This window comes from Rhinoderma darwinii, chromosome 4 (assembly GCF_050947455.1).
Source record: "Rhinoderma darwinii isolate aRhiDar2 chromosome 4, aRhiDar2.hap1, whole genome shotgun sequence".
NCBI classification, from domain to species: Eukaryota; Metazoa; Chordata; class Amphibia; order Anura; family Rhinodermatidae; genus Rhinoderma; species Rhinoderma darwinii.
Window position 1 is genome coordinate 24,091,910 of NC_134690.1, and position 69,968 is coordinate 24,161,877.

The 69,968-nt window shown below is 46.3% G+C and overlaps 1 protein-coding gene across 1 annotated transcript; it reads left to right on the plus strand.

Annotated features, from left to right (window-relative positions):
• The first annotated feature begins 28,949 nt into the window (after nucleotides 1-28,949).
• On the plus strand, nucleotides 28,950-54,099 carry LOC142759065 (cytochrome P450 2K1-like). Its single transcript, XM_075860901.1, has 9 exons — nucleotides 28,950-29,185; nucleotides 29,320-29,482; nucleotides 31,657-31,806; nucleotides 32,510-32,670; nucleotides 33,461-33,634; nucleotides 37,604-37,745; nucleotides 39,023-39,207; nucleotides 50,437-50,578; nucleotides 53,518-54,099. The coding sequence occupies exons 1-9, from the start codon at nucleotides 29,000-29,002 to the stop codon at nucleotides 53,697-53,699; spliced, it is 1,485 nt and encodes a 494-aa protein (XP_075717016.1). The 5' UTR covers nucleotides 28,950-28,999; the 3' UTR covers nucleotides 53,700-54,099.
• The last annotated feature ends 15,869 nt before the right edge of the window (nucleotides 54,100-69,968 follow it).

A 69,968-nucleotide genomic window follows, 5' to 3' on the forward strand; every position in this document is an offset into this window, starting at 1 on the left:
TTTGGTTTCTTTACTTATCCATTTAACTATATCTAATAAAAGTTATATTTTATTTTATCTCATACTTTCATAGCTGGCTGGAAATAAGGGCATCCCCCTTTTTTTGCTTAACCGCAAATCAGTTGAACTCTGTGATACTATACGAACTATAGACATTGCCCTGCGCCCTGTTGGCCAGCTGCCTTACCGCCAAGGCGGTACGGTCAAGTGGGTCCACAGATCATTCGTGACAGTACCCCAGGGCATTATTAATTAAGACTCAAGATCAAAAGTGTTAAAAAGTACTTATCCTTCCAGGAAAAAAGCGGTCATGTGCCTGTACTTGAGTAATAACCGTATGTCTGAAAACTATGTCACGTGTATCATGAACTTTTCATCAGTGATTTCCCTCTGCAGGCTCCATGTCTAATTTTCACTTTTTTTTTTAAACTCAGATCCAGACGGGGCAGCATCACCTGCTATGAAGTTCTCTAACACTAAGAATCACTGCACCCTGGCCCCCGATCGACAATTCTGTTCTGCTTCTTATAAGCCGGCAGAGAGTCCTGATCAGTGTCCTGTCCCAGGACATGAGCCTATCTCCCAACTGCCCCCTACTATATAATTCTATGTGGGATTGTCCCTTGAAACAGACCTATAAGGGTCGGGGCTTATGCAAATGTACCTCATAGTGGGCATTTCTGGAGGTTTTGTGGGTGTTTCAGGACACATCAGGGTCTGGGCTTAAAAGTCCAATAGACGGGGAATTTGAATGTTGGAAGGTTGATCCCTCAGCGAGAAGCTCAGATAACATTCAGTGAGTGCAGAGATCCTGAGCCGTTACAGGCAATGAATTAGCCAGGACAGGAGGTAGAGAACTTTCATAAGTGGAGAAAGAGCCATTTTTCTTTAAGATACTATATATTATAAAGTTTATCTTTGCATGCACTATTGATTTATGGAAAAGCTGTAAACTATAGGAACCCTTTAACAACATAATAGCACTAAAAAAATACAAAATAAAGATAAATAACAAGTGTTTAAAAAAAGTTGCATGAAGAAAAAAACATAGCGATAACTCACGCATCCTCAACTATAAAAACCTGAAACAATAACTTAAACAGGTTAAATAAAGGAAACAATAAATTGAACACATTATATAAAGGGGTTTTGGACAATCCCTACCTGTAAGAAGGTCCTTTGACAATAATCTGATCACAAACTGTCCCCCTGCTGGAACCCCAGCAATCAGCTTTAATGTGTGGGGAACCTGGCAGTAAGTGTTTAATTTACCTGCAGCACCACTACAGGACAAATCAAGCATTACACAGTGTCCATTGAAATTAATGGGTGGTCTATGTAGTGCAGGAGAGGACAGGTCCTCCAGAGCCAGAAACGCTCTTTGAAAAACCACCCAAAGTGATGAGGATCCTAAATTTTCTATATGAAAATGGATTTTCTAAGGTAGACAACCCGTTTAAGGTGAAATGCTAAAGTTTTTAGAAAAAAAATATAATAAAAATGTAATGGTAAGATACCTCAAAATGATGTACAAAAAATATAACCCATCCTGCAAAAACAGGCATCATACAGCTATATCCGTAAAAAAAAAGGTATGTCTGTCGGAATGAGGCAAAGCAATTCTGATATATTACTTTTTTTTTACTAAAATATTTAATATGTTTGTGTCTCCAACATGAATTTAAAGGTTAACTGTCATGTTGGGTTCGTGGACGCACTGGGCCGTACCGCCTTGGCTGCTGGCCAACAGGGCACGCATCACTGTCTATAGTTCGTATAGTGTACCTGTGGCAGATCGGACAGTAGCAAGGCAGGCTCGGCTGGTACTATACAGCAGGTAGACGTCAGGCGTGGAGTAGCAGGACAGGCGTGGAATAGAGCACAGCATGGCACTTGACCAGAATAGCACGGGATATAGGTACGGGGAACACTGGGAACTGGAAAACACTAGGAGACCATTTGCATAGACAAACTTTGGATACGACAAACAACACTCAGGCATGGTAGGAAGGGGCACAGCCCTTTTTAGAGCCCAGGGTGCTCTGGGAGCAATCAGCTCAATCTCCCACCTGCGTGCGCTTTGGCTTCTTAAGTCTGGACTGAGCTCGCAAGCGCACCCTGGTGGTCACTGTGGAACAGGACGGTCGTATGTGCAGACATCTCTGGAGAGAAGTGTGTCGACTGGATGGAAGTAGTTCGTGGTCAGCGACTACGGACGTTACAGTAACTACCAAACTTTAAAAAAACTTTTGACATCTCGTAGTGGCATGTCAGATGTTTTGATCGGTGGGGGCTTTCCGAGGAAAACCGATCAGAAATTAAGTGGCAAAGTGCTCACACAAGCATTTTTGACACATCATTTTATTGATCGTGGGGGGCTCGGTGCTCGGACCCTCACCAATCAAAACTTCTGACATGTTACTATGACAAGTCAAAAGTTTTTAAAATGTTTAGTTACACTTTCAGATTTAATATGACCTATAATATCACACAGAGAGGATGGGGGCAGGAGCAAACAATGGATTATAACAAGGTTTCTAAGTGCGTTGGCGCTTAAGACAGAGGTGAAGCTATTTGCTTGAAACAGGTCATAATTCTTATAAGGATAGAAGCTCTTCACACAATCGTTTCATCAAATTATAAATTGTTGTTTGCGTGCAGCGGCCACTAGAGGGAGATCACTGCCCAGGGAATCATCCAGCTTCCATTGAATTCAATTTAGTTATTTTTTCAATTTAACTCAACATTTTCAAGTTTTTACATACGGGGATCCCCTAGCCCTAATCAGGACCCCTTTCTTTTAGCCAGTGTGGCCTTTGGTTCTGGAGGACCACCTTTTTTTTATTGAGGTCAATAGTTTCTGCTTAATTTCACTGTGTGCTATGCAGTTGCTCTTTTCCCCTCAAGTATACCTGACATGGGCCATAGCTATTGACATTGTAGTTTTCCCAGTAATAGCAGCTGTGAAGGTCAAAACAGCAGAATTTGCTTCAATAAAGGGTCAGTTCACACGTTGCGTAAATACTGCAGATTTTCCACAACGGAACTAGTTGCGGCGAATCCGCAGCAAATACGGTAGCAGCAAAGTGGATTAGATAAAACAAATCTCATCCACACGCTGCGTAAATACTGAGCGGAAAAACGCTCAGAAATTGACCTGCATGCAGAGTTTTATTCCGCAGTATATCAATTGTATTTGCGTAAACGCTGTGTAATTGTTGCGGGTTTTCCCCATTTAATTCAATGGGAAGGTAAAATTCGCAACAAATAGCAGTTGTAATTTTTGCAGCGGATTCGAATAAATTTCACCGCAAAAAACGTATACTTACCCAGGAGTCTTTGTTTCTTCCTCCAGGCCGGCCTCCTGGGATGACGTTTCATCCCATGTGATCACTGCAGCCAATCACAGGCTGTAGCGGTGGTCACATGGGATGTAACGTCATCCCAGGAGGCCGGCCTGGTTGAGATCAGAGGGCCCGCTTCATGGGGTGACGTGTCATAACCGCCGCTGGTGTCGGCTGTGTCACGGCACCGGGTGTGGACCCACTGGGCCATACAGCATAGCGGAGTAGCAGCTGGCCAACAAGGTACAAAATAATGTCTATAGTTCAGAACAGGTACCTGAGGCAATGTAGACGGTAGCGGGAGCACGACTTGACTTTCACAGCAGGTGACACCTCGGATGCATCGGGAAGACACGACTTGACTTTCACAGCAGGTGGCACCGTGGATGCAGCGGGAGGCACGACTGGACTTTCACTTGTAGATACGATAACACGGGATACAGGGTACAGGCAGCAGGAACGGGTAACACTGGGAACTGGAAAACACTGGGAGACCATTTGCAAGACAAACTTAGGTATACAACAACACTCGGGCAAGTAACCAGTGGGCAGGACCCCTAATTATAATCCAACAGCCATTTGGGCTGATAATTGATGGGCTACAGCTGGACACGTACTGGCCCATTAAGGCCGTGCACGCGCACCCTGCAGGAATCAGTCCAAGGACCCAGACGACAGTGCCGGTGTCTCCCTGGAGGGAGCTGACGCCGTGAAGAGGGATGTCCATGGCCAGGATCGTCAAGAGGTAAGTCTGAACGACGACCCCCAGCCATAGACATTACAGTATCCCCCCCTCTTACGCCCCCTCTTCTTGGGGTCAGAGCGGCAAAGAAATTTCTTCACAAGGACAGGAGCATCAATGTTCTCATCTGGCTCCCAAGACCTCTCCTCTGGGCCAAATCCCCTACAATCCACCAAGTAAAACGTCCTGCCTCCTACTTTCTTGGTGGCCAGGAACTCCCTCACTTCGAATGTTCCGGATGAAACGCCAGGAGCCGCTGCGGAACTAGGAGTCCTGGAGTAGCGGTTAAGGACCACGGGTTTCAGCAAGGAGACGTGGAAGGAGTTAGGGATCTTGAGGGTAGGAGGCAGTCGAAGCTTGTACGACACAGGATTGATCTGTAGTAGAATCTCGAAGGGTCCAAGGAACCTGGGAGCAAACTTATAGGATGGCACCCTCAGCCGGATATTCCTGGAAGACAGCCAGACCTTTGTACCTGGAAGAAACTGGGGAGGTTCTCGTCTTCTAGTGTCTGGCTTTCTCTTCATGCGGTCCACCGCCAGCAGAATAGAAGTTCGTGCCTGCTGCCATATCTGCAGAAAGTTCCTGAAGGTAGAGTCGGCTGCAGGCACCTGAGACATAGTAGAGCCAGGCAGGGGTATTCGAGGATGTTGACCGTAGATTATGAAGAATGGACTGGAGGTGGTGGACTCACTGGTATGGTTATTATAAGAGAACTTCGCCCATGGGAGCAGCTGCATCCAGTCATCATGTCGTCTAGAGACAAAGTGCCGCAGATAGTTCTCCATAATTTGGTTAATCCTCTCAATTTGTCCATTGGACTGAGGGTGGTAAGCTGAGGAGAAGTCCAACTTTACACCGAGTAGGCCGCAGAGTGCTCTCCAGAACTTTGAGGTGAACTGGACCCCTCGATCCGAGACAATATGAAGGGGTAATCCATGCAGACGGAAGATGTGTTGCATGAAGGGATCAGCCAGTCGAGTGGCAGAAGGCAGGCCAGTCAGAGGAACAAAATGAGCCATTTTATAAAAACAATCCACCGCCACCCAGATCACACTGCATCCCGCAGAGAGAGGCAGATCTGTTACGAAGTCCATAGCAATATGCCGCCAGGGGGCATTGGGCACGGGCAGAGGTTGGTCTGGAGTGGGCAACTTTGTTTGCTGCACACACCGTACAGGAGGATACAAAGTCCAAGACGTCTTTGGTCAGCGTGGGCCACCAAAACTGACGGGCAATTAGGTCTCGGGTCTTACGGGCACCCACGTGACCTGCCAGCTTGGAACTGTGACCCCAGCGAAGGATTCCTCTCCGGTCTGCCAGCCGTACAAAAGTTTTTCCCGGAGGAATGTCTCTAACCTGCAGAGGGTTAACAGAGTAGATGCAGGAAGGATCTATAATATTCTGTGGGGACTCCACAGTGTCCTCTCTCTCAAATGACCTAGACAAGGCATCGGCCCTCACATTCTTGTCGGCAGCTCTTAGAATAAGGTAACACAAAAAGTGAATGATTGTTTACAAAACGTATTTTATTGTGCAAACGCCATAAGACATCAAAAAAAAACTATAAACATCTGGTATCGACGTGATCGTATCACCCCGCAGAATAAAGTGAATATGTCATTTATAGCGCACGGTGAACGCTGTAAAAAAAAAAAGTATACAAAAACAATAGTAGAATTGCTGTTTATTAGTCACCACGCCACCTAAAAATGGAATAAAAACTGATCAAAAAGCTGCATGCACCCCAAGAAAACTACAATGGATTCCTCAAGGGGTCTAGTTTCAAAATTGGGGTAACTTTTGGGGGGTTTCCAATGTTTTGGCACCACAAGACCTCTTCAAACCGGACATGGTGCCTAATAAAAAAGAGGGCTCAAAATCCGCTAGGTGCTCCTTTGCTTCTGAGGCCGGTGCTTCAGTCCATTACCGCCCGAGGGCAACATGTGGGATATTTCTCTAAACTGCAGAATCTGGGCAATACGTATTAAGTTGCGTTTCTCTGATAAATCATTTTGTGTTATTTAAAAAATGGTATAAAAAGAGTAAATTTCACCTCTACTTTGCTCTAAATTTCTGTGAAACACCTAAAGGGTTCATAAACTTTCTAAATGCTGTTGTGAATACTTTGAGGGGTCTAGTTTCTAAAATGGGGTGTTTGATAGGGGTTTCTAATATATGGGCCCCTCAAAGCAACTTCAGAAATGAACTGGAACCTAAAAAAATAAATAAATGAGGCAATACTTCGCTTCTTACATTATACTGATAATGAGCCGTGCCCACCCCGAGATTACCCCAGTTTTGACCGTTTGTATAAACGGAGACCCCTATTAGACCGTTTCAGTGCCCGGTTTTCCCAAGCATACACCCCCGAGAAGTGTTTTTCTATTGATGAGTCCCTGGTACATTTTAAAGGGAGGGTTCAATTCCGCCAGTACCTGCCAGGTAAGAGGGCAAGGTATGGCGTGAAGATGTATAAGCTGTGCGAGAGTGCATCAGGGTATACCTACAGGTTTAGGATATATGAAGGAAAGGCCACCCCCAAACCAGACTGCATCCTGGACTACAATAGGTACATGGGAGGGATGGATTTGTCAAATCAAGTCCTGAAGCCCTACAGCGCCATGCGGTGTGGTATAAGAAGCTGGCCGGGCACATCATACAGATGGCTTTGTACAATGCGTACGTGCTACGTCGATGTGCAGGCCAGAGGGGAACTTTCCTGGAATTTCAAGATCTAATCTTTAGGGACCAGGAAGGGGGGGCACCCAGTACTTCTGGAAGCGAGGCCACACGCATCGTACCAGGGCAACACTTTCCAGGAGAAGTTCCCCAAACCGGTGGAAAGGGAAAGAGTCAAAAGAGGTGCAGAGTCTGCTATAAGAGGGGGATAAGGAAGAACACAATATACCAATGTGACACGTGTCCCGAAAAACCAGGGCTCTGTATAAAAGATTGTTTTAAAATGTATCATACATCCCTTGATTTTTAATTTACCCTGATGCACTCCGCACAGCTTACCCCCCTCATCTTTCCCTTCTGAGCCCTGCCGTATGCCCAGGCAGCTGATAACAGCCACATGTAGGGTATTGCCGTACCCAGGAGAACCCACATTACAATTTAAGGAGTGTATATCTCCGGTGGCGCATGCTGGGCACACTATATTGGACACTGAAATGGCATATATATATATAAAATTGCAAATCTCACACTGCACCATCTGCTGCGCATTATCTTTTACACAGTACCTGTGGGGTCAAAATGCTCACTACACCTCTAGATGAATGTCTTAAGGGGTGTAGTTTTTAAAATGGGGTCACTTCTCGGGGGTTTCAACTGTACTGGTACCTCAGGGGCTTCTGCATACATGACTTAGCACCAGAAAAGCTCCAGTAGGCCAAATGGTGGTCCTTCCCTTCTAAGCCCTGCCGTGTGCCCAGGCAGCTGATAACAGCCACATGTAGGGTATTGCCGTACCCAGGAGAACCCACATTACAATTTAAGGGGTGTATATCTCCGGTGGCGCATGCTGGGCACACTATATCGGACACTGACATGCCATATATATATATAAAATTGCAAATCTCACTCTGCACCATCTGCTGCGCATTATCTTTTACACAGTACCTGTGGGGTCAAAATGCTTACTACACCTCTAGATGAATGTCTTAAGGGGTGTAGTTTTTAAAATGGGGTCACTTCTCGGGGGTTTCAACTGTACTGGTACCTCAGGGGCTTCTGCATACATGACTTAGCACCAGAAAAGCTCCAGTAGGCCAAATGGTGGTCCTTTTCTTCTGAGCCCTCCCATGGGCCCAAACGGCAGTTTATCACCACAAATGGGGTATTGCCGCACTAAGGACAAATTGGGCAACAAAATGGGGTATGTTGTTCCCTGTGAAAATAAGAAATTTTGATCAAAAATGACATCTTATTGGAAAAAATATCATTTTTTTCATTTCACAGCCCAATTCAAATAGGTGCTGTGAAAAAACTGTGCGGTCAAAATGATAACAAAAACCATAAATGAATTCCTTGAGGGGTGTAGTTTCCAAAATGGGGTCACTTCTGGTTGGTTTCCATTGCTTTGATACCTCTGGGCCTCTGCAAATGCGACATGGCACCCGAAAACCAATCCAGCAAAATCTGGACTCCAACAAACACATAGCGCTCCTTTCCGTCTGAGCCCTCCCATGGGCCCAAACGGCAGTTTATCACCACAAATGGGGTATTGCCGCACTAAGGACAAATTGGGCAACAAAATGGGGTATGTTGTTCCCTGTGAAAATAAGAAATTTTGATCAAAGATGACATCTTATTGGAAAAAATATCATTTTTTTCATTTCACAGCCCAATTCAAATAGGTGCTGTGAAAAAACTGTGCGGTCAAAATGATAACAAAAACCATAAATGAATTCCTTGAGGGGTGTAATTTCCAAAATGGGGTCACTTCTGGTGGGTTTCCATTGTTTTGATACCTCAACACCTCTTCAAACCTGGCATGCTGCCTAAAATATATTCTAATAAAAAAGAGGCCTCAAAATGCACTAGGTGCTTCTTTGCTTCTAGGGCTTGTGTTTTAGTCCACGAGCGCACTAGAGGCACATGTGGGACATTTCTAAAAACTGCAGAATCTGGACAATACATATTTAGTAGTATTTCTCTGGTAAAACCTTCTCTGTTACTAAAAAAAAATTGAATAAAATTGAAATTCAGCAGAAAAAATGAAATTTGCAAATTTCATTTCCACTTTGCTTTAATTCCTGTGAAATGCCTGAAGGGTTAAAAAACTTTCTATATGCTGTTTTGAATACTTTGAGGGGTCTAGTTTTTAAAATGGGGTGTTTTATGGGGGTTTCTAATACATAGGCCCCTCAAATCCACTTCAGAACTGAACTGGCACCTTCAAAAAAAGGCTTTTGAAATTTTCTTAAGAATTTGAGAAATTGCTGTTTATGTTCTAAGCCTTGTAACGTCCAAGAAAAATAAAATAATGTTCAAAAAACGATGCCAATCTAAAGTAGACATATGGGAAATGTGAACTAGTAACTATTTTGGGTGGTATAACTGTCTGTTTTTCAAGCAGATACATTTAAATTCTGAAAAATGCTATTTTTTGTAAATTTTCTCTAAATTTTGCAATTTTTCACAAATAAAGACTGAATATATCGACCAAATTTTACCACAAACATGAAGCCCAAAGTGTCACGAGAAAACAATCTCAGAATCGCTTGGATAGGTTTAAGCATTCCGACGTTATTACCACATAAAGTGAAATATGTCAGATTTGAAAAATGGGCTCTGAGCCTTAAGGCCAAAACTAGGCTGCGTCCTTAAGGGGTTAAGCCTTGGGGACGTGGCCACTCCAGGACAGCCTTGACCTTTTTAGGGTCCATCTTGAGACCTTGATCAGAAATTATATAGCCCAGGAAGGGTAGAGACTTCTCTTGGAACACGCACTTCTCCAACTTGGCGTAAAGATGATTCTCCCTTAATCTAAGCAACACCTGGCGGACATGGCCCTGATGAGTCACAAGATCTGGGGAAAAAAAATCAAGATAACATCGAGATACACCACAACACAGAGATAGAGGAGATTACGAAAAATGTCATTCACAAATTCTTGAAATACTGCGGGAGCGTTACACAGGCCGAAGGGCATTACCAAATATTCGTAGTGTCCATCACGTGTGTTAAAGGGAATGTGTTGCCAGAAAAACATGTTTTTTTTTTTTTAATTAAACATTTAGTGTGTAGGTGATTAAACATTGTTCAAATTTTTTATTTTTTTTTCACGAGTCAGGAAATATTATAAATTAATTCTAATTTATAATATTTCCCATTGCTGGTCACTAGATGGAGCTATTCCCAAAATTGCAGCATTGCAAAATTGGGAAAAAAGCCCTCGCTCTAGTGAGCTCTCAGCATCCCCCCCCCCCTCCTTTATCCTGGCTAGTGCCGGGATAAACGAGGGGTTTGAACGGTCTAACCTCCTACACTGTGTGTCGCCATTTTTTCAGCTAACACACAGTGTAGTAGGTTTACATACAGTAGTAAACGTACACAAACACGAACATACATTGAAATCTCTTACCTGCTCCTGCCGCCGCGGCTCCCTCCGGCCCGTCTGCTCCGTCTGCTGCCGCTGTTCCATGTGCACAAGTCCGGAAGCCGCGACCGGAAGTAGTAATCTTACTGCCCGGCCGCGACTTCCGGTCCACAGGAAAATGGCGCCGGACGGCGCGCATTTCAAATTGGACTGTGTGGGAGTGGCGCATGCGCAGTTCCCACACAGACGGCGTACATGTTAGTGGATGGAACGGGCCCCGTTCGCAGTCCCTATGGGACTGTGGCTGCCGTATTCCATGTCTGTATGTGTCGTTAATCGACACATACAGAAATGGAAAAAAAAATGGCAGCCCCATAGGGAAGAAAAAGTGTAAAAATAAGAAAAAGTAAAACACAAACACACAAATAAATATAAACGTTTTTAATAAAGCACTAACATCTTTAACATATTAAAAAAAAAATTGTGATGACACTGTTCCTTTAAATGCAGTCTTCCACTCGTCAAAAGTATTGCAGTGTATTATAATAGCGATTGGAGGATCGCCTAGTGAAGTCCCCTAGTGGGACTAGTAAAAAAGTAAAAAAAAAGCTTAATAAGGTTAATTTAAAAAAATTTGAAAAAAAATGAAAAACCCACTTTTTACCATTACAAACTGCTTTACTATTAAAAAACCAAAATAAAGTTAAAAAGTTACACATTTTTGGTATCGCCGCGTCCATAACGACCCCGACTATAAAGCTATTACATTACTTAACCTGCACGGTGAACGCCATAAAAAATTAAATAAAAAACTACGGAAAAATTGCTGTTTTCTGTGAATCCTGACTTTAAAAAAATGTGATTAAAAAGTGATCAAAAAGTCGCATCTGCTACAAAATGGTACCAATAAAAACTACAAGTCTTCCCGCAAAAAAAAAGCCCTCATACAACCGCATCGGCGAAAAAATAAAAACGTTACGGCTCTTCAAATATGGAGACACAAAAACAAATAATTTTGAAAAAAAAGCGTTTTTACTGTGTAAAAGTAGTAAAACATAGAAAAATTATACAAATTTGGTATAGTTGCAATCGTAACAACCCGCTGAATAAATTTATTGTGTTATTTATACCACAAAGTAAACAGTGTAAATTTAGGACGCGAAATTTCTGATTTTTTTCTATCCCCCCCCCAAAAAAGTTAATAAAAGTTAATCAATAAATAATATGTGCCTCAAAATGGTGCTATTAAAAAATACAACCTGTCCCGCAATAAACAAGACCTTATACAGTTATGTCGACGCAAAAATAAAAAAGTTATAGCTCTTGGAATGCGACGATGGAAAAACGTAAAAAATAGCTTGGTCATTAAGGTCTAAAATAGGCCGGTCATTAAGGGGTTAAGTCGTTTTCCTTTGATTGGGCAAACCTGGCAAACTAATTATCACAGGGGTCTGAGATTGATTACGATGATCCAAAGAGCCCTAAGACACAATACCATCCATGAGTTTAATTGAAAAACTAATAATTTAATATTTATGACACTTAAATACAATGTGCATAATAATTTGGAACACGGTGTAGAAGCCTGTTAGAATCACAATATACTGCAATACATTAGTATCTAACGATCGCGGGTTGAAGTCCCCTAGCGGGACTAATAAAAAAAGTTTAAAATTGTAAAATAAAGTTGTTTTTTTTATGTAAAAAAAAAAGTTAAATTCAAAAAAACCCTTTTCCCATTTCCCCCTAGACCATAGTAAAAAAATAAATGAATAAACATAATTGGTATCTCCGCGTCCGTAATAGTCTGAACTATTACAATATATCATTATTTAACCCACATGGTGAACGCCTTAAAAAAACAACGTAAACGCCAGAATTTCTATTTTTCGGTCACCTCATCTCCCACAAAAAATGAAATAAAAAGTGATCAAAATGTCGTATGTACCCGAAAATGGTATCATTAAAAACGACAGCTTATCCTGCAAAAAATAAGCCCTCGTACCACTTAATCGATGGAAAAATAAAAAAGTTATGGCTCTCGAAATTTAGCGAAACAAAATAAATTGTATTTTTTACTTGTAAAATATAGAAAAAACTATATATATTTGGTATCGCCGTAATCGTATTGACCCGCAGAATAAAGTTAACATGTTGTTTTAATTGCACAATGAATAACGTAAAAACGACGCGCAAAAAATTATATTGGGGAATAGCTGTTTTTTTTTTAATTTTCTACCCCACAAATATTTTTTTTTCCATTTCCTAGTACATTATATGGCACAATAAATGGCGCTACGAAAAACTACAACTCGTCCCACAAAAATCAAACCTTCATAGGACTATATCGACGGAAAAATAAAAATGTTATGGCTTTTGGAAGGTGGGAAGGAAAAACGGAGACAACTGAATATCGCCCCCCCCCCCCCTAGTGGACACTGTGCTAATTCAGCTTCCTACTAATGCAACATTGCTCATACTGGTTTAAGCCCATTTTAGGCCTTAATGACCAAGCTATTTTATTCGTTTTTCTATAGTCGCATTCAAAGAGCTATAACGTTTTTATTTTTTCGTCTACATAGCTGTATGAGGACTTGTTTTTTGCGGAATTAGTTGTGCTTTTTAATAGCACCATTTTTGGGTACATATAATTTTTATATTAACTTTTATTAACCTTTTTGGGGGGGATTATAACAAAAACCTGAAATTCCGCCATTGTTCTATGCGTTTTTAAATTGACGCCGTTCACTATGCGACGTAAATAACATGTTACCTGTATTCTATGGGTCGGTACGATTACGGCGATACCACATATGTAGAGGTTTTTTTATGTTTTACGACTTTTGCACAATATAAACACTTTTGAACTAAAATTATTTGCTTTTGCATCGTCGCTTTCCAAGAGCCGTAATTTTTTTATTTTTACATCAATATAGTGATTTTTTGGGCTTGTTTTCTGCGCGACAAGACGTAGTTTTGATTGGTACTGTTTTGGGGTGCATGGGACTTATTGATTCATTTTTATTATGACTTTTTTGGGGGGCAATGGAAAAAAATTGCAATTTTGCCATGGTTTTTTGCGTTTTTTTTTTACGGTGTTCACCTTGCGGTTTAAACGACATATTAACTTTATTAATGGAGTCATCACGGTCGCGGCGATACCACATATGTGTACTTTTTTTTTTTTTTTTACACTTTTACTAAATAAAACCACTTTTTATGGAAAAAAATGATTTTATTTATTTTTTTACTGTACTTTTTATTAATAATCTTTATTTCACTTTGATTACTTATTTTATTAGTCCCACTAGGGGACTTTACTGTGCGATGTTCCGATCGCTGCTATAATGCTCTGGTATACTTCGTATACCAGAGCATTATTGCCTGTCAGTATAAATCTGACAGGCAATCTGTTAGGACGTGCCTCCGGAGCGTCCTAACAGGCATATGTCCAGGGCAGACCTGGGGGCTTTTATCAAGCCCCCGGCTGCCATGACACCCCATCGGAGACCCGCGATTGCATTCGCGGGCCGCCGATCGGTGACAGAGGGAGCGCACTCCCTTTGTAAACAAAGTTAAATGCCGCGGTCGCTATTGACGGTGGCATTTAACGGGTTAAACGGCCGCGATCGAAGTAAACTTCGATCGCGGGCGTTGGAGCAGGAGCTCAGCTGTCATCAGACAGCAGAGCCCCGGCTCCTGCCTGCACGGGAGACCCGTGCAGGACTTAGACTAGGCTGACGTGAAAAGGCGTCAGCCTAGCCTAAAGCCCATTAGTGACTCACGTGAAAAGGCGTATTGGTGGTCTCTAAGGGGTTAACAAGAAAAGCAAGTTCTCATGAAGAAGTCACTTGATCCTCAGCTAATTGTGAAAAAAGATCCCATCCCTGCACAGACTCTAAAGCTGCTGGATTTATATGACTTTTATACTTATATTAAGAATGCGGCTAACTTCAGCCTTAAAGGGGATGTTCGGTTTCAGCAAATACATGATATTCTTTGTATAATGAAAAGTTAAAAAATGTAAATATGATTTTTGTATCAATTCCTCACGGTTTTCCAGAACCATTAGGCTGGATTCACAAGAGGTCATTACGTCCGTAATTGACGGACGTATTTCGGCCGCAAGTCCCGGACCGAACACAGTAGAGAGCCGGGCTCCTAGAATCATACTTATGTACGATGCTAGGAGTCCCTGCCTCGCTGCCGGACAACTGTCCCGTACTGAAAACATGATTACAGTACGGGACAGTTGTCCGGCAGCGAGGCAGGGACTCCTAGCAGCAGTGTATTAACTACCGCCGTAGTAGCCGTAGCGGCTGCTACGGGGCCCGCGGCATGAGGGGGCCCGTGTCGCCCGCCGGCACGGGCCCCCACCATGGCCGGAGGCTCCGCTAACAGCCACTATGACTGCTACAGCGGGACGCCATTGAACACTATGGCAGACCAGGGAGGTATCTCCCCGCTCTGCCATTAAACAAAAGAAATGTATCCCCTATCCACAGGATAGGGGATACATGTGTGATCGCTGGCAGCGATAGGGAGAACGGGGGACTGAAAGTCCCCTGAAGTTCTCCATCACAAACCTCGGACTTCCGGGGTCTGTGTTGGCAGCTCCGGAGAAATGAGTGGAGCGCCAGTCGCGCTTGTGCGCATGCGTGACCAGCGCTCCTTTCATTTTTATTGAGCTGCGCAGATGCCGGAAGTCAGAGGTTAGTCATGGAGAACGTCAGGGGAATTTCAGTCCCCCGTTCTCCCTATTGCTGCCAGCGATCACACATGTATCCCCTATCCTGTGGATAGGGGATAAATGTCTTTTGTAGGACACACTGTAGGTCGGATATTTTTTGGGGGTTGGGGCTGCATGGCGTTACCTACAGGGGGGGCTGTATGGCGTTACCTACAGGGGGGCTGTATGGCATTCTCTACAGGGGGGCTGTATAGCGTTACCTACAGGGGGCTCTGTAGATAATGCCATACAGCCCCCACTGTAGAGAACGCCATACAGATCCCCCCCTGTAGAGAACGCCATACAGAGTCCCCCCTGTAGATAACACCATACAGCCCCCTCTGTAGAGAACGCCATACAGCCCCCACTGTAGAGAACACCACACAGCCCCCCCTGTAGAGAACGCCATACAGTCCCCCTGTAGGTAACGCCATACAGCCCCCCTGTAGGTAACGCTATACAGCCCCCCCTGTAGATAACGCCATACAGCCCCCTCTGTAGATAACGCCATACTGCCCCCTCTGTAGATAACGCCATACAGCCCTCTCTGTAGATAACGCCATACAGCCCCCACTGTAGAGAACGCCATACAGAGTCCCCCCTGTAGAGAACACCATACAGCCCCCTTTGCAGATAACGCCATACAGCCCCCTCTGTAGATAACGCCATACAGAGTCCCCCCTGTAGATAACGCCATACAACCCCCTGTAGATAACGCCGTACAGCCCCCTCTGTAGATAACTCCATACAGCCCCCTCTGTAGATAGCACAATACAGCCCCCCCTGTAGGTAACACCATACAGCCCCCACTGTAGAGAACGCCATACAGAGTCCCCCTGTAGATAACGCCATACAGCCCCCTCTGTAGATAACGCCATACAGCCCCCTCTGTAGATAACGCCATACAGCCCCCCTGTAGATAACGCCATACAGACCCCCCTGTAGATAACGCCATACAGCCCCCCTGTAGATAACGCCATACAGCCCCCCTGTAGATAACGCCATACAGCCCCCTCTGTAGATAACGCCATACAGAGTCCCCCCTGTAGATAACGCCATACAGCCCCCTTTGTAGATAACGCCATACAGCCCCCTCTGTAGATATCTACAAAGGGGGTTGTTTGGCGTTATCTACAGAGGGGGCTGTATGGCGTTATCTACAGGGGGGGCTGTATGGCGTTATATACAGGGGGGCTGTATGGCGTTATCTACAGGGGAGCTGTATGGCGTTATCTACAGGGGGGGCTGTATGGCGTTATCTACAGGGGGGGCTGTAAAAAAGGCACTATCTACAAGGGAGGGTTGTGTGACACCCAGGGGAGGGGGGGCCCCAGTCAAAAGTTTGCTATGGGGCCCAGCAGGGGCGTAGCTAAAGGCTCATGGGCCGCGATGCAAAAGTTCTTATTGCCCCCCCCCCCGCAAACTTCTCATGGCTGACGGTCCGCAGCTTTCAGCTGCATCGCTGGGTCTAAGTGACCCAACAATGCAGCACTAGCAGCCGGGGCGTCACTAAGGGCTTAAAATGTCAGGGGAAATAGCCCTAATACATATGTGTCCCCCCAAAAAAATGTGTGTATGGGAGACCGCATATCTATAGCACTACGACCCTATAAACTATGGATAGGATTAGATACAGTGGCTAAGCAGACAGTATCACACATGAATTGATTAGATACAATGACTCAGCAGACAGTATCACACATGATAGGATTAGAGATAGGGCCCAGCAGACAGTATCACACATGATAGGATTAGATACATTGACTCAGCAGACAGTATCACACATGATAGGATTAGAGATAGGGCCCAGCAGACAGTATCACACATGATAGGATTAGATACAGTGGCTCAGCAGACAGTATCACACATGATAGGATTAGATACAGTGGCTCAGCAGACAGTATCACACATGATTGGATTAGATATAGGGCCCAGCAGACAGTATCACACATGATCGGATTAGATACAGGACTCAGCAGACAGTATCACACATGATAGAATTAGATATAGGGCCCAGCAGACAGTATCACACATGATCGGATTAGATACAGGGCTCAGCTCGCTGACATTGCAGCTCCAGCGCTGGACCCAGGAAAGGTAAGAATAATAATTTTGCTTCTTTATGTGTTACTGATTATGTTTGTGTGTTTCTGTTTTTTTACAGGTTCGGTTGTTGGACTTCGGATACGAGGACTTCTATAACGGCGTTTTTTTTTATTCTCAATAAAATGGTTAATGAGGGTTGTGTTTTTTTATTTCAATAAAATATTTTTTCTATGTGCTTGTATCTTTTTAAACTTTATTATCACCGCCTTTTTAATGGCCGCTGGCTGATTGACAACCTGCATTACTAAGGCGGGGCTTAATGTTAGCAGGTGCAGAGGCTAACACTAACCCCCATTATTACCCCGGTACCCACCGCCACCAGGGGTGCTGGGAAGAGTCGGGTACGAACCAGTACACGACCATCTGCAGTGACGGTCAGGCACCGGGGTGGCCGTAGGCTGGTAGTATTAGGCTGGGGAAGGCCAAAAACAGTGGCACCTACCACCCTGGTAATGTTGCCTGCTGCTGCTGTGTTGTATCTGGCTGGTTATGAAAATTGGGGGGGGACCCCACATCGTTCTTTCCAATTATTTTTTTATTTTTATTTTTTAAATGACGTGAGTTCCCTCCCATTTTTCATAACCAGCCAGATACAATAAAGCAGCAGCAGCCTAGCATTACCAGGGTGGGAAGGGCCATTGTTTTTGGCCTTTCCCCTCCTGATACTACCAGCCTGTGGCCACCCCGGTGGCTGACCATCACTACAGATGGTCAGGTACTGGATCGTACCCGGCTCTTCCCAGCACCCCTGGTGGCGGTGGGTACCGGGGTAATAAAGGGGGTTAGTGTTAGCCTCTGCACCGGCTAACACTAAGCCCCGCCTTAGCAATGGATGCTGTCAATCAGCCGGAGGCCATTACTAAGGCGGTAGTAATATAGTTTTAAAAAAAAACACAAAGACATAGAAAAAATATTTTATTGAAATAAATAAAAAAAACACACAACCCTCATTAACCATTTTATTGATAATAAAAAAAAAAGCTGTCATCGAAGTAGTCCTGGCATCTGCCGTAGTCCAACGACCGACCCTTTCAGAAAACACACAAAAAATGATTAGTAACACATGTGTTAGGCTTAGATACAGGGTCCATGTGTGATACTGTCTGTGGGACCCTGTATCTAAGCCTACCACAAGGTAGGCTTAGATACAGGGTCCAGCAGACAGTAATCTTATACAGTATAAGATTACTGTGTGCTGGGGCCCTGTATCTAAACCGACAGTGTGGTAGGCTTAGATACAGGGTCCCACAGACAGGATCACACATGGGCCATGTATCTAAGCCTACCATGTGATTGTCTTAGATACAGGGCCCAGCAGACAGGATCACACAATCTGTGATCCTGTCTCATGGGCCCTCTAAGCCTGCTACATCCTAGGCTTAAAGGGGTTGTGCAGTCCCTAAACATTGATGGCCTGTCCTCAGGATAGGCCATGAATAGCTGATGTGTCGGGGTCCGGCTCCCGGGACCTTCCTGGTTCCGGATCAGAGCGGAGGTCCTGACGTCACAGCGCAATGCGCCGCGCACAACATCGAGAGGACAGAACTTCCGCCGCGGTTGAAGAGGAAGGTAAGATTAGTTGCCCTGACTGGCGGGGTCCGACTCCCGGGACCCGCCAATCAGCTGTTTTGAAGGGGCCGCAGCACTCGTACGAGAGCTGCTTCCCCTTCATTTCACTACTCGCTCACACTGTGAATCGCCGACACCGATTCACAGTGTGACCGGAATGAAGGGGAGCAGCTCTCGTACGAGTGCTGCAGCCCCTTCAAAACAGCTGATTGGCAGGTCCCGGGAGTCGGACCCCGCCATTCAGGGCAACTAATCTTACCTTCCTCTTCACCCGCGGCGGAAGTTCTATCCTCTCGATGTTGTGCGTGGCGCATAGCGCTGTGACGTCAGGACCTCCGCTGCGATCCGGAACCAGGAAGGTAAGGTCAGTCTGTTACTATAGTAACAGAGGCCTGCGGCCCGAGTTACTATAGTAACTTTTTATTGATGTGGTGCGGGGGGCTGTGGGCCCCCCTGGCTTCGGGCCCGGTCGCAATTGCGACCGCTGCGACCCCTATAGCTACGCCAGTGTAGATATGAGATAGATAGATAGATAGATAGATAGATAGATAGATAGATAGATAGATAGATAGATAGATAGATAGATAGATAGATATGAGATAGACAGATAAATAGAGAGAGATCATGCAATCATTGCAGCGCTAGTGTGGTGAGGGGGGCCTGCGGGCCCCCCTAGCTACGGGGCCCAGTCGCAGTTGCGACCGCTGCGACCCCTATAGCTACACCACTGGGGCCCAGTCTTTCCTAGTTACGCCCCTGCCTAGCATCGTACATAAGTATGATGCTAGGAGCCCGGCTCCCTGCACTGTGTTCGGTCCGGGACTTGCGGCCGAAATACGTCCGTAAATTACGGACGTAATGACCTCGTGTGAATCCAGCGTAAGTGTTTTCTCCTAAAAGATAAACCTTTATCCTGGTCACATGATGCACACAGGTGCAGGGTTCGTTACAAGACATAGCTCTGCACGTCTGCTCTGCATGACCACAGCACTATTTTCTATGGCGCTGTGCATTAAAGCACGACTGTCACTGCTGTAAATTTATAGGCGGTTATTTGTGTTCAATTATGAATACAGAATCTAAAATTGCATAGTTTTTTATATTTTCCTAATGAAGAGATCTCAAACTTACTTTCTGCTGCAATTCTTTATCATTTTCAAAACCTCTGTTTGCTGTAAGTAAATGGACAATTTTTTTAATCTAAACTTGTACAGCCCTAATATTCCTTGCAGCTGATGGTTTGGTACAATTGCGTCCAGTCCAAACAATTCTCTATAAGGCAAATAGTCTGGACCCTAAGCTGATACATATTAGCTGCACTGCTACATTGTAGCAAACGATTAGGACAGGAGGAAGATTTGTGCTGCTTATGTGTTAAGTTCACAGAGGATCGGATAGCCTGAATTCAACGAGTTTTCAGCCTCTGGATGTAAATAAGAACATTACCGTTCAATAACAGTAAGCAGAGATTTTGAAATGGGCGAGAAATAGAAACACAAAGTATATTAGAAAGGTGCAAAACTTTTCATTATAATAACTAAAGGGGTTTTCCCATAATCATTATTTATTACGCTTTATGCTTTGTTTACTTAACAGTTTGGACCATTTTTATACATCCTATTAGAGAATTGTGAGTTAATAGGGGGGGGGGGCGCTGTTCAGGAACCTCATCTCTTGGCCAAAGTGATGAGTGGTTAGATAGAGCCTCTCTCTCTCTCTGGAGGACCTGTCCTGTCCTGCATTACACAGACAACACATTGATATGAATGAATACTTAATTTCACCTGTGGGGGAGCTGTTGGGAAATCAAACACTTACTGCCAGGTTCCCCCACAGAGGCCAGCTGATCGCTGGGGGTCTCAGCAGGGGGACACTTTGTTATCTGCTTATTGTCAAGAGATCCTTCTAACAAGTAGGGAATGTTAAAAGCGGAGAACCCCTTTAAAGGGTAATTCCCAACTCAGACATTTATGGCATAGTCACAGTGTATGCCATAGATGTCTGATAGATGCGAGTTTCAGATCTGGGACCCATACTTATATCGAGAACAGGGCTCACCCGACCTCGTTTTGCCTCGCGTGGTGGCCATTGGCTGCCGTTTCTAGACCGGGACTAAGTGGAGAGGTGGCCTTGAAGAGCGCGTCTCTCTCCCTTCTGTTCTAGCGCTGCTAGTTTGTTTCCATAACTCCCATAGAACATAATGGAGAGAGCACGGCCATCTCTACCCTATCCCCACCTGAAATCAGCAGCCAGTGGTCGCCTCACCAGGAAAAATGGGGTTGGGTGACCCCCATTCTGGACATAGCTGCGGGTCCCAGAGCTGGGACCTATATCTATCAGACTTTTATGGCATATCCTGTGAGTATGCCATAAATGTCTGAAATGGTAATAACCCTTTAAAGGGTAACTAAGCATTTGACAAACTTCTGACATGTCATTGTGACGTGTCAGAAATTTTGATTGGTGGGGGTCCAAGCACTGAGACTCCCACCAATCGCTAAAATCAAGCGGCAGAAGTGTGCATGTTAGCGCTCAGCCGTTTCGTGTCTGTTCTACTTTTTCTAGAAATCAATGTATTGGAGTACGGGTTCAATAGAAAGTCTATGAGTCCGTACTCCGATACCACGGCTTTCCGGAAAAAGACGAACAGAAACGCAGCAGCTGAGCACTCACACGAGCGCTTGTAGGAGGGACCACCACTGTCGGTACGCAATGCAAGAGACACAACTTCTTTCGTTCAACTTCTTTACTGTAATGAACAGGTAACAGGAAATTCTCTTCTACGGAGCAGAGAGGAATCCTGAGGTTGAGGACTTCGATCCCGCTGGAAGTCCCCCGGAGAGAGGTTGTGCCTGACCCCACGTTGCCAGGCTTGGCTACGGTCACGCCGCTGTCAGTCACGGTGGGAGCTACCCACTACAGACAACCTACCCTAGGGTAAGAGTCACACTCCCGACCCATGGGTCGCGTCGTGGGAATCAGTGAACTACCCGTACCTACTGGCACATTCACGGGTCCTTGCGGAGCTATCCACTACCTTTCGCGACAAACCCTCTCTCTCCTCAGTCTGCGGTCCGAACGTTGGACCTCCTAGGACGCAACTGAACTGGCGGGGCTGACGCTAATGTTTACACAAAGTCCAGCTAGTAGTCCAATAAAGTTCCGTCAACCCGACCGTTCCTTCTGTCTGCTCCTTATCCAACAAGGTTCATCAATAACAGTTCAATGCAAATATTACAGGCGGTGATTACAGTAGTTTACACTCTGGAGGACACACAGGGACACTGGCGCGGTTAATGAGGTAGCGAGCCTGTTCTAGACCTAATTCAGGCTAATTCATCATTCAGGATTTCAGGGCTAGTCTTCCATGTACGCTGTGACCAGGATGAACGACAGCCGTACTTCTCTTGGAGGGTCAATGACTGTAATGCGGGTACTGGTACTGCCCCTGGGAAGGTCTTATGGTCCTAGTTAGGGGAGCTACGGTGTGTGGCCGGTACCTGTAGCAGATGCTGATGCTCCAATCCGCTCCTGATTCGGTCAGTCCTCTGATTTTGTGCACCCTCTGATTTTTGTCTCTACTGCAGGGAGACACGTACCTTCAGACGGTCCTTGGTGCTGCCACACTGATTCCCCTCCCGACGGTCACTGGTCCGGCAGCCCTCTGTGCTGCAGTATCATGTAGCCACGCTGCTCATCACTCTCCTGCTCCCTCTCCTGCTTCCTCCTCTATCGCTCTCCCGCCGTTCTCCTGCACTTCCGCCCGCCTCCTATCATTCCCTCCTCATCCGGTCCTCCTCCTCCGTCCAAGTCCTGGCATCGCGAGACTTCACACTGCTTCACCGCTGGGGCGCATGCGTCGTGGCTGTCCGCAATGCGGCCGTCGCCATGACGCCCAAGACGCTCCTCCGCTCCGGAGCCGAACTCCCGAGCCGCAGACAAGCCCGTGTCCCTGTGTTGGCCCCCGTATGCAGGTAAGTACAGGTACACCCTTACACTTCCCCCCTGGTTATCAAGTGCAGTCCTCGGCACTAAACTTCATAGTCTTGCAAATAGGCCAGTTGTCGGTTGTGGTTACTCCTGTGAGGGTAACGCAATTCACGATTCACTTCAGTAGCAGGGGTCTCCGCACACTCCGTCTCTGTTGGTCGTGGTTCCCAGGTTACACTAAGGTCGTTGGATGGAACCATCAACCACTAATCTCCGTCAGTATTTGTCGGTGGCGTATTCTGCGGGTCTTCTTGCCTTGATAACGTGACTGATTCTGGTGTCAGTTGATCGGTTGACTTCCACCTCCGGCGTCTCTAACAGAAGATCCAAAGGAACCCGGCTCGGTCGGCCGAACATCAATTGATATGGGGTATACCCGGTAGCTCGATGCACAGTGTTGTTATAGGCCAATACCAGGTCGTCCACATATTCAGGCCACCGTTCTTGCCGTTCGTCACCTATGGTTTTTAATAGCCCGAGCAAGGTGCGATTGAACCGTTCACAAGCCCCATTCCCTTGTAGATTATATGGAGTCGTTCTGGATTTTCGAATTCCGTGTAAGATACACAGCTCACGGAAGAGATCCGACTCGAAATTCGGTCCTTGCTCCGACAAGATGCGTCTGGGGCACCCATACGGACAGATAACATGCTTCCACAATGCAGCTGCGGTCGTCGGAGCGGTCTGATCCCGCATAGGAATCACCATGGCAAATTTGAAAAAATGGTCCAAGCATACTAACGCATATTGGTGCCTCGATGTAACTTCTTGGACTGTTAAGAAGTCTACCGTCAGCAGTTCTAGTGGCTCACCCATCACAATGGTCATGGGTCTCTCTGACTGTTCTGTTGCCTTGTGTAGGACGCACTAGGTGCATTCCGTGTAGACATCTCTCATTACTTCTTCCAGGTTTGGAGCATAGAAAGGATTCCTGATGATCTGTACACTCTTTTCCACTGCAAAATTACCTCGGTTCTCGTGCATCCACTTACACACGGGCTTCACGTCTGCTATGGGTAACACCATCTGCCATAGGTCGTGATGTTCCCGTGGTTCCCACACTCTTCTATACAATACTCCATCATGGTGTTCTAGTCGTTCCAACTGCCGAACAACCTGCCTTGCTCTGCTGCCGTAGGCCTTCCTGGCCGACACACCCACTTATCGACTATTTGGATGTCCGGGTCTTGCTGTTGCCGCTTCTTCCACTCGCCCCTATCATACATTTCAGTAAAATCTTCAATCCCCTGTATTGCTGTCACTACCCGTTGCTGCTGCATTGGGGGATGAACCACGCGTAGTGGGGGTATCTCTACTTCCTCCCGTTCATCGTCCACCTCTCTGACTGGGGTCTCACACGGCTGTCAGGAGAGTGCATCTGCGTTGGTATGGTTCTTACCGGGCTTGTAACGAATGGTATAGTTGAATCGAGCCAGTCGGGCCATCCATCGCCCCCAGTTTTGCCGTTCCAAGATACGCCAGAGGATTGTTATCTGTGTAAATTTCCACTGGACATCCGACCAGGTATTCGGCAAACCGTTCAGTAACAGCCCACACTATGGCCAACAACTCGAGCCAGAACGAGCTGTAATTCGTTGTATTGTGTTCTGACGGTCGCAAACTTCGGCTACCATAGACGATAACACGCTCCACGTCTCCTTGCTGCTGGGCCAGGACCGCTCCCAGCCCCTTCAGACTAGCGTCAGTGTACAGTCGGAATGGCTGGGTGAAGTCTGCAAAAGCGAGGATGGGCGCTGTCACCAGCGGAGTCTTCAGTGCTTCGAATGCCGCTTGGTGTGGCTCCTGCCATTGGTCCCCTACACTGGGGCTTCGACTCCCCTTCTTTTTGTGTGGGTTGTCCACAGAGGAGTTGATTCAAGGGACTTGAAATTTTTACGAAGTCTCGGATGTATCTCCGATAGTAACCAACCAATCCGAGATAGGCTCGTATTTCCGTGGTGTTCTGCGGAATGGCCCACTCCTGTACGGCTTTGATCTTATCTGGGTCAGGTGCAATTCCTGCTGCATTCACAACATGGCCTAGGTACTTGATCTGCCGGCGGCCCAGTCGGCATTTACTGGGTTTTAGTTTGAGTCCATACTTTCCCAATCGTTCCAGCACAACCTGTAGATGCCGCAAGTGTTCTGGGAAGGTCTTTGAAAAAATGACAATATCATCCAAGTAGATCAAGACTGACTCATAGTTTAGATCTCCCAGACAATGCTCCATTAGACGTTGGAAAGTACTGGGCGCATTTGTTAGCCCGAACGGCATCCGGTTGAATTCGAACAAGCCTGACGAAGTGATGAATGCCGTCTTCTCCTTATCATCTTCCTTCATGGGTACCTGGTAATACCCACTGGCTAAATCGAGCGTCGTATAGTATCGTATAGTATCGAGCCTCATGCATGGCTGTTAATGATTCCTCCACTCGGGGAAGTGGGTAGGCGTCCCGATGAGTACAGGCGTTCAACTTACGGTAATCTACACATAACCGGAGTGACCCATCCTCCTTCCTTACCAGGACAATCGGGGCTGCCCATGGGCTCTGACTCTCTCTGATCACCTGCCCGTCTAACATCTTCTTTTACCTCCCGATACAGAGCGGGAGGTATATTGCGATATCGCTCCCTGATGGGAGGTGCCGCCACCGTGTGAATCCCATGTTCAATGGTAGTGGTGCATCCAAAGTCTTCTTCATACTGAGCGAAAACCCAGCCGAAGTGTCGCAGAAGCGTCCTCAGTTGTTCCTCCGACCTGGTATCTGGGGCTAACCCGTCCAGTTCGAGTTTGCGCCACAGTCGGTCAGTCCGTTTGTTCACGTCAGCCTCACTCCTTTCATCTCCTGACGATGACTCCTTTAGAGTTTCGGCCATGGATGGGTCCGTCACGTCCTCTGACCTAACCATCTCAACATTAGCTAGTACCGTGCCAGTATTTCGATGACCCCTAGGGTCGGATTCAGCACCCTGACTGTCGCCATGCCTTTGATTATCTGACACACTGTTCTTCCTACCACCCAGGGTTGTGTACTCGGAGGACTTCGCATTGGTTCTACCATGACCATTGCATCCCTCAAGCGATGATGGGTCCCTACGGAATGGGGAATAGTGACTTCCTGTCGAGGTGGTACTTGCAGCACCACTTTACCTGGGGCCCTCACCAACCCCACTCGCCCCTGCAGCGTTTTCAAGTCAGCCTCCCGCTGGCAGATTTGATGCACATGAAATAAAGCTTGTCGTGCGGTCTGATCGGTTGCCAGCTCCTCCCACCGGGCAGCGCTCGTCTCATTGAACATCATGCCATGTATTTCCTGCAACACATTCATGCCAATTATAACAGGTATACCTGGCCTTGCACAATTATGTACTACCACAATACCAGCCCGGGGGAAATTATGATTAAACACTTCTAATTCTAACCACGTAACCCCGGCAATGAGAATTGGCAGGCTATTAGCCGCCGTAAGTTCGATCGAGGGTGCTTCTAGAGTCTGTCGACCTTGAAACTGTTCATGGAACAACTGATAGGTCATGGTGGTGCCTCTGAACCAGAGTCAATACGGCAAGGGACTTTAACCCCCCCCCCCCCGATGATGGTGGTAACTACGGGGCATTTTCCTGTCAAAAGTTCCACCCTTCTTTTTGGGCCTGTCGATGGAATGCCCGCAGCTTGGCCCTCAGCGGCGGGGTACCTTAGTTTAAAGGTGCCTGTTCCCGTCTTGGATAGTGTCTCATCCTGCAATCTCTGGCGAAATGACGCGGCTGATCACACTGCCAACAGCGTCGAGGCCCTCCTAGTGTCGATCTGGGTGAACGAGGGAGCTGTTCCGGTCAATCGGCCATTACTCTCAATTGGGCAACATCTGTCTTCAATTCCTGAATAGCCTCCTTGACATCCCCGGCAAAATCTGTGAACACTGCTTCTGGCTGTCCGCTACCTTTTGGAGATGGTTCGGGGGTACCCACGTTTTGCAGGGCCATGCTAGCCTCTCCCAACCCCTCTCGATGAACTTCGAGTGCTTCTCGTAACACCTCACTCATCGTGGTGGTGGGGGTTACCCGGACGAGGTCTCTCGCGGCGCGCCTCAGGATCCGGCTGTCCAGACCGGACACAAACTGGTCTCGCACTATTCGGTCCGGCTCTGGTAAGGCTGCGCACCCCGTGGGATCCTTCCTTACTAGTCGACTCCACATTCCTTGTAGTCCTACCACGAGTTGCTGGAGTGATTCACCGTTCCTCTGTACCCTGGTATAGAATTTCTTCTGCATATCGGCAGCTGAGGTGACATCTCTATAGAGGGATTCCAATCGGCTGATGATTGCTTCTAGCGTATCGCGGTGTTCTAGCGGTAAGACCAAGTCAGCTTGTCTAGCGTCCCCTTCGAGCGAGTTGAATGCCAGGTCGGCTTGGTGTGTCACAGGTACCTGGAATAACCGGGCCGCAGTACGAACTCGTTCTGTCCAGTCTGCAATCGATACGCTCTTCCCGTCAAACTTGGGGATGTTCATTAGTATGGGTATCATGACGGTCGGTGTCAACGGTAGTGTTCTGCTGCTGGACGGTTCCATCGTGGCGAGGTTTCAGATCCTGTCGACTACGCCAGAATATGTAGGAGGGACCACCACTGTTGGTACGCAATGCAGGAGACAGAACTTCTTTCATTCACCTTCTTTACTGTAATGAACAGGTAACAGGAAATTATCTTCTACTGAGCAGACAGGAATCCTGAGGTTGAGGACTTTGATCCCGCTGGAAGTCCCCCGGAGAGAGGATGTGCCTGACCCCACATTGCCAGGCTTGGCTACGGTGACGCCGCTGTCAGTCACGGTGGGAGCTACCCACTACTGACAGCCTACCCTAGGGTAAGAGTCACACTCCCGGCCCATGGGTCGCGTCGTTTGAATCAGTGAACTACCCGTACCTACTAGCAGCGTCACGGGTGCTTGCGGAGCTATCCGCTACCTTTCGCGACAAACCCTCTCTCTCCTCAGTCGGCGGTCCGAACGTTGGACCCCCTAGGACGCAACTGAACCGGCGGGGCTGACGCTAATGTTTACACAAAGTCCAGCTAGTAGTCCAATAAAGTCCCTTCAACCCGACCGTTCCATCTGTCTGCTCCTGATCCAACAAGGTTCATCAATAACAGTTCAATGCAAATATTACAGGCGGTAATTACAGTCGTTTACACTCTGGAGGACACACAGGGACACTGGCGCGGTTATTGAGGTAGGTAGCCTGTTCTAGACCTAATTCAGGCTAAATCATCTGAGGATTTCAGGGCTAGTCTTCCATGTACGCTGTGACCAGGATGAACGAGGGCCGTACTTCTCTTGGAGGGTCAATGACTGTAATGCGGGTGCTGGTACTGTCCCTGGGAAGGTCTTAGGGTCCTAGTTAGGGGAGCTACGGTGTGTGGCCGGTACCTGTAGCGGATGCTGATGCTCCAATCCGCTCCTGATTCGGTCAGTCCTCTGATTTTGTGCACCCTCTGCTTTTTGTCTCTACTGCAGGGAGACACGTTCCTTCAGACGGTCCTCTGGTGCTGCCACACTGATTCAGTGGTCCGGCAGCCCTCTGTGCTGCAGTATCATGTAGCCACACTGCTCGTCACTCTCCTGCTCCCTCTCCTCCTTCCTCCTCTATCGCTCTCCCGCCGTTCTCCTGCACTTCCGCCCACCTCCTATCCTTCCCTCCTCATCCGGTCCTCCTCCTCCGTCCAAGTCCCAGCATCGCGAGACTTCGCCCTGCTTCACCGCTGGGGCGCATGCGTCATGGCTGTTGGCAGCGCGGCTGTCGCCATGACGCCCAAGACGCTCCTCCGCTCCGGAGCCGCAGACAAGCCCGTGTCCCTGCGTTGGCCCCCGTATGCAGGTAAGTACAGGTACACCCTTACACGCTTCTGGCACTTTGTTTTAGCAATTGGTGGGGGTCTCAGTGCTCGGACCCTGACCAATCAAAACTTCTGACATGTCACTATGACATGTCAGAAGTTTGTCAAACGTTTAGTTACACCTAACTGTAAGAAATGGGTAGCAGATGGGACAGAGCTCTGAGTGGGGGGAATAGAGCCCATTCTGAGTTTTCGTATGGGGCGCTATGATTTGTATGTACTCCTCCGACCTGCTCACTACTTTATTAAACTTGAAAGGAATCTAAATCCATTATTCAGGGGTATACAAGAACACATGGGGCCCCATAACAAGGACACAAGTGGGGCCCCCATTATAGTAGTATAATTGAATGGGGGAAAGGACCAGCCAGGGCTAGGACCTATATCTATAATCCATAATAATTCTTATGACACTGTGCCTTTAATAATTCCCCAGTTAGTATTTATTCCAATTCACTGCTTGTAAATATTTTTGGACAGCCTGTTCCCTCAGGTGGAGATCAAAGGTTAGAATAAGTAATAGGTACTACACTTCATGTGCCAGACAGAAGTCTGGGATCTGCACTGGTCACAGCAATGGATTTTGGGTTCTATTTAAGCACTTTTTTCGTGTTGGTTTTGACTCTTTTATTTATCTTGAACGTCTTAAAAATTTTCAATAATAATCAGGTCAAAAATTTTCCTCCTGGACCCAGATGTTGCCCACTAATTGGAAATTTGCATCTCTTGGATTTAAAGAAGCCTCAACGGACTTATCTAGAGGTAAGGACAATTCATCATCTCAATAAAAGACATTGTAGAAATCCGTACTGTATATATAAATATGACTAAAAGTAAAGAAAAAAAGTGCATTATTATTTATTTTTTAAGTATATTTTTTAAATATTATATTCAAGCTTGCAAAGAAATACGGCTCGGTGTTTAGTGTTCAAATGGGTACGAAAAAAATGGTGGTCCTAGCCGGATATGAGACGGTGAAAGATGCTCTTGTCAATCATGCTGAAGAGTTTGGAGAAAGAGGAGTTGTTCAAATATTTAAGAATATAGACAAAGGAATGGGTGAGTATTTTTGGTTTTATTAATACTCTGGAGGATTACATTGATTATGAAGAAAAAAACAGTACATACCCGCAATCTACGACATCTGCATATGACCCCCTCCAGCACACCCCAAAATGAATGCAGACCCCAGATCAGGGCCCCCTATACTAATACAGACTCTGTTCACCGTGCGGTATAAATGACATGTTATATTTATTCTACGGGTCGTTACGAGAACAGCGATACCAAATATGTATAGTTTTCATATGTTTTATTACTTTTTTTAATATGTTTTTTTTCTTTTCCCATTGATGTAGCTGTATGAGGGATTGTTGTCCCTTTTTGGCATCATTTTGCATTTCGCCGAACTTATTGATAAACCATTATTCCTTTTTTCTCTAAAGAAATGGGGGTGAACAAAAAACTGCAATTACAGAACTGCATTTTTAAATGTCATACACCCTGTGTAATTTATTTAGTGTCATTAAAGATATTTTTTACTTTACGTTTTATTATTTTACACATATATATATAAATACATTTATTTATTATTAGTACCAATAGGGGACCTGAACTTGTAATTCTTTGATTACTTTCATAATAAATGACAATACTCCTGTACATGTACATATATGTTAGGCACCAGGTGCCAAGGCAATCCATTCCCCCCCACCCCCCGCTGTTATTGCAGAACAGAAGCGCCGATGGGCTTACAGGGGGTATCCCCTCCCTCTGTAAGACCATTTAGGTGTCACTATTTACCATGGCATCTAAGGGCTTAAACGGTTATCATTGGAGTTATGTAAAAGAGAGCCAACAACTGTTGATAACATCCACATACCATAATAGTACCTGCTCCTAATGCCATACTTGGCCATTCAGGAAGGGGTTAATCTTGTATTGATGTCAATGGATCAATGTACAGTATAGCAGAACGCCAGCTTCTATGCATTGCTCAGCGGCCGATGTCCCACTCCTGGTCTTGCTGCCGCCAGTCTCTTCATAATGCTGTGCACAAGCTCTGCTACAACTTAAAGGGACAGACCTGGGTCAGCTGATCAGTGGTTTTCCTGTGACTGATCACCTCTGATTATTTAATCTGCTCAGTGCTGCCTTATAATGGGCAGAAGCAATAAGGTCCCTTCGCTCCTGTTCATTTGTGAACCAGTTTATTATTTGATAGTTACTATTGGAGACTACTCCGGGGATGCCGTGCAATATCCATACCTCTGTAAAGGCCGTACTAATGTGTAGATGGCAAATTTCCTTATACTCTGTCCCCCAGTTTAGCCCTAGCCAAATCCAATAGTCACATATTCGGTCTACGCTCCTATACTGAGACTTGACAGTGACACAATAGGTGTACAGATGTAGCAGTCTTTAGCTTGACACTTAACGCGATGAATACATGGGGGAAATAAACTTTTAGATGGGTTTTGTTGTGTTAAGTGACTTTCATCTCCCTCTGTATCATAGTCACCACTGCTGCTTACATGACACCATATTGTACGCTATCTGGAACTGTGTTTCGTCTCTAGTTGGGTAAGCTAGGCTAGAGGCTAGTTAGGGGAAGGGCCAGCTTCACACGTAACCCTATATCTACATACCCTTGTCAAGGCAGAGTAGCTTCTTGGCGACCCCCTAGCACTCAGGACTTGAGCCCCCCCCCCATCAGCCCCCTTAGCTATGCTCCTGCTTATTGTAAGCTGACCTGCCCAGTCTTAACAGTCCAATAATTTCTTGAGCTTCAGGTCTTGAACCATAATGCAGAAGTAAATAATCACATATTATAATCCTGAAAATCCCATTGCACCCTCCTAACTCCTCATTTAAACATCTACTGGTTGGTGTTCCTATCAAAACTGGCTGACACTACGGTCAAATCTGCACAAAATTTTAGCAACATTGTGATATTGTGGATCCCAACAGTATATGACCCGACGGAGACAATTAAAAAGATTTGTAATTGGATTGTCTGTATTATCTGGTTATAAAGGAAGAGGAGATTTGTATAGGGTAGATTACCCCAGTCCGGAAGTCTAGTACTCTAATCTGGTGTCTTCTAGTTATAAACTGTTGATCAGCACAATGAAGGGGCTGTCACCGTGCATGGTAGAATAGCCCATCCAGGAAAACCCATTTAAAAAAATCTTCAGTACGCTAAAAAAATATTAATGTTTTCAATGTTTCAGGACTTGTTTTTTCACGTGGCGAAAATTGGCAGACCATGAGAAGATTTACGATAACCACGTTACGGGATTTTGGCATGGGAAAAAGTACCATAGAAGAGAAAGTTACTGATGAATGTGCCCACTTGACTAAATATTTTGCATCCTTTAAAGGTATAGTATGCGGTTACTAATACTATAAACAGGGTTATTCCCATTTTTGACATTTATGGCATATCCACAGGATATACTATAAATATCTCGTAGACACGGGCCCCAGCTCTGGGACCTGAACCTATCTTGAAAACGAGGGTTCTCTGAACCCCATCCCCGCCTGGTGCAGCAGCCGCTGGACACCACATTTAGGCTGATATTCAGGAGAGGTGGTCGGGATTAGAGGTGAGACCTGCATCTATCTGACATTTGTAAATGTCTAAGATGGGAAAACCCCTTTACATAATGATTGCCAGGACACCTAATGCATTGGTTTTTGGGCCAAACACCCTAAAAATACTGAGGGTTAGATGAAAGAGAAGTGTAAAGGAACTGGGTGCAAAGTATTAATTGTTTAGCATAAACTAATATATTATTTTTTGACCATTACCTTATTGTTTTTGGGTTAATTTGATTTTATAATACTGGGGAATAGTTAAAGGGGGTGCAGAGGTAGAAGTTACACTGGGGCGCCAATACATGAAGGGACCCAAAAAGTCCCTATACCACATATGAAGACACTAGCAATATAAATGGCACATGTTAGTTGGGGGCCCTGTTATAGAACTACAATTGGGGCCCGGGAGCTTCACGTTATGCCTCGGATACAATATAAAACCTTCCACTTCTTCTTATTAATTTTTGTTCATTACTGTCTTTGTAGGGAAACCATTTGACAACTCTCTAATCTTGAATGCTTCAGTGGCAAATATAATTGTGGCAATTTTACTTGGGTATCGAATGGACTACGATGATCCCCAATTTAGGAAACTGTTCGATCTGACAAATGAGAACGTTAGACTTTTGGGAAATCCAATGGTTGCGGTAATATTACTAAAATCCTATTGTGTATTTTTTTGACATTGATGAAGATGATTTGAAATGGAGGAATAATTTGCCAGGTTAGACATTTGTAGAGAATCTAAATAGTTCCCATTTCAGAGAATCAATGGTGAAAAGGTTTTCTGAATTTTATAATGCAGATGATGAGTTTTTTATGAGACTCTTAAAGGGGTTGCACAACTGGAAAACCCCTTCTCAAAACAAATTCACTCCAGCGATGGGCTGGTCGTCAAGGATCAAGCTCCTGAAGTCTCTAGCGAATTCAACTTCTTGTAGCAACACATTTCCCCTTCAGTTGAGAAGAGAATACAAGAATATTTTTATTCACAGAGATCTTGGAAATGAATTAAAAACAATGTATATTACTAATTTGAAAAACCTTTCAATAAACGATTATTAGCTGACCTATATACAAATGGAAATTCATATATTTCATCATGGAGACTTCATGAGTTAGAAGGGAAGGACACTTAAGGGTTATATTGATTACTTTATAATAAAGCCGTAGAAGGAATAAAAAATAATAATTTGAAAAAAAATTCTCTATTGAAGAAATAGATCGTTTGATCAAAGATCCAAAATATTAGAAAAGATAAAACCTGCTGTTTATAGACTCAAATTTGACCAATTATTTAATACATTTTTTAAAAAACAAAACATCTATCAAATTAACTTATATTCCGTCTCTTGTTGAGCAAATTGGCTTCATATCACTAAGGGGAGAAAAATATTAAATGTTACTTATCACCATCTATTTTTGTTCTTTTAACAGCTCTCTAACATATTCCCGTTCCTCTGGTTTTTCCCCGGTAGTCACAAAACCATTGTTAAAAATGTAGAACAATTAAGTGACTTTATTAGAAGAACATTTGTAGAACATCTGAAGAACTTGGATAAAAATGATCAAAGAAGTTTAATTGATGTATTCCTCGTAAGACAAAAAGAGGTACTGTAAGTTTTGTGTATTCTGAATGTTATATGGTGGTCAAAATAAGATGCATGTTTTCTGTAAAAGTGTAGATGTCTATTTTATCGTGTCGGGTGAGATTGTCATCATCACTCTTATGGTGGCATCTAAACATACTAAAATTGAGGACAAACTATATTGTTTTAGAGATGTCAAGGAACATTCAATTTCACAGTTATTCATATATAATATACAGAACAGCCCCACCAAGTTGTCATTCATTGAGGCCCAATCTGATATGATTCATCCATATTATATATAAGATATTACCAAACAGTCAACGCAGCAGTGTTGGACTGGACCACCAGAGAACCAAAGGATCCTACGGGGGCCCAGGCTCTAACACAATAATGGGCCTCAAAGACACAACAGACGACAACCCCATTTGGAGGGGACTTTGGAGCCAATCACTTGCCACAAGGGTCTATTTCTCATGAGTTGATTTACAGATTACCTATTACACCTTATTAATGATATGTCCGGTGTGTACAATGATAACAACAAGGACTATGATGAAATTAAAAGTGGACATGTACTATATAGATGGAGGGTAGGCCCTCAAAATCATCTCCTCTGGTGGGCCCAAGGAACCCCAGTCCGATGCTGCACAGAACCCATAGTTATTTGTCTTAGCCTTAAGGTGCCTATTTACATGGGGGCCAGTCGATTCTCCCCTGATGGCAGATGGCAGAGAAGGAAGGATGGGGCAAGGTTGGTGATTTCAACATGCCTGATCCTCTGTTCCCACAGGAGATTAAACACTGCCACACCTCTCTTCCCCACACCCCATTGAAGTAAACATGCACACTTGGCGGAGCATGGGGGGATTCGGGACAAATTACTGATCAAATGTTCGGTGGACAGTTATTTAATGTGCATGGCCACCTTTGGTTCTTTAGTGCTTAGCTATAGATGTGGCCATTAATCCAAAGTAGAAGCATAGATGTGCCCAGTATGTATACAATATATAAACCACCATAACATTAAAACCACCTGCCTATAATTCTGTTTGGCTCCTTTGTGCCACCAATAGAGCCCTGATCCCTCGCAGCATGGACTCCACAAGATATCTGAAGGTGTCCTGTTGTATCTGGCACCCAGACGTTAGCCGCAGATCTCTTAATTCCTGTAAATTGTGACTTTTTTTACCAAAAGACCACCTTCTTCCATTGCTTAATGGCCTGTTGCTCACATGCCAATTCTAGGCACTTTCGGACATGGACAGCTAGGCAGACCCAAACGCAGCAAACTACTATGCCTTGTGTGTACTTACAACTTTTTATCATAGTCAGCCGTAACTTTTTCAGCAATCCGTGAATCTGTGGGATCGGACCTGACGGGCTAGCATTCTCTCCCCACAAGCAAGAATGCATCTTGGGCGCCCATGATCCTGTCGCTGGTTCACCGATTGTTCTTTCTTGGAGCATTTCTGGTAGGTACTAACCACTTCATACCAGAAACTACCCAACAAGACCGGCCATTTTGGAGAAGCTTTGACCAAGTTATCTATACATCACAATGTATTGTACATTCTCCAAATTTTTTATTTACATTAAAGTGAATCTCTACCTTTTGTCATCATGTCGTTTTTAGGTACAACAATCTATGTGGATTAATTTAATAGTTTATCTTTATAGCAGCCCTTGTCATGAGTAACGTTTACACAAGCAAAGCAGGAGAATTAGATATTGTCCTGCTTCGCTTGGAACTGATGGAGACAGGAGATACTGCTTTGACCTCCTGTCTCCATTTTAAACTTCACGCGTGCGCGGCAGAGCTCTCGCACTCATGAGTCGGCCGGTGACGTTAGATCACCGCGTGACCCATGTTAGCCAAGGGCGAGCGCCACTTGCCGCTACGAGTGTACCAGCAGGGTTTAAATAGCGCTGCATCGGTACGCTCAGTAGCTGTGCCCTGCCTCCCTGTACCAAGAGCAGCCTACTTCCATCACCACTCCACCGACAAGGAGCAGCTGGGTCCTGTCTTCCTCCACCAACGACCGGATCACCGCTCCTGCCTTCTGCTTCCCAGCTACGGACGCTTACCTACACCAACCAGCTACGCTTGACCCCTTCTCCCCTATACAACGAGCTACCCTTTCACCCCTATCCTAGCCCTACACATTAACCCTTTCCCACCTACCTGCACATCCCATAGTTAACCCCTTACCTGCCTGCACATTTCCCTAGTTACACATCCCTGGTTAACCCTTTCACACCTGCCTGCACATTCCCATTGTTGACCCTTTAACTGATTATCCCCTGGTAACCCTTTAGCCTTCACCTCTCTTGTTAATCCTTAGTGTACAGGGACAGTTATAATTAGGAGGGAGTTAATAGAACAGAAATAGTGAGTGTGTATGTATTGCAACACAACGTACTGTATATATGTATTTTTAGGTAAGTGTGTGGTGGTATAGATTAGGATTGTATACCTTGTTTATACTGTGCCGTGTAGTGTCATTGTACTCAATACATATTAAATTATTATGTGTATTGGGATATACTGATACTATACAGTGATTATTTACTGTGTTTGGTGTATTTTATATGTAATAGTGATTACTGTTTGTATTAATAAATATTACCTTTACTTATTTCCAATCGTATTCCCTTACTGAGTAGCAAAAGCAATTAGACTAACGTTAGTATAGGAAAACGGTAGGTGAACTAGGCATAACCCTAGTGACCCTGATATAAAGGAGGTAGTAGTAGTGGGCGACATGAGCCAATGAACTCGCTATTACAACACCCCCTTTTACACAGTCGGAGATCCATTTTTCTAACAAAGATTTAGGGCTTATACACATGAAAGGGATAATCAGCCGTGTGACATCTATGGGGCTATTCACACTGCCATTTTTTTAACGGACCTTGTGAACAGCCCATGAAAAAATAGGACATGTCCTATTGTTGCCCGTGTTCCCGGATCCCTTAATAGACTCAAATCTATGAGTACTGCAGACAAGCTCTGATCTCAGCGATCCTATGCCATATACCCACTGAGACCAGTGATTGGCTGCAGCGATCATGTGGGTATACAAAGCATAGCATCACTGCAGTTATGTCAACACACAGCGGCGGAGGAAAACGGAAGTGGCGGCGCTCGAATGACAGGGATCCGTGAGTTGAGCAATGGCCCTTTGTTTTTTGTTTTTTTTGCATCTCTCCTACAGTGGCCATTTTTTTAATAACTCAGAAAATCCCATTAAGGTTTATTTTCCAAGTACTATATTTACTTACAAACTGCCAACATATTCGGCAGCTCTGTACAGAAGTTGTCCTCTCTCACTGTCCTCAGTGGGACTCACAATCTAAATACCCTATCTGTATATTTTTGGACCCCCTACATAGAACACACTGAACACAACTTAATCTCATGGCGGCTGTCTGTCCTGGCTCAATATATGCTCTAATAAGACCTATACACAGGGGTTGTGTGGATGAGACAACCACTTTAACGGTTAACACTTAGGCTGGGTTCACACAGAGGTTTTTTTGCAGGCGGAAAATCTGCCTCAAAATTCCGTCGATTTTCGCTGCATTATTCGCCCCCGGGCGGCCATTGAGCGCCGCGGGCATAAAACGCAGCGAAATACGCTTTCTCTGTCTCCCATCGATGTCAATGGGAGGTCAGAGGCGTAAACGCCCGAAGATGGGGCATATCCCTTCTTTCTCCTGCGAGCCGTTTTTTCAGCTCGCGGAAGAAAAACGCCTCCGCCTCCCATTGTAATCAATGGGAGGCATTTTTGGCCGTTCTTTGGGGCGTTTTGCGGCGCGGTGTCCGCGCCAAAAAACTCCTCAAGACATCCCCGTGTGAACTCCCCCTAAGGATCTGGTTTCAACTGGGAGTATAACAAGTATAAACAGACCCAGTATATACTATAAGAATATTGTAAGGTGAAAAAACTTGCTGATTGTTCACTTTATATACTGATTTATTGTACAGGAAGCAGGAAACCCTCAATCATATTTTCACGATGGGAATCTAACAAGAGTTGTAAGAAATTTGTTTTCAGCCGGAATGGAGACAACGTCCACCACACTGCACTGGGGTCTTCTACTGATGATAAAATATCCAAAACTCCAAGGTACAAGTGGAGCAGAGATGAGATTGTCATTTAGATAAACTCTTGGTGTTATCACAATATGTTATTTCTTGCGTCTGACTAAACATGTGAGGCCATCAATGTAATTAGCTTGAGGTTTTCGTCAGGACTTTAGTTGAACCAACTCCATTATTGTAGGGTTATTACGATTCAAAATGCTAAAAAAAAAAAAAAAGTAAGAAATGGTACACAAACAGATGTTCTTTAAGTTTCAGCACACCTACTGTATCTCTTTGACAACACTACATTCTCCATTCTTTAGTAGTCCTTAAAAAAACAAAAACAAATCACCATCTGTATCAATGTCCACACATATATGCAAAAAAAAACTAAAGAATAAATAATAATAATAATAATAATAATAATAATAATAATAATAATAATGCACATACTGTATAAGCAAGTGTGCTGGAATTTACAGGCCAAAAATGGGACCCAAAATCCCCATCCCCATTGTAACGTCTATGGCCTCGGACCGTCGTTCTGACTTACCCTCTGACGGCCGCGGCCATGGACGAGTGAGTTGTCGGCGGCATCTCCCTCCTGAGAGACGCCGGCACTCACGTCTCGGTTCAGACACTGTCTCCCGCAGGGCGCGCCTGCCCGCGTGTGCACGGCCTTAAAGGGCCAGTGCGTGCACAGTTGCAGAATATCTGTAATTAGCCCACAATGTTGCTGGACTATAAAAGGGGCTCTGCCCTCTTGATCTTTGCCTGAGCGTTGTTGTGTTACCTAAAGTTCCTAGTGTTTTCCAGTTCCCTGTGTTACCTGTTCCTGCTGCCTGTAACCTGTATCCCATGCTACAGTGCCTCTGTGCCTTCAAGAGTTGGAGTAATGTTGTGTCTTCCACTGCATCTATTGTGTCACACCCCGCCGGGTGTCTGTCTGCTGTCATTGCTTCATCTTAGTCTGTATCCACCGCTACTGTCTACATTGCCTCAGGTACCCTTTCGGGACTATAGACATTGCTCTGTACCTGTTTGGCCAGCTTCTATCCCGCTATGCGGTACGGCCCAGTGGGTCCACACCCCACGTCGTGACACCCATCAATGTCCTTACATATACACATACAACTACTATAACTCAAGCCAAACAGGATGTGAACATTGATGTGATTTGAACCGACACAACGACCCTATGATGACAAGGACCCTCAGTCAGTTATGCAGTAACTTTCAGTCCAGTGTATTTAAAAAAGTCCCCAAGGAGGACTATGGGAACATCTTGACTTATTGCTGGATTGTTTTTATCTTACTTAGAAAAGGTTCAAGGGGAGATTTCAAGAGTTGTTGGATTTGCACAGCCCATGTACCTGCACCGAGGGCAAATGCCCTTCACAAATGCAGTAATACATGAAATCCAGAGGTTCTCTGACATTGTCCCTCTCAACTTGGGCCATGAAACAACCATAGACGTGACCTTTAAAGGATATTTTATTCCAAAAGTAAGTAAATTGTATGAACTGTGCAATTATTTTGCCATAGTATTATTAATCACATCAATGTTAACTGCCCCTGCAAATTATATGATCAGCAGATACTTCTCAACGTGACCCCATAGCGGATGATGCAGTGTGTTTGATTATAAGACCGGGGCAATTTGTAGTGATATTTTCCAATTTGACCATATGCCAACCGTTCATTACCTAACTCCAACCTCTTCATGTTCCCTTAAAGGGGTTGTCCAGGCACGGACTACTGATGACCTATCCACAGGACAGGTCATCAATATATGATCGGTTGGGGTCCGACACCCGGACCCCGGAACGATAAGCTGCTCCAGCTGCCCCCGGGTGCCGGGTGTTTTGCAGGTATTCAGTATTTGGAGCTCGAAGCAGATGGCTCCGACCACTGCATAGCGGCCGTGCTGCAGAACTTGAATGTGACCGGAGACATCTGCTTCGGGCATGGACATCCGGTGCTCGAAGGCAACCAGAGCAGCTCATCGATACGGGGTCCGGGTGTCGGACCCCCACTGGTCGTGCCTGGACAACCCCTTTAAAGCTGGCAATAGTCTTACTTTATAGTTTACAGCCATGACCACCTTCATCCAACTTTAAGGCATAAATTATAATTTTTTAGTACATACCACACGTGTTTACATCAAGAGCATGTGCTCACAAAAATGCTAATTTAATAAAAAAATAGATTAAATACCTCAAACAGCTACTGTACAACCACAATCGAACGTTTTTCAGAAATCACAATGTACTGTTTGTAAAAGCACAAATCAATAATTTTGTCACAACCACCTTCGTGCAACTTTGCATCATAAAAGTGATTTTAAGCGAAAACTTATGCTCAAAATATACTGTACAAAAAACTAACATGGTAAGATAGTAAGATAGATTTCATAATAATGTCATAGTTCATTATAACAATGAATAATGAATGTAATGAAAGCAGGGCATTTGATTGTGGAGCGCTGAATCATATGCCTTGTATTACAGAGCAGCTCTTTATTCTGGCATATAGAGGCGGTTCCATCGTCTCCGCCCAATGCACATGGCCAGCACAAATCTGTATTAGACTGCTAAGGGCCCATATTATAGCTTCGTGTACCTCCGATTTCAAAAGTGGCATGTCTTATTGCATGTCTAAAAATGGCGGTATTCTCCCCTAGAAGCATTGCTCCTAGGGGATAATACAGTACCTCACAGAGACAGGGCACCGTCACACAGGGCACATCAGCTGCTCTTGCTGAAGGGGTGTCACAGATGGCCTGGCACCCATGGCTTGAGACCACTACAGATCTTAATGGGAATTGTATAGCATACTTGAATTTGTTAATTGGTCTTCGTATGTTGGTATTATTTGAGCACTATATGGCGGTATGCATATTGTGCGGCACTGCTACTTAGCCATGGTACAGTAAATTATTTTTGCAGTATTTTTTCTGATGGCAGCACTCTATAGTATTGTTATTTAGGCAACTCTATAGACAACTTATGGCACTATTATTTAGGCATTATACGATATGGCACTTATATAAGGCACTGTATGGTAATGTTATTTAAGTATACTGCATCAAGTCTGCATGACTGCACACCATATGTGTGTGGGACACCTACAGAAGGTACTGCACACGGCACCATCCAACGTAAGTCTGGTCCTACATGGAAACACCATATGACGGCAAGTGTAGTGATCCATAATACAGACCTGTAGCCACTGTCTTCCACCGTACAGGCCTTGCCACATGCATGAGGCTTTACACATATGCAGGAGAGCCGAGTTTGTAGTTTTACACAATTCATTGTGAAATCATAATATGATTCTTTTTAAGACTGCAAGGAAACCTATTGAGTGATCATAACTAGAAATGAGCGAACCGGGACAACCGAACCCGGTTTCGGTCCGAACATCGGGAAAAATTCGGTTCGCAGGGAATCCGAACTTCACCGGGTTCGGCCGAACCCGTTTTGACCGAACCCGGCTACATTTTGGCGCCTGCCACATGTTAGATGCAAAATGGAGGATTTCACAATATCACCTGACATCAGGCTACCCCAAAATGCCTTACAAACGGCTCTCCCAGCCAATCGGGAGGCAGCATAGGGGCGGGATCAAGCCTGCAATAAAAGTCTATGCACGGAGCTCAGCGGCCATTTTACAGACAGGAGCTGTAGGGATAGCATCTCTGTGCAGTTAGGGAAAGCTTTAGGAATCTAAAAGCCAGGAATCCAGCAATCGAAGGGGCTCATCCACTACAGCGGGAGTCTACTCTACTCTCAACAATCAACATCCAAATTGCAATACAAATTCTCCATTTGCCAAGCCAGTGTGTGAATAAGCTTTTATAAGGGGCTCATCCCCGTTGCATGGGTTAACCTAACAATCCAACTTGCAATACAGGCAGCCTTTGTAGTACTACAACGCCCAGCATTCCCTGAGTGCACAGTGGCTGATAGAAATTCTCATTCATTGCCATTTGCCAAGCCAGTGTGTGAATTAGCTTTTAGAAGGGGCTCATCCCCGTTAACATAACAATCCAACTTGCAATACAGGCAGCCTTTGTAGTACTACAATGCGCAGCATTCCCTGAGTGCACTGCGGCGTGGCTGATAGAAATTCTCATTCATTGCCATTTGAAAAGCCAGTGTGTGAATAAGCTTTTAGAAGGGGCTCATCTCCGTTAACATAACAATCCAACTTGCAATACAGGCAGCCTTTGTAGTACTACAACGCCCAGCATTCCCTGAGTGCACCGTGGCGTGGCTGATAGAAATTCTCATTCATTGCCATTTGCCAAGCCAGTGTGTGAATAAGCTTTTAGAAGGGGCTCATCCCCGGGGTTTTGATTCAACTTGCTGCACTCCAGCACAGCAATGAAATGTATGGTAAAAAAAAGGTTGTGAAAGGACGGGGTAGAGGAAAAAACACCCATGCCATGTCCTCTTGCAGTCCAAATGTTGGATCTGTTGGTGCCAGACCCAGTACCAGCATTTGTGGCACAAGACATATGCCCAGTTCCACTAGTAGCAGCAGCCATGTGCCTGCTGGTGCTGGTAGTAGTAGTGTCAAGTCCGTATTTCACACCGAATAACCACCTCTGTAAATTTAAAGCTGAAGGCATGCCTGGAAGAAGTAAACCAGCCAAATATGTTTGGTACACAGCTCACATCTCTTTGCCATGATTAAGAGCACAGTACGTGCTTGAAACGCGTAGGCCAGGGCAAACCGCCTACTATCAACACTTGTCTTGGGACTGCGTCTCCCTTCAATTTTAATCTTAATACCCCAATAAAGGTGGGAATACTGCTTCCTTTTTAACCTAAATTACGACTCAGCGCTGGATCATTTCTCCTGTTTTCTTCTATTGTGTACCGCTAGCCGTAGCGGGGATCCGAGCGGAGAGTCCGGAGACTCATTAAACTGGTGAGCTGGAGGTTTCCTCCCTTCTTTACTGCCATATTTACTGTTCTGGAAAGATCTGGAACCATCTACACAGAAAAACCTCAACATTTAGGTTACTCTCATACACATTTAATCTAGATTACTCATTGAGGTCTCTTACACATTTTTAGATCTCCTGAAACCAAATTAATTCATTCAAAACAAACCAAAATTGTACCTGATCAGCCCCTTCACCATTCCCCCCTTTGTGGACTCTGCGAAAGTAATGTAGCAGAGTTCAAAACTACATCTCAACATAACAAAGTCGGGCACTAATTTAACCCCCTGTAATGTACAACAGCCTGAAACAAAAATGACTTTTTCCTGACGAAAATACATTTTATCTTTACAATGACATAACTCATGTGTGAAATCAAAAACAAAACAATTGTAGTTAGTTATTCAATAAAACAGAAAATATTATATCTGATAACATTAATTACTGCAAACCAATAAACTGCATATAAAAATAGGGAACGGTGGGGGGCACATACATTTTCAAAACCCCGTGTCTCACAGAATCTATAGTTTAATACATCTGAATTAACATCAAAACACATGAAATCTGATCACATCATAACACATAAATATCGTAACTTTTATAAACAACAGCGCATGCGCAAAGAGGAGAAATTTATTTAGGTTTGTAGACATTACTGATATATATCTTTCAGCAGTGCATATTGAAATCCCTTTGTCTCATCAGCCCTGCAGACTGCACCCAGTCAGCCCCCCCTCCTCCTCCCAAACACAGCATACTACAGGGGGGAGGAAGGGAGGGGGGGTCACACACTCACGGCTTCTAACAGCGTCTAGTCTCACAATCTTAACACTTTCAATGCCGGCAAAACAACATACGTATCTGCAATCATTCATCACACCATTGTATAGGAATTATCTACGTTCAAAACATCAAACACATAATCTGTAACAGTCTAATCTGTCGGCCACCATCTCTATATTATGATGATGTGTTGCTTCATCAGTGAACAGCGTCTAGCATGGAACCTAAAAATAGAAAAAAAACACTACAAATGACAAAATTAACAAGGCGATTATTTCATACTGATTTGGTTGGGCCGGGCGTGGCCACATCAGGGGTGGGTGGTGGGGGGCAGCCTCTCCCATTGGAAACACATTGCGCAGCTGTGAAGGGGGGGTGGTTTCCCACCCACAATGAGGACACACTCAACATGAGGTACGGACACCATTACCGGGCGTCGACTGGTCTTGTGTTTTCTAATACATATAACATACAATACCTTTCTTATTCCTAACTTCCATTCACTTCACCAAATCATGAATAGGATCGGGTGATCCTGATGATTTGAATATGGACCATAAACCATCCATTCTAACAGTCTATATTATACACGTAATTTATATAACAATTTTCGGTCTATAACTCTCTGACCTGGTTAATATATATATATATATATATATATATATATATATTACCCATGACTTATCACACAACTTAACAGGTTGTTTTTTTTTCAGTTCATACACCCCGCGTATGCCTTATCACACGACTTATCAGTGTTTTTTCTATCAGTTTATACACCCCGCATATGCCTTATCACACGACTTATCAGTGTTTTTTCAATCAGTTTATACACCCCACGTATGCCTTATCACACGACTTATCAGTGTTTTTCATTGCACCCCGCGTGCACCTGTCTCACGTCTTATCACACGTCTTATCAGTGCATTGCATCCCGCGTGCCCGCGTATAGGACAGGTTATAATACTATCCACGACTTATCACACATCTATATTGTGTCCGCGTATTTTCTATCTAGTCCCTAATTACCCAGAGGATGGTTAGTCGGGCGCGACTAAGGTCTCACAGGTTTTTTTACCTCACAGCGGAAAATATTACCTCTGTCGCCTCAGATAATCCAGGAAATTAACAAAAGGGTTCTACAGATCGCCACAAGACTGTCCACTAACACAGATAAGACGAAGATTTATAAAATCAATTTGCTTACCGTGTTATTGCGGAGGTGATCAAATTCCTTCAGTGGGCAACTTTGAATCCTCTGTTTCACCCTGTGATTGTCGATTGTCCGGATTTTGATATTTCCTCGAGTGAGGCCCCACGTTCGGGCGCCAAATGTCAAGTCCGTATTTCACACCGAATAACCACCTCTGTAAATTGAAAGCTGAAGGCATGCCTGGAAGAAGTAAACCAGCCAAATATGTTTGGTACACAGCTTCCCTCTCTCAGACAGGAGGAAGACTGAAAACTTTTTATTCAGAACAAAGAAACACAGAAAGAGACACATGCCTCCTCCCCAGAGATGTGGGAGTGCCCAAGCCCCCACCAGTTTCTCAGACTCACTCTTCTTGCATTCCAGGGGGCGGTGTCTTCTATAGGTGTGTCCGACATGAACAAAGAACTTGTTATAAATATAAGTATATTACACAAAGAACTGAAATGTATATACATATGTGTGAGGATAATATTTTTCAAACAATATACATAGTAATGATCCCTGACAGTAGCAGTATCAGCAAGCCAGACTTGTCCATCTCCTCCGGTGGGCAGGTTACTTTAGACAATATGGCCATTGTGGACTGGTTGGCTGGCTCGCGGTCATCTTAGCAGGAAGACTCTGACGATCTGGCTGCAAGCCAGGTTTCGTTGGATTCCAGATCCTCTACAGTTCCTTGGCACAGTGACAGTAGTAATATGGGTAGTTCTAGCGTTTCCATTCCATCATCTATGTCTTCACTCCCCCTTCCTAGCGGGAAGCCATCATTCCTGAAAGTCCTAAGAGACATCTCCTCGGGTGCGAAGGAAGATACTGAACAACATAGTGATGATGATTTGTTTTCCGCGAGTCAGCCAACGGAGTGTGTTGCGGCGGTGGTGGAGGTGGATGCGGTGTCCGAGATGCATAGCTGTGGTAGTGGGGGTGTTGGTGGTAGCCGTGGTGGTAGACGCAGTTTAGAGGGGGGGCATGGAGCCCGCCATGATGTCACATCACATTCACAACACAGTGACAGAAGTGGCGGGGATGATGAGGAGGGCTATGATGATGTTGTTTTAGACAGGACGTGGGAACCAGGTGACGAGGTAATGACGGCGTCAGAGGAGGAGGGTAGTAGTGGCGGCACTGGCAGTGATAAACAGCCAAGCCGAGGTAGGGGCAGAAGTCAATCTGCAAAACGTTGCAGCGGTAGGGTCAGCTCAGGAGCCGGTGATGGCGACACTGATGCTACTGGTGTAGGCTCCCGAAAAAAGCCTGCCAGACAAGGGGCAAGCTCGGGTGGTAGTGGTGGACGTGGTACTACCTCTTTACGGTACTCTGCCGTGTGGCAATTTTTATGTACCTGCCTGGAGGACGAAAACATGGCACAGTGCCGAATCTGCAAGCAGAAAGTAAGGCGTGGGCAGGGCAGCAATGTAGGAACTACCGCTCTACGTAAACACATGGAGCGGCATCACAAGGCCATGTGGGACAATCGACATGCCCCACCATCATGTACATCTAATGAAGAACCCTTTGCCACTGCTGTTGCTGCTCCGAGTCCCTGTCATCTAAATAGTAGCCAGGCCTTATCCACCATGTCGTTGTCATCATCATCATCACTGTCATCTAGTGCTCCTCCTACGTCCCGTCAGTTATCCATTACGGAATAGTAGTCCAATAAGCAACAATATATACCCAGTCATCCACTTGTCGTGCGGCTTAATTCACACCTGGCTAAGTTGTTGGTGGTGCAGTCGCTGCCGTACTACCTGGTCGACTCCGCCGGCTTCAAGCAATTGATGGCGTGCGCTCAGCCTAGTTGGCGAATACCTAGCCGCCACTACTTCTCCAAAACAGCTGTCCCTGTCTTGCACAAGCACGTGGAGGAAAAGGTGGGCCAGTCCTTGCAATTATCCGTGTGCAGCAGGGTACATGCCACCGTCGACACGTGGAGCAGCAACTATGGGCAGGGACAGTACATGTCATTCACCGCCCACTGGGTCAATATTTTGCAGTCCGATGCACCACCGCAGCAATGCCAGGCATTACCACCTCCACGCTTGTATCTTTCTCTTTCAACTCCGGACACAAGGCGCCTACCATCCTCCTCATCCTACTCCTCCTCCTCCTCCTTGCCCTCCCCAATGGAGGTCTTCCCGTCCCCGACAGGACACAGCGTATCTTCCACTCCTCCTCCCTCCTCTTTTCATAGGTGCAAGGTGAAGCGCCACAACGCTGTCTTACACCTGCTGAGCCTGGGCGAGAAAAGCCACACAGAGCAGGAGCTGCTGCTCTGCATCAAGGAGGAAATCACACGCTGGCTGTCTCCTCTGAAACTCACACTGGGCAATGTTGTCTCTGATAACGGGAAGAACATTGTGGCTGCACTGCGTCTAGGTCACCTGACACACGCTCCTTGCATGGCACATGTGATCAATCTGGTCATAACACGCTTCTTAAAGTCATATGTTGGTTTGAAGGGTGTGCTGGCCATGTCCAGGAGGGTTTGCGTTCGCTTTAGACGTTCGTATGCATTTAAGCACGCCCTCCTGGACTTGCAGCGTTAAAACAATCTGATTTGCGACGTTCCAACACGCTGGAATTCCACCCTGCACATGTTGGACCGTCTGCACGAACAGCGGAAAGCCGTGAATAATTTCCTGATGCAGCAGACGGGCAGCGTTTGGAGCCAGTGTAATTTCGAGCTCAGGCACTGGCAGCTGGTTAGAGACGCATGTCGCTTTTTGAGGCCCTTTGAAGAGGCCACACGATTTGTGAGCCAAGACGCTAGCGGAATGAACGATGTTATGCTGCTGATATTCATTATGGAGCAAACGCTCACAGCGATGATTCAGCAAAGGATGGAGGAAGGATCACATCTGGCTATGGATGTTGAGGAGGAGGAGGAGGATGAGGATGAGGAAACAGGACCTGAAGAGGAGCTGGATTTGGAGATGGAATCACAGGAAGGGATAGGAGACAACATGACAGTAATGGTGATGACGAGTCTGACGACGACCTTGATGATGGACAACCATGGCAGTATGGGGCGGAGATGGAACCAACCGGGCCCTCTGAAACGCTGGCCAGGATGGCGAGCTGTATGCTTCGTTACTTGCACGCTGACTGTCGTATTGTTAGCATGAAGCAAAGAGATGAGTACTGGATAGCCACACTTTTAGACCCTCGGTATAAAGCCAGAATGGGGGAGTTTTTTGCGCCTTCCGAGAGGGAGGCAAAATTGGCTTATTATCGAGAGAAGCTATGCAGCCAGCTTGTCACGGCTTTCAAATGGCAAACACCTGTTGCAAGCATGTCTGACCGGGGGGCCACTCTCCGCTCCCCACTGTCTCATCCTTCCACCGCCTCTGGCAGAGCTACCTCTGCAATAGGCGGCAGTAGCGGCAGGAGCAGCAGTAGCAGCCAATTCAGTTTGGAAAATATGATGACAACATTTTTACATCCAATACCCCGACCTGACACACATCGTAGTCACCAAAGGGATGTTCACCATCACCAGGTCCAGCACCTAAACAACCAGGTTCACTCGTACCTGGACTGTGCCCTTTCTCTGTCAGAAATGCTGATCCCAGACCCCATGGACTTCTGGGTCAGCAGATTGGATCATTGGCAAGAACTGGCCCAGTTTGCCATGGGTGTACTGTCTTGTCCACCCTCCAGTGTAGTGTCAGAGAGGGTATTCAGCGCGGCAGGGGGCTTCGTCACCCCTAAGCGAACAAGATTGTCCGCCAACAGCTTGGAAAATCTCACTTTTCTGAAAATGAATCAAGCGTGGATCGGTGAGGATTTTAAAACCCCTGTGCCTGATGCCACTGATTAGATCTGACATTGCTGCTGCTGCTGCTGCCGCCTGCTACTGCCGCCTGCTACTACGGGATTCTGTCCTGTCCGCTCTTTTTTTAATGCTGCTACTACTTCTACCACCAATCCACCCCCAGGGCTGTCCCACCACAGGGCTTTGTCCTTTGACTGTCCAGTCTCTTTTAATGTGCTGCTACTACTACTACTACTACCACCCTTGCTGTCCGTTGGCTACCTCTACTACCGCCAATACACCTCCACTGCCGTCTGCTACAAGCAGGCCTGAGGCCTGCCCCACCACAGGGCTTTTTCCTGTGACTGTCCAGTCTCTTTTAATGTGCTGCTACTACTACTACTACTACTACTACTACCACCCTTGCTGTCCGTTGGCTACCTCTACTACCACCAATACACCTCCACTGCCGTCTGCTACAAGCAGACCTGAGGCTTGCCCCACCACAGGGCTTTGTCCTGTGACTGTCCAGTCTCTTTTAATGTGCTGCTACTACTACTACTACTACTACCACCACCCTTGCTGTCCGTTGGCTACCTCTACTACCACCAATACACCTCCACTGCCGTCTGCTACAAGCAGGCCTGAGGCCTGCCCCACCACAGGGCTTTGTCCTCCTGTGACTGTCCAGTCTCTTTTAATGTGCTGCTACTACTACTACCACCACCCTTGCTGTCCGTTGGCTACCTCTACTACCACCAATACACCTCCACTGCCGTCTGCTACAAGCAGGCCTGAGGCCTGCCCCACCACAGGGCTTTGTCCTCCTGTGACTGTCCAGTCTCTTTTAATGTGCTGCTACTACTACTACCACCACCCTTGCTGTCCGTTGGCTACCTCTACTACCACCAATACACCTCCACTGCCGTCTGCTACAAGTAGGCCTGAGGCCTGCCCCACCACAGGGCTTTGTCCTGTGACTGTCCAGTCTCTTTTAATGTGCTGCTACTACTACTACTACTACTACTACTACCACCCTTGCTGTCCGTTGGCTACCTCTACTACCACCAATACACCTCCACTGCCGTCTGCTACAAGCAGGCCTGCCCTACCACAGGGCTTTGTCCTGTGACTGTCCAGTGTCTTTTAATGTGCTGCTGCTACTACTACTACCACCACCACACTTGCTGTCCGTTGGCTGCCTCTACTACCACCAATACACCTCCACTGCCGTCTGCTACAAGCAGGCCTGGAGGGCTTGTAAAAAGCCATTGCTTGTTGCTTTTACATCCATGTATGGATGAACCCCGGCAGGCATCTGCCAATAAAAAAGGGTAAATTTTTGGAGGGCTTGTGAAAAACCATTGCTTGTTGCTTTTACATCCATGTATGGAAGAACCCCGGCAGGCATCTGCCACCATAAAGGGTAAATTTTTTGAGGGCTTGTCAAAAGCCATTGCTTCTTCTTTTATCACCTTATATGTATGAACCCTGGCAGGCATCTGCCACCAAAAATTGTTAATTTTTGTACCTTTTTTAACAATGCATTAAGCATACAACATGCACAAGTGCAGTGGTTTCTGTTAGTTATCACCGTGTCCCATCCGTTTTCCTATAGCCATACATGTTGGCGTATCTTTGACACTAACTTTGCCTTAAAGACAGCTCAAAAGTACTTGGATACGCTCATGGGTGACCTAAGAGTGTTATACAGAGCTTCTAGGGCTTTTAAACAGTGTTATACATGATTTTTAGGGGCTTTCTTGTATTACAGGTTCGGTCAGAACTAGTTCGGTCCGAATCGAACTTTTTCATGAAATTCGGCGAACCAGCCGAACCGAACTTTTCATAAGTTCGCTCATCTCTAATCATAACGGTTCAATGTCAAATTCAGCTCTGCTACATCAGTTTTTCTTTGAGTAAGAAAATTATCTGCTTCAGAATAACAAAAATATCTGGTGTGATGTATAAATAGAGACCTCATTGTCATATGCTATTTCATAAATTCTATTCTTTATCCCTAGGGGACCTATATTATCCCATTATTGACCTCAGTATTGAAAGACATAACACAGTTTGAGAAACCTGAAGAGTTCTATCCGAATCATTTTCTTGACTCCAAGGGAAACTTCATACAGAAAGATGCCTTCATGCCATTCTCTGCGGGTAAGTATAACAGTATAAATATGGCATTACACATATATAAACTCCTAGAACAGTGCGATAACGGGCTAAGATATGTCCACAGAGGACACCTTCCCTTTCATAACAATGGGGCCACTCCAAAATTAATGCCATACAAAAAAACAGAGTACAAAGCCATATATATAGAAGCATAACAATTTTATTGACATAAAGGTTAGACAAACGGTTAAAAATGGTATCAAAACACAGAAGACTCTATAAAAGTTCACATGTACATGACAGGATAAGCTAACCTATGCCATAGACAAAATATACTGTAATCTCCATGTTAGGGGTATAGGTAGTGCAGTAATCTACATGTCATGCAGGCTGCTAGGACCATTGAGATGTGTAAGGTGCTGTTTCATTTTTGATATCACTGGCTTTCCCTTTTCCTTACATGGACTATATTGTCCAAACTTTATGCACTTGCACTTTTGGATAGGACATCACCACTCTTAGATTACTGCACTACCTATACCCCTAATATGGAGATTACAGTATATTTTGTCTATGGCATAGGTTCGCTTATCCTGTGATGTACATTTGAACTTTTATAGAGTCTTCTGTGTTTTGATACCATTTTTAACCGTTTGTCTAACCTTTATGTCAATATAATTGTTATACTTTTATATATATATATGACTTTGTACTCCGTTTTTTTGTATGGCAGTATAAATATGGCATATGTCATAGTAAAATTACAATAATACAACACTTTTGGGACCACCTCGGTGCCAGTCTATAAGATAAAGATGCTGAACCATCACCCAGGTCTTTTCTACTCTTCAGTTTGAAAGGTCTCCAATGATGACACAAGAACGACAAATATACGGGGGATAGAGTAACATGACCACATTTCACCATGTCCCATGAGGCTTTGGAGAGGGGTTTTGGGGATAATTGGTAATTTTCTAGAAATTCACCATAACTTGTTATCCATTGCCCAGTTGTTAAAGTTACAAAATCTTTACAACAGAAAACTGCACAGAACATATAAAGCAAAAGTTTTCTAGACCAGCGCCTGAGGATCCACATATGCATAAAAATAGCCTGATGCTGGATTAAAAAGGAGTTTACCTGGAAGTCCACCACTTAAGGTCCATGATGGTGGGTCTACAAGGCATCCCCAGCAGTGAGGTCCACATTTTTCAAGGTTCCATATCTTCCAGGGTCCTCATCTATAGGTGCTCTAAAGCTTTCCAAATTATCCTAAACTGATGTCAGATTGGTTGTTAATGGTATGGAACCGCTGACAGGTTTTGAGGTATTGACGACCTCTTTACATTTTTGGGGCAAGTTGATAAATCTTTGCCTGTTGTTATGAACTTCATAGAGCAAATTGTTAGATTTGCTGTGCTGTCCATCAATTGGACAAAGTCTTCCCTTTTCCTGCTATATCCTTCTCTTACAGCTGTGGCAGAGAACTGTCCCTTGTGTGTCTGAAAATAAAAACATAGGCATCAAACTGACTAAATCATTGAAGGATTATATGGCCTTGATAGTCAACCTTTACTAGTTCAAGATTATTAGCAAACTTGACGTATAGATAATACTGCCCTCTTGGTTTTGCCAACCTGATTAAAATGACAATGATGCTCTATGCCCTGCGGAGTTCCCCTTATTTGGCTGCCTGGATACATGGCTTGTTTAGGTAACTATATTGGAAGCGTAGGGTCCCAGGATTTAAATGGCAAAAACTACAGCTGCCTAAAGAGAAGGGGTATTGGCTTTGCCAAATGCCTGGATATATTATGTGGCAGCACAGTTCCAGCACTTTAGGGGGTGGAAGTCTCTTGACCACTGAGACTCAAGTGGGACGCAAGTGAGAAAATTGTTCACTATTTGGCTCGGGGTACCCTGCTATTGGAGGCACTGAAAGCTCATAGGGTTTGGAGAGAAGCTAAAGGAAGGCCCGCCATCTTACTTGTGTGGTAGGAATGCAAAAGATGTTAGGTATTTCGGGCTGCTCAAAGTTTATGCCTATATAAACAAATTCTTATTTGTGGGAATGCTGTCAATTTGAAGGTTTTAAAGGGTGGGAACAACTAAGGATTAAGTATATTTTCCAATTAAATACGGAAGGAGTGATTAAAACCTTTCAACAGGTCCAGAAAGAGTTTGGACTAGCCAACATGACTAAAGTTTTTCAGCTGACACTCTTCAGGCCCAAGTAGTCGAGTTTGGAATAATTGTTTTTGTAGATATTAGACCAAGATTTCAATTTACTACATAAAATGGGCTCATATCCATGTTATATGGGTTGATGCTGGCTAAACATCTAGGGGACCCAATTAAGCCATCTAATGGGAGTGTTATGAAGGCCCCATTTCGAAGAGAATTGGGAAGATGTGGTGGCATCACTGACTAAACTAATCTCCTGTAATGTAGTACAGCGTAGTTTGTGCAACAGAAATAATTGCAGTCAACCAGACCTTTCAAATACTGCAGAGCATGGAGTTGAGGGCTGATGTAGGTGTCCCTGGTGCCCAGAGGATACAATGGATTTCAAACATATGCTGTGATCACGTGGACACCTGACTGTTTTTTGTAGGGAGGTGGTAGAGTTAATCCACAGGGTGCATAATGTTTTTCTATTCTTAGAGCTGAGAGTGGGCCTCTTAGGATATTATATTTCATTTGATTGTGTGCCCCATTTTCCTTCAATCATTTTAACTTCATAGTAGAAGCTTTGGAGCCATTTAACATGGGAACACTTAAATATGTGGACCCTACCACAAAGAGTGGCCTGTGGAGCTATTTCCTAGTAAGAGTTAAGTACAGTAGGTATAAAGACATCTGATGGTCCATCATTTTTTATTATCCTGCACCTTAGTGATTCCTAGGATTCAAGATCATTGGAATTTTACTGTATTCAAATTTCTGGTCTATGATACAACTCTTGTCATATTTCATTATAGGTCGGAGAGCCTGTGCTGGAGAGACACTTGCAAGAATGGAGCTCTTTGTCTTTTTTACAAGCCTATTACAGAAATTCACCTTCTGTCTCCCCCCGGGAGTCACTGATGTGGACCTGTCGTCTGTTGTTGGATTAACAAATGCACCAAAACCGCAGATGATTTGCGCTGTGACTCGCTTTTAAAATAAATCTGCAGGGTTTCGCAATGGACCTGCATTTACAATATAAATGTTTGCAATTATTTTAGATTATCATTTACATTACCAAATCTACATCATGAAAGTACTTGTATGGATGAACCACAGGTAAATAAACAGGGCTCCTCCTGCAGCTGTGGTTCTCATTATAATTAGAGAGCTAGTTAGTAACAGCTCGGTTGTACTGCTAGGGGCATAGATAAGTCAGTATAGTTTCACTATACTCCATATATACAGATAAGGCTCTTGTCACTACCTGGCTTCTGGGAAAGGGGGATGTACCACATCACCTTTTGGAGACTGTAATAAGTCATACTAATTTTTCGAGGGATCTGTTCGATGATTTGTGATTTTTTTTTCAAAATAATAAATATTAATTTCTTCAATTGTATGTGTTTCAAACATTTTTTTTTTATTATTTATTTATTTTCTTACCTGATTCTGCAGGAAGTAAATGTCAAGAATTGCTGTCAGTCTTGAACCTGGTAAATTATTTGTTCCTTTTATTATAATAACTGTGTTGAATTAACTAGAAAGATCGCCATCTTCTGAAGAACACAAGCACATGGCAGCGAGCACATACATTGAAAACATGAAGTTTTTACATTAAATCCCCAAAATGGAGTTACATGTACCTTATTCTTGGCAAATTGGTGGCCGTGCATGCATAATGGATATACATTATAGTTAATTGGGCATATGAAAATAACTGAGTGAGTGCACCCGATTGTTTCCATAAGAGAGTGACTGTGCACATATGACCATCCACCACTAGGATTGGGGGACCAAGCCCCATCATAATCTGGAAACCCATTTATACTCTATAGCAGATGACCAGACATCCTAAAACTAGAATTCTTGGTAGCCTGAGAGCTTCCCTAACTACTAGGGAAAATAATTCCTGCTGAGGACCAGGCACAAGCAGTGACCTTATCAGTAATCAGTAAGGCTCCCATAGGCTATAACTGCTTCTTCATTCAAACTGGGAACACTCGTAGCCATGAATTCATGATTTACCAGCCTTTAGTTAGGGATACCTGGTGTGCTTAATTGCACATGACTGACAACCAAGGGTTTTGACTGTATCGGTGGAAGAGGGGTTCACCCACCAGGCCTTTTCAATGGGATTTCCATAAAACTCATGGCAGATAAACTCCTTCACTGCCAATAAAATATTTCTGGTTTTCTCACATCTCATAGTTTTGAAATGAACAAATTATAGTAGTGACTTTCTAGATAGGTAAATAATTAATGGTTTCTAAAATTAATGATCCAGTTTTCAAACATGTAATGACCATTAGATATTAATCCGACTAGAAGACCTTCAATGCCCAACCATCTCAATGAGATCAACGGGGAATATGGAAAGGTAAAAATACTCCCACGTATATAACTTGGAAGTAAGGACCCAGCGCAAGTTTCAGTTGGAGCTTAAAAAGGGGATGGTGGGGGATGTCTGGAATGGCACTTCTTAGGTAAGTGATACTTTAAGGGTTTAGGAAGTTGGGGACCATAACAATTTTGGATTATTACAAGCATTTTCACTTTAAAGAGGCTCTGTCACCAGATTTTGCAACCCCTATCTGCTATTGCAGCAGATAGGCGCTGCAATGTAGATTACAGTAACGTTTTTATTTTAAAAAAACGAGCATTTTTGGCCAAGTTATGACCATTTTTGTAGTTATGCAAATGAGGCTTGCAAAAGTCCAAGTGGGTGTGTTTAAAAGTAAAAGTCCAAGTGGGTGTGTATTATGTGCGTACATCGGGGCGTTTTTAATACTTTCACTAGCTGGGCGCTCTGATGAGAAGTAACATCCTCTTCTCTTCAGAACGCCCAGCTTGTGACAGTGCAGATCTGTGACGTCACTCACAGGTCCTGCATCGTGACGGCCACATCGGCACCAGAGGCTACAGTTGATTCTGCAGCAGCAACAGCGTTTGCAGGTAAGTCGATCTTACCTGCAAACGCTGATGCTGCTGCAGAATCAACTGTAGCCTCTGCTGCCGATGTGGCCGTCACGATGCAGGACCTGTGAGTGACGTCACAGATCTGCACTGTCAGAAGCTGGGCGTTCTGAAGAGAAGAGGATGTTACTTCTCTTCACAGCGCCCAGCTAGTAAAAGTATTAAAAACGCCCCGATGTACGCACCTAATACACGCCCACTTGGACTTTTACTTTTAAACACACCCACTTGGACTTTTGCAAGCCTCATTTGCATAATTACAAAAATGGTCATAACTTGGCCAAAAATGCTCGTTTTTTTAAAATAAAAACGTTACTGTAATCTACATTGCAGCGCCTATCTGCTGCAATAGCAGATAGGGGTTGCAAAATCTGGTGACAGAGCCTCTTTAAAGGAAAATCTCGAAATCTTCCACTTTTCACAACGGCCACTAGAGCAGTCAAAATAGGCTGACGCTTCCTCTTTCCTCCATCTTTGCTGTATGGATTGGGACAGTTGAAGCCCAAAATTAGGATCTCTGCAGGAAAGCCATACTTTGAGAGCTAACCATAACCATTTTAAGTTTGTGCAATTGCACTTCTAGTGATCTTCTGGAAGGTCGTAGATATGTGGGATCACATTGTTGTTGTCTTTGGTCTAGAACCTCCACTGATTTCCAAAATGAAAGGGCTTCATATACAGTAGAGCTAAGACTCCTGTGGCGCTGCCTACAGATTTCTGTTATTCGAAATCTGACACAATATTCTAAGCCAGGGGCATAGCTAGAGGAGAGCTGATAGGCCTTGTGCCCTGCGTGTTATAGTCGGTGCCAATAAGAATCCAGAATAACTGGAGCTGTGATTACTAAATCTTTGACCTGCCCTAGATGAAAGAACCACGTTACATCTCTGCCTTAAGCAAAGGGCTATTCAAACCTTGTGTAAGATTTCCAAAATACACTTTAGGGCAATTTAGTAGGTTTTCCAGAAACAGCCGGACACATCAGGAAGTGATTGGGGCAGGCAGACATGACCAGGGTTGCAGGAGAGAAAGAATGAGTGAAAATTTCAAATGGAGGAGGGGGAGGAAGGTGGAGGAGAAGGGGGCGAGGTTAACAGAGGGCATATAGGAAGGGTGAGGGACAGGTTCGCGCCATTCATACCCCAGGAAAACAGTTTAGACCTTGTACTGACCTGAGGCGTGATGCAGGCCCTGATGGAGCAAGTGCGGCAGGCTGTGGCGGAAAGGGGCATGGCCTGGCTTGAGGAGGAGCTCGGGAGGACGGGTCCAGCGGCATCGGTGCCGGAGTTGTCGGCAGGGCTTGAGGAGGCAGCGAATACAAGTGCGGCCGTGACACAGGCAGCGCCAGAGGTGATGACATCCCCCCTCCGGCGGTCGCGGCGGGTGCGGCCGCCAGAACGCCTTAGCCCGGACGATTTGCCTAGGGCTCGAAGCAGGCTTGGGAGCCCCTCGAGGGACGCTCCGGGCCGGGTTTCCGCTTCCACCGCTAGTGGGCGGAGGTCCCGGGCCGGGAGGAATCCCGGTCGCCGGTCGGGCCCTCCTGAGAGTGGAGAGCAGGGTCCCAGGTCAGAGGGACAGTCTCCCGTCTCCAGGTCAGCACAACGTGGATTTGCGGCGGGCCGATCTGGCGATGCACAAGTCGGGCGGCCCGCCTGTCAGCAGGATGATGTTCCCGGACGATCACGCAGGCCACAATCGGTGGTGCTGCAGAGATGGAGGGAGGGGGCAGCGGTGGAGGGAGAGCGGAGGCCGGAACGGCCCCTGACGTCATGCGATACTTCTGAGGTCCAGGACGGTGCATACGGCTGCAGAGCCTGCGGCGCGGCTTCAGGCCCCAGGTGTCTGGAGGCGGGTGAAAACGGAGGTGTGCCGATGGAGGATGGTCGTCGTGGAGGTCCCGTCGCCCCGGCTGGTGGGAACTCAGCGCCCATGCATTCTGGTGAGTCAATATCACCATTACATACATTTACAGCGATATTTAGATCCCCAGGGATTGGAGAGGGTTCCCAAGGGGAGGCAGTTAGGAATGTTGAAAATAGTGGATTGATGTCTACTGTTAGGGGGGGGGGGGAGATGTTCAGGAATTGCTTGGCTGTGTAAAGGCGTTGCTAGCGCGTTGTGAGGGGGGTAGGTTGCCTGCTACATCCCCGGTTGCGGCGTGGGTCCCGGCAGCGGGGGGGGGGGGCGGAGAATCGGTACAATCCCTGAGGACGGTCCCCGAGGTGGAGGTCGGGGGAGTGACGGTTGCGGTTCAGACTGATAAGGATAAGGATGTGGATAGGGTGAAGTTAGATGATAAAGCTAAGGGCGAAGTGTACGTTTGTTTTGAGGGGTTGTTGGGGTCACATTTGAAGACCGAAGTGAAAGAAAAAATTTGGAGGGATGAGTACGTAGAAATCTTCTCGCTTCTTCCTCTGGAAAAATGTAATTTAGACAAGGGTAAAAGGTGGGAAAGTAAAAAGGAGAAGGAGAAGTGTCGATATCGTTTAATCCCGCAGACGTTTGTGAATTGGTTACAGGCGTTTGCCATTCTGGCCAGTGTTATAGGGGAAAAGGCGCCGGAAAATTGTTCCGCCCTTTTCGGGTATAAGGATGCGATAGGTGAGGCGCACCGGTCGTATGGGGGTCAGACTTGGCTGCGGTATGACGAGCAGTTAAGTCAGAGAAAAGCGGTTCGTCCCAACATTAGATGGGATAATAAAGACATTGGGCTTTGGTTAAAAGTAATGGCCCCGGCTAAGTTCGGGCAGTCCTTTCAAAGGGGGGGGGCTGGGGTTGCCGGCCCCTCAGGACAATCGGGGCAATCGGGGGGAGGGACAGCAGGAAGGGCGGGCTTGTGCTGGCAGTTTAATGACGGTCAATGCAAGTTTGGGGCGGGATGTAAGTTTAAGCACTCGTGCACCTCTTGCGGCGGGACTTCGCACGGGTCCGCCAAGTGTTTCAAAAAAGGAAAAGGGGGAAGTGGTGGGGGTCATGGGGCTGACTCCGGTGAGGTGGGAAGAGATGGAGCCGTACCTAAATAGGTTCCCGGATAGGGAGAAAGGCGAGTTATTGTTGCGTGGTTTTCAGTTTGGTTTTGTGATCCCTTCCCCGGTTCACGCGGTCCACGTTTCCCTACGGAATTTAAAGTCGGCAATGGAGTATCCGGAGGTAGTGTCTGACAAGTTGCGTAAAGAGGTGGGGTTAGGGCGCATGGCGGGGCCGTTCCCGTTTCGGCCCGTTCAGGACATGGTTGTGTCATCGTTAGGGGTTGTTCCAAAAAAGGAGCCAAATAAATTCCGGCTTATCCATCATTTGTCGCATCCGCGGGGGTTGTCTGTAAATGATGGCATTGCTCCTGAGCTGTGCTCGGTGGTATATACATAGTTTGACGCTGCGGTTGAGTGGGTGCGAAGGTACGGGGCGGGGGCCCTTATGGCAAAGACCGATGTGGAATCGGCTTTCCGGCTTCTCCCGGTTCATCCGGACAGCCAGCGGCTGTTGGGGTGTTACTGGGAGGGGCCTTATTATATGGATCGGTGTCTCCCGATGGGTTGTTCGGTGTCTTGCGCGTACTTCGAGGCGTTCAGTTCGTTCCTAGAGTGGGTAATCCGTGAAGTGGCAGGGTTAGAGTCGGTCATACATTATCTAGATGACTTCCTGTGTGTGGGCCCAGTGGGTTCGGAGGTGTGCGCCAATTTGCTGGGGGCAATACAGTGGGTCGCTTAGCGGTTTGGGGTTCCGTTATCCCCGGAGAAGACTGTTGGTCCCAGTACTTGTATAGTTTTTCTTGGCATTACCCTGGATTCGGTGGCGATGGAGTGTCGACTTCCTAGGGACAAGCTGGATGCGCTGCGATTAGAAGTGAGCAGGACGGGTCGGCTTCATAAGATTCAGCTGCGGGATTTGCAGTCGTTGTTAGGGAAACTTAATTTTGCTTGTCGGATAATGCCCATGGGCAGAGTTTTTTGCAGGAGGTTGGCATCAGCAACGGCGGGGGTTAGAGCCCCACACCATTTTGTGCAGTTGACACGGGAGCATCGGGATGATTTGGCAGTATGGAGAGAGTTTTTGCGTTTGTATAATGGGAAATCGTTACTTATCTCGCCGGTGGTGGATAATGTACAATGGGAATTGTTTACGGATGCTGCAGGTAGTGTGGGTTTTGGTATTTATTGTAAAGGCCAGTGGTGCGTGGGGCAGTGGCAGGAGGAATGGGTATCTTTGGGACTGGTTCGTAATCTTGTACTTCTGGAACTCTTCACGATTGTGGTGGCGGTGGAGATTTGGGGGGAGCGGTTTCGTAATAGCAAGGTGCGGTTCCACTGTGATAATATGGGGGTGGTGTTGGCAATCAATAATGTAACGGTTTCTTCCCCCCCGGTGGTGAGGTTGTTACGGCGTCTGGTGTTGCGTTGTTTGTCTCTCAATGCGTGGATTGTTGCGGTTCACGTTCCGGGGGTACAGAATGACATCGCAGATTCTCTCTCTCGCCTACAGTGGGAGCGGTTTCGTCTGTTGGCACCGGAGGCAGAGCTGGAAGGGGTCGCGTTCCCGGAATGGCTTTGGGACGTGGTTTGCGAGCAGCAGGAGGTTTGATCAAGTCCTCTCTAGCGCCTGGTACATGGTTGGCGTATGACGCGGCGTGGAGGGACTGGGTGTCGTGGTTAACAGGTTCGCACGAAGTGGGGTCGATGGAGGAACAGGTGGTAGCTTTGCTGGTGTTTTTGGGATGGGTATCAGTGGAAGGCTGGTCGGTGTCTAAAGTGAATCGTTTCGTGTCAGCTTTGGCCTTTGGTTTTAAACTAAGGGGGTTGGGGGATGTGACTAAGGATTTTTTGATTGTCCAGGCGTTGAAGGGGTTTCGGAAAAAGGGGGAGGGGCGGCCGGACGGCCGTCGCCCGGTTTCTTTCACGCTTTTAGAGCAGTTAGGTGAAGTGTTGGGTAGGGTGTGTTTCTCGGGCTATGAGGTAGCATTGTTTCGGTTGGCCTTTTCATGGGCGTTTTTTGGAGCGTTAAGAGTGGGTGAGTTAATTTCCCCTAGCAAGAACTGGAGGAAACAGGAAGTTCTCGGTAAGTATGAACGTCTTGATTTTATTTACAGGTTGCTCTATATTGTGATCGGAATTCACTGTCGAGGGTGCTGAAACAGTTACTGCCGATCAGTTAACTCTTTCAGCACCCTGGACAGTGACTATTTACTGACGTCGCCTAGCCTCATCTCTATGATGGCGGCTGCGCGAAAATCAATTATTTTTGTCTGTTTGTGTTTTTTTACAAGTTCGGTTGTTGGACTACGTCGGATTCCAGGACTACTTCAATGACAGCGCTTTTTTATTCTCAATAAAATAGTTAATGGGGGTTTTGTTTTTTTATTTCAATAAAATATTTTTTCTATGTGCTTGTATTTTTATAAACTTTATTATTACCGCCTTAGTAATGGTCGCTGGCTGATTGACAACCTCCATTACTAAGGTGAGGCTTAATGTTAGCAGGTGCAGAGGCCAACATTATACCCCATTATTACCCCGATACCCATCACCACCAGGGGTACCGGGAAGAGCCGGGTACGAACCAGTAGTGACAGTCAGACACCAGGGCGGCCGCAGGCTGGTAGTTTCAGGCTGGGGAAGGCCAAAAACAGTGGCCCTTCGCACCCTGGTAATACTAGGCTGCTGCTTCTGTGTTGTATCTGGCTGGTTATGAAAATTGGGGGGGACCCCACATCATTCTTTCCAATTATTTTTTTTAAATGACGTGGGGTCCCCCCCATTTTTCATAACCAGCCAGATACAATAAAGCAGCAGCAGCCTAGCATCACCAGGGTGGGAAAGGCCACTGTTTCTGGCCTGTCCCTGCCTGATAATACCAGCCTGCGGCCGCCCCATTGCCCGACCATCACTTCAGATCATACCCGGCTCTTCCCAGCACCCCTGGTGGCGGTGGGTACCGTGGTAATAATGGGGGTTAGTGTTAGCTTCTGCACCGACTAACACTAAGCCCCGCCTTAGCAACGGATGCTGTCAATCAGCCGGCAGCCATTACTAAGGCGGTAGTAATATAGTTTAAAAAAAAACACAAAGACATAAAAAATTTTTTTTATTGAAATAAAAAAAAAACACGCAACCCTCATTAACCATTTTATTGATAAAAGCCGTTATCTAAGTAGTCCTCGAATCCGACGTAGTCAAACGACCGAACTTGTAAGAAAACACACAAAAAACTATTAGTAACACATGTGTTAGGCTTAGCTACACGGCCCATGTGTGATAATGTCTGTGGGACCCTATATCTAAGCCTACCACGAGGTAGGCTTAGATACAAGGTCGATCAGACAGTAATCTTATACAGTATAAGATTACTGTGTGCTGGGGCCCTGTATCTAAACCTACCTTGTGGTAGGCTTATATACAGGGCCCATCAGACAGGATCACACATGGGCCATGTATCTAAGCCTACCATGTGATTGGCTTAGATACAGGGCCCAGCAGACAGCATCACACAATCTGTGATCCTGTCTCATGGACCCTCTAAGCCTGCTACATCGTAGGCTTAAAGGACTTGTCCAGTCCCTAAACATTGATGGCCTATCCTCAAGATAGGCCATCAATAGCTGATGTATCGGGTTCCATCTCCCGGGAGCACGCCAATCAGCTGTTTTGAAGGGGCCGCAGCGCTCGTACGAGAGTTGCTTTCCCTTCCCTTCCCTTACTCGCTCACACTGTGAATCGCCGACACGGATTCACAGTTTGAGCAAGTGACCGGAATGAAGGGGAAGCAGCTCTCGTACGAGTGCTGCGGCCCCTTCAAAACAGCTGATTGTCCAGCTCCCGGGAGTCGGACCCCGCCAATCAGCTTCAGCAGACAGGGATATTAATCTTACCCTCCTCTTCAGCCTTGGCGGAAGTTCTGTCCTGACTCTATCCGGGATCACGAAGTTGTGTGCGGCACATAGCGTTGTGACGTCATGCGCTGCGCACAGCGCTGTGACGTCAGGACCTCCGATGCACTCCGGAACCAGGAAGGTAAGTACTGTCAGGGGTCCGCGTCCCAAGTTACTATTGCAACTTTTTATTGATGTGGTGCCGGGGGCCGCAGCCCCCTTGCTTCGGGGCCCGGACGCAAATGCGTCCGTTGCGACTCCTATAGCTACACCACTGATTATACTGTTCTCTGTATTCCCAACGCCTGCAATCTGTTTGCATGCCTCAGGTGCTAGTGAGGAGGCGTGGGCAGACGGGCGCAACTTAGAGGGGGGCGCCAGGGCCGCACTGTTTATGACGGCGGCCTGCTGCCTCTGAGGGTTCGGCGGCGCCACTGAAACCAGCCACCACCACCCTCTCCTGCTCTATAATTGTACCTGTGTCTATAGGACACAGGTACAATTAGAAGCAATGAATGGCCGGGTATGTTCCGTGCCCGGCCATTCAGTGCCTTTCTACGCCGCTTGCATCGTTGAAAGGCGCTGATTGACAGGGAAAGTCATTCTACCCTGCCAATCAGCACCTTTCATAAACGCAAGAGGCACGATCACGTCATTACGCTGCTTGCGTCGTTTAACCACAGGAGAACTGCGCAAAAGAGAGCGGGTCTCCATGTCCCCGGAACAGCACGGGAACGGGATTAGGGTGAGTTTGCATAGTTTGTTTTTCTTATCCTAATAAAAACAGTGTGTGGCATTATCTACAGGGGTGACTATCTGTGGGGGGGGGGTGGCTTTATCTACAGAGTGGGCTTTATCTACAGGGGGGGCTATATACTGGGGTGGGCTATATGTGGAGCACTATATACAGGGGTGGGCTATATGTGGAGCACTATATACAGGGATGGGCTACCTGTGGAGCACTATATACAGGGGTGGGCTATATGTGGAACACTATATACAGGGGTGGGCTACCTGTGGAGCACTATAGGGGAACTATATATTGGACTATATACAGGGGTGGGCTATATGTGGAGCACTATATACAGGGGTGGGCTACCTGTGGAGCACTATAGGTGGAACTATATGTGGGACTATATACAGGGGTGGGAAATATGGGGGGCACTATCTACAGGGGGCACAGTGTGTGTGTGAGACACAGTGTATGGCGCCATTATATTTAGGGGCGTAGTATGTGGTATAATGAGAACTTTGTCTTTGTTTATAGGTGTAGAAATATTTGAAAAGTGAGAAGCTGAAGACATCTGAGCGGCAAACTGCAGAAATGACCGGGAGAAGTCATCATAGAGGTCTGGACCGGATGGAGAATAAGAACTAGAACCTGAGACATCACTGGTGAGTCACTTAATGTAAATGTTTATTCTGCCTCTAATCAGGACTGTAGTCACTGTATGATCTGCAGCGAGACGATGGGTGGTATTATTATGATATGATTTTTTGGTGAAACAGCAACTCCCAGCATATCCTTACCATTATTCGGGCCATGCTGTGAGCTGGAAACAATTTAGTGCAAACCTATACAGCAGGGGTTGCACTAAACTGAGCTGTATGTGTGATGGTGTTGTACATATGTACTAAGCTTGATTTTGGTTGTCACGATGCGGGGTGTGGACCCACTGGGCCGTACCGCGTAGCGGAATGGCAGCTGGCCAAACAGGTAAGTACAGAGTTCAATTAGTTCAGCAAGGGTACCTGAGGCAATTGTAGGCAGTAGCGAGGCAGGACCAGGACCAGGCGGCGGAAGTCGTCAGGTGAGGCGTAGCAGATCAAGTGTAAGCTGTAGCACAGCACGGCAATAGCACAGCACGGCAATAGCACTAGGTAGCACGGAAACAGGATACGGGATATAGGAGCAAGGTACACTGGGAAACTGGAAGACACTGGGAGACCATAAGCACGGCAAACGAAGGGTAACGAACAACGCTCTGGCAAAGAGCAAGAGGACAGAGCTCTTTTTATAGCTCAGGGCATCCTGGGCTAGATTGCAGACTTCCTGCAAAAATGCGCGCACTGGCCCTTTAAAGCCTTGCACGCACGACGGAGACACTCGAGGTCCGGAAGTGAGTGCCGGCGCCTCACAGGAGGACGATGCTGCAGAGAGGTAAGATGTCCATGGCCACGGCCGTCGAGGTTAACGACCGAACGACGGACCGTGGCCATAGACGTTACAGTAACCCCCCTCTTCTTGGGACCAGAGCGGGACAGAAACTTCCTCACGAGGACAGGAGCATCGATGTTCTCCTCTGGCTCCCAAGACCTCTCCTCTGGGCCGAACCCCCTCCAATCCACTAAATAAAATGTCCTTCTTCCCACCTTCTTGGTAGCCAGAATCTCCTTTACTTCGAAAGTCCCTGATGAGCCGCCAGGGGCCACTGTGGAGCTAGGAGTCCTGGAGTAGCGGTTCAGGGCCACAGGTTTCAGCAAGGAGACGTGAAAGAAGTTAGGAATCCTGAGGGTAGGGGGGAGCCGCAGCTTGTAGGATACCGGGTTGATCTGTAGCAGGATTTCGAAGGGTCCGAGGAACCTAGGAGCAAATTTGCACGACGGCACCTTCAGCCGGATATTCCTAGAAGACAACCAGACTTTAGTCCCTGGAGGGAACTGCGGAGGCGCCCGTCTTCTTGTATCTGTCTTTCTCTTCATGCGGTCCACCGCCAACAGGATAGAAGATCGGGTCTGTTGCCATATCTGTAGAAAGTCCCTGAAGGTAGAATCGGCTGCAGGCACCTGGGACATAGTAGAAACAGGAAGAGGTATCCGAGGATGTTGGCCGTAGACGATGAAGAATGGACTGGAAGTGGTCGACTCACTGGTGTGGTTGTTATAAGAGAATTCTGCCCACGGGAGCAACTGCACCCAATCATCATGGCGCCTGGAAACAAAGTGACGTAGATAGTTCTCCATAATCTGGTTAACTCTCTCGACTTGCCCATTGGACTGGGGATGATAGGCCGAAGAGAAGTCCAATTTTACACCAAGGAGTTCTCTCCAAAACATCGAGGAGAACTGGACCCCTCGGTCCGAGACGATATGCAGGGGCAAGCCGTGCAGACGGAAGATGTGCTGCATGAAGAGGTCAGCCAATCGCGTAGCAGACGGCAGGGCGGTGAAGGGAATGAAGCGAGCCATTTTGGAAAATCGATCCATCACCACCCAGATCACACTGCAACTCGCAGAAGAAGGAAGATCCGTGACAAAGTCCATTGCGACATGTTGCCACGGGGCAACGGGCACAGGCAGTTATTGGAGCAGGCCAGCAGGTCTGTAGTGAGCAACTTTATTTGCTGTGCATACCGTGCATGAGGAGACAAAGTCCATAACATCTTTGGGCAGCGTGGGCAACCAGAACTGACAGGTGATTAGATCTTGGGTCTTACGAGCACCCGCGTGACCTGCCAGCTTAGAACTGTGACCCCAGCGAAGACTTCTTCCTCGGTCAGCCAGACGTACAAAAGTCCTACCCGGAGGAATGTCTCTAACTTGCAGGGTATTCACAGAGAAGATGCAGGATGGGTCAATAATATTCTGTGGAAATTCCATGGTGTCCCAAGTTACTATAGCAACTTTTTATTAATGTGGTGGGGGGGGGGCCGCAGCCCCCTTGCTTCAGGGCCTGGACGCAATTGCGACCGTTGCGACCCCTATAGCTACACCACTGATTATGCTGTTCTCTGTATTCCCACGCTTGCCATCTGCTTGCATGCCTCAGGTGCTAGTGAGGAGGCGTGTCCAGGGGTGGGCAGATGGGCGCAACTTAGAGGTGGGCGCCAGGGCCGCACTGTCCATGACGGCGGCCTGCTGCCTCTGAGGGGTCGGCGGCGCCACTGAAACCAGCCGACACCACCCTCTCCTGCTCTATAATTGTACCTGCGTCTATAGGACACAGGTACAATTAGAAGCAATGAATGGCCGAGTATGTTCCGTGCCCGGCCATTCATTGCCTTTCTACGCCGCTTGCATCGTTGAAAGGCACTGATTGACAGGGAAAGTCATTCTGCCCTGCCAATCAGCACCTTTCATAAACACAAGCGGCGCGATCACGTCATTACGCTTCTTGCATCGTTTAACCACAGGAGACCTGCAGCAGAGGAGGGGGCTGGTCTCCATGTACCCGGGCACGGGGCGGGAACGGGATTAGGGTGAGTTGCATAGTTTGTTTTTTTATCTTAATAAAAAAAGTGTGTGGCATTATCTACAGGGTGTGACTATCTACGGGGGGGTGGCTTTATCTACAGGAGGGGCTATGTACTGGGGTGGGCTATATGTGGAGCACTATATACAGGGGTGGGCTATATGTGGAGCACTATATACAGGGTTGGGCTATATCTACAGGGGGGCTATATACAGTGGTGGGCTACCTGTGGAGCACTATATACAGGGGTGGGCTACCTGTGGAGCACTATAGGGGGAACTATATATGGGACTATATACAGGGGTGGGCTATATGTCGAGCAATATATACAGGGGTGGGCTACCTGTGGAGCACTATAGGGGGAACTTTATGTGGGACTATATACAGGGGTGGGCTATATGGGGGGCACTATCTACAGGGGGCTCTATGCAGAAATGGGCTATGACCGGGAAAAGTCATCATAGAGGTCTGGACTGGATGGAGAAAAATAACTAGAACCTGAGACGTCACTGGTGAGTCACTTAATGTAAATGTTTATTCTGCCATCTGATTATGATATGATTTTTTTGTGAAACAGCAACTCCCAGCATATCCTTACCATTGTTCGGGCAATGCTGGGAGCTGGAAACAATTTAGTGCAAACTTATACAGCAGGGGTTGCACTACACTGAGCTGTATGTGTGCTGGTATTGTATATATGTACTGAGCTTGGTTATGGTTGTCACGATGCGGGGTGTGGACCCACTGGGCCGTACCGCGTCGTGGAATGGCAGCTGGCCAAACAGGTAAGTACAGAGTTCAATTAGTTCAGCCAGGGTACCTGAGGCAATCGTAGGCAGCAGCGAGGCAGGCACGTCCAGGATCAGGTGGCGGAAGTCGTCAGGTGAGGCATAGCAGATCAAGCGTAGGCTGTAGCACAGCACGGCAATAGCACTAGGTAGCACGGAAACAGGATATGGGAAACAGGAGCAAGGTACACTAGGAAACTGGAAGACACTGGGAGACCATAAGCACGACAAACGAAGGGTAACAAACAACGCTCTGGCAAAGAGCAAGAGGACAGAGCCTTTTTTATAGCCCAGGGCATCCTGGAATAGATTGCAGACTTCCTGCAAAATGTGTGCCCACCGGAGACACTCGAGGTCCGGAAGTGAGTGCCGGCGCCTCACAGGAGGACGACGCTGCAGCGAGGTAAGATGTCCATGGCCACGGCTGTCGAGGTTAACGACCGAACGACGGACCGCGGCCATAGACGTTACAACGGTACTATATATATATGTACTGAGCTTGGTTCTGGAGCTGCATTTATGTACTGAGCTTTGTTCTGGTGCTGTATATATGTAATGATCTTGGTTCTGGAGCTGGATTTATGTACTGAGCTTTGTTCTTGTACTGTATATATGTAATGAGCTGGGTTTTGGTGCTGTATATATGGAATAAGCTTTGTTCTGGGGCTGTATATATGTACAGAGTGTCACGGACACTGGGTTTGTGGACCCACTAGGCCGCTCCGCCGTAGCGGGGAGGCAGCTGACCAGGTCACAGTCTATGCGAAAGTAAAATGGCAGACAGTAATGCTTGGGTACCTGAAATAGTCTGGGCGGTGGCTGTGGCTTCAGCACGGATGGAGGCAGGTGCGGCAAGTGGCGCCAGATGTGGCGGGCAGTATCCGATGAGCGGTAGACACTTGACGTGGCAGATGACACTTGACGTGGCAGATGGCACTTGATGTGGCAGATGGCACTTGACGTGGCAGATGGCACTTGACGTGGCAGAAGACACTTGACGTGGCAGATCGCACTTGACGTGGCAGATGGCACTTGACGTGGCAGAAGACACTTGACGTGGCAGAAGACACTTGACGTGGCAGAAGACACTTGACGTGGCAGATGGCACTTGACGTGGCAGAAGACACTTGAACGCGGGTAGGCACAGGAACAATACGGAATACAGGAACGGTAACAGGGCACGGGTAACAGCTGGAACGGGAGACACTAAGGGACCATTTGCGAGACAGACTGGGAAAGACTAACAACGCTCAGGCAAGGATTAGAAGGCCAGGGGCCTTCTTATAGACCAGGAAATCGTGGCATTTGATGATGATTATTTCCTAATTGCGCGTGCTGGCCGTTTAAGGCCGGGCGCGAGCGTGTGCGCGCACCCTACGGGACACAGCCGGACGGAGCGGAAGTGAGTGCTGGCATCTCCTAGGAGGGAGACGGAGGCCAGCGATCACAGATCCATGGCTGCGGGCGTCGGGAGGTGAGTAAACCCGACGGCCCGCGGCCATGGGTGCTACAGTATCCCCCCTCTTACGCCCCCTCTTCTTGGGGCCAGAGTGAGAGAGGAACTTTTTAATAAGAGTAGGGGCGCTGAGGTTCTCTTCTGGCTCCCAGGACCTCTCCTCAGGACCAAACCCTCTCCAGTCCACCAAATAGAAAGTCCTTCCTCCTACCCTCTTGCGGTCCAGGATCTCCTTTACCTTGAATACATCAGAAGGGCCGCTGGGAGCAACTGTGGAACTAGAGGTCTTGCTGTAGCGGTTCAGGACCACTGGTTTCAGGAGGGACACATGGAAGGAGTTTGGGATTCTGAGGGTAGGAGGCAGCCGCAGCTTATAGGAAACAGCGTTAATTTGTTGCAGGATCTCGAAAGGACCAAGGAACCTGGGAGCAAACTTGTATGAAGGCACCCTCAAGCGAATGTTCCGAGAGGACAGCCAGACTTTAGTCCCAGGAAGATACTGAGGCGGCTCTCTTCTCCTAGTATCTGCCTTTCGCTTCATGCGATCTACCGCCAGCAAAATAGAGGACCGGGTCTGTTGCCAGATTTGCAGGAAGTCCCCATATGCAGAGTCAGCAGCGGGTACCTGAGATGAAGTCGACACTGGAAGAGGAACTCTGGGATGTTGACTGTACACGATGTGAAACGGAGTGGAAGTGGTGGACTCACTTGTGTGGTTATTATATGAAAACTCGGCCCATGGAAGAAGCTGTACCCAGTTATCGTGCTGTGAAGAGATGTAGTGGCGGAGATAATTCTCCATGATCTGGTTGATCCTCTCAACTTGCCCATTGGACTTGGGGTGATAGGCAGAGGAAAAGTCCAAACTCACATCCAGGAGTTTACAGAGGGCTCTCCAGAACTTGGAGGTAAACTGAACCCCCCGGTCGGACACAATGTGAAGAGGCAAGTCATGCAAGCGGAAGATGTGCTGAATGAAGAAACTTGCCAGT

Coding starts and splice junctions, on each gene's coding strand:
- LOC142759065 (XM_075860901.1), top strand. CDS start 29,000: ATGGATTTTGGGTTCTATTTAAGCACTTTTTTCGTGTTGGTTTTGACT. Junction 32,671..33,460: donor TGGGAAATCCAATGGTTGCG/GTAATATTACTA, acceptor TTCTTTTAACAG/CTCTCTAACATATTCCCGTT. Junction 50,579..53,517: donor CTTCATGCCATTCTCTGCGG/GTAAGTATAACA, acceptor ATTTCATTATAG/GTCGGAGAGCCTGTGCTGGA.